The sequence below is a fragment of the Camarhynchus parvulus genome, chromosome 10, assembly GCF_901933205.1.
Source record: "Camarhynchus parvulus chromosome 10, STF_HiC, whole genome shotgun sequence".
Lineage (NCBI taxonomy): Eukaryota > Metazoa > Chordata > Aves > Passeriformes > Thraupidae > Camarhynchus > Camarhynchus parvulus.
Window position 1 is genome coordinate 3,192,186 of NC_044580.1, and position 69,643 is coordinate 3,261,828.

The following is a 69,643-nucleotide window of genomic DNA, read 5'->3' on the forward strand; positions in this document are numbered from 1 at the left end:
GCGGGGATGGGGACAGGAAAGAGGAGCGGCGGCGCTTCCTGGCGGCTCCGTCATGTGACGGCGCCGGAGCGGATCCGGTCCCAAAGCCCGGCCCGGTGAGCGCATCCCGTTCCGGGAACGCGGCGATTCGGGATCGGGCCACGCCAGCCATAAAAGGGGGTGGCGGAAGGGTTTTGTCCCCAAAATCCCCGCCCCGGCCTTTTGGCGGTGCCACCCCCTCCCTGTCGCGGGGTGGGAATGGGGCCGGGAATGGGGCGGGAATGGGGCCGGGAATGGGGCCGGGATTGTCCCTCCAGGACGCGCGGGGACAATGGGAACGAAGCGGCCCCGGCACGGCGCGGGCGGGGCTCGGACACCGGAACCGCCCCACGGTACCGGCAGCGCCTGCCCGGGGCCGGGATCATCCCTTTGCCGGTCCCTGAATCCCGGTCCCACATCCCCTTCCCGGTCCATGAATCCCTGTCCCACATCCCCATTCGCATCCCGATCCCAGAATCCCCATCCCGATCCCGGTCCCTGAATCCCGGTCCCACATCCACATCCCGGTCCCACATCCACATCCCCATCCCAGTACCTGAATCTCCATCCCGATCCCACATCCCTATCCCGGCCCCACATCCTGATCCCAGTCCCACCATCCCCATCCCAGTGCCGTATCCCCATCCCACATCCCCATCCCAATCCCACATCCCCATCCCGATCCCAAAATCCCCATCCCAGAATCCCAACCCCAATCCCGCACCCCCCCGCTCCCCGCGCTCCCGGATTCCACCGGCACCGCCCCACAGCTCCCGGTGTCCCCTCCCTCCGTCCCTCCCTCCCTCCGCCCCTCCGTCCGTCCGTCCCTCCCTCTCCCCGCCCTCTCCCCGCTCCTCCTCCCGCCGCTCCCGGCCCCGCCGCGACCCCGCAGGTACCGGGGGGGACACGGGGACAAACCGGAGCCCCCCGGGGGACACGGGGACAACCCGGAGGCACCGGCGGGCGGTTCGTGCCCGGGCAGAGGGGGCGGGTGCGTTTTTAGGGCGGGCTGGGAAGGGGGGTCCCGGCTTTTCGTGGCTCCCCCAAATATTTATTGGGGGGACGGGGGGGGGGGGTTTGTCCGCTCTGCCGAGCTGGGGGTGAGGAGTGGCGAGGGGGACAGGGCTGGGGACACCTCTGGGGACAGGGCTGGGGACACCTCTGGGCACATCTCTGGGGACAGGGCTGGGGACACCCCTGGGGAAACCTCTGGGGACAGGGCAGGTGCTGGGGACAGCGTTGCTGGGGTGTTTTGGGGTCACTGCCGAGGGGGTTTTGGGGTCACTGATAAGAGGGTTTTGGGGTCACTGCCGAGGGGGTTTTGGGGTCGCTGCCGGGGAGGTTTGGGATCGCTACCAAGAGGGTTTTGGGGTCGCTGCCAGGGAGGTTTGGGATCGTTGCCAGGGTGTTCCCGCTTTCCCCTCTGTCGGAGCAGGAAGGGGCGGTGGCCGCGGCGGCACCGAAACCGTTTTGCTTTCGTTTCCACCGGCGCTTGGGAAATCCCAAATTCCAGGAAGGCCGAGAGCTCGGGGAGGGTGGGGAGGAACCTGCGAGGGGCGGGACAGCAGAACCCCGGGCGGGATTGACGGGGCCGAGCCCCAACTTCCTCCATCCCACGGGAGAATCCCGCACCTCCGCAGATGGAGACGGAACCGGAGCCAGAAGCGGAACCGGAGCTTCACCCGGAGCCGGGCCCCGCCGCGTCGGCCTCCCCTCCGTGCCAGGCGGCGGAGGATGAGGATGAGGATGAGGACGAAGATTTCCAGTTCCTGCGGTGCGATGGCTGCGGGCAGGACTCGGCGCAGCCGCGGCTGCTGCGCTGCCTGCACACGCTGTGCCCGGGCTGTCTGAGCGACACCAAGCAGTGCCCGCGCTGCCAGGCGGCCACGGGCGCTCCGGCCGTGGACAACCTGCTCTTCTGCAACCTGCGGAGCCGCCTGCAGCTCTGGCGGCAGATCCGCAGCTCGGGCGGGCCCGGCTGCAGCCGCTGCCGCGCCGAGGCGGCGCTGGTGTGGTGCTCGGACTGCGAGGAGTTCTTCTGCGGGCGCTGCCTGGAGGAGCACCAGTGGTGGCACAAGAAGAAGGCGCACAGGGTGCGCAGGGTGGAGGAGCTGCGGGCGGGCTCGGCGCGGCAGTTCCTGGAGGACACGCGCGGCTCCTGCAGCCTCTTCTGCTCCAGCGCCAGCCACCCCGAGGAGAGCCGCGTGTGCAGGTGGGAGCGCCGCGCCCAGCCCCGGCCCGGCCCCGAGTGCGGGCATGGCACCAAATCGTGTCCCGGCCCCAAATCTTGTCCCGGCCCCAAATCTTGTCCTATCCCCAAATCCTGTCCTGGCCCCAAATCGTGTCCCAGCCCCAAATCGTGTCCTATCTCCAAATCGTGTCCCGGCCCCAAATCTTGTCCCGGCCCCAAATCTTGTCCCGGCCCCAAATCCTGTCCTGGCCCCAAATCGTGTCCCAGCCCCAAATCGTGTCCTATCTCCAAATCGTGTCCCGGCCCCAAATCCTGTCCTGGCCCCAAATCGTGTCCCGGCCCCAAATCTTGTCCTATCCCCAAATCGTGTGCTGGCCCCAGATCTTGTCTGGTCTCCAAATCTTGTCCTATCCCCAAATCTCCTGTCCTCAAACCTTATCCTCAAACCTCACGCTGTCCCCGCACCTCAGCCTGTCCCTGAACATTGCCGTGGCCCCAAATCTTGTCCTATCTCCAAATTGTGTCCTGGCCCCAAATCTTGTCCTGGCCCCAAACCTCGTCCCATCCCCAAATCTCATCCTGTCCCCAAATCTCACCGCACTCCCAAATGTCCCACATCCCCAAATCTCGTGCTGTCCCCAAACCTCGTCCCCTGCCCAAAGTGTTGTGCTTTTCCCAAAATTCATTCTGCCCCCCCAAATTCATTCTGGCCCCAAATCTCATCCTATCCCCAAATCTTGTCCTGTCCCCAAATCTCATCCCATCCCTGAATTTCACACTGTCCCCAAATCTCATCCTGTCCCCAAATCCTGCCCTGCTCCAGGAGGTTTGGGGCTGATGTTCCAGCCCGGAATAGGTTGGAGTGGGATGGGCCCAAATCTATCCTGCCCCAAAATCTCACGCTGCTCCCAAATCTCATCCTGTACCCAAACCTCATCCCGTCCCCAAATCCCCTCCTGTGCCCAAATCTCCTGTCCCCAAAGCTCTGCCATTGGGGACTGATGGCAGTGACCCCACAGAGACCCCGGGGAGCCAGGGGAGCTCCAACGGGGATTTGGGGAAAGGCTCCAGAGGGGGCTGGACATGGCCTGGGATGTCCTGGAATGGGCACTGACCGCTGACCATCACTGACCATCACTGACCATCGCTGACCATCACTGACCATCGCTGACCACTGTCCATCCCTGCCCTCTGACCGTCACTGACCATCACTGACCATCATTGACCACTGTCCATCACTGACCATCACTGAGCATCACTGACCATCACTGACCATCACTGACCATCACTGACCAGTGTCCATCCCTGACCAGTGTCCATCCCTGACTCCTGTTGCTCCATGACCGCTGACCATCACTGACCACAGACCATCACTGACCATCACTGACCACTGACCATCGCTGACTATCACTGACCATCACTGACCATCCCTGACCCCTGTCCATCCTGACCCCTGTCCATCACTGTCCATCACTGACCCCTGTCCATCCCTGACCCCTGTCCATCCCTGACCCCTGTCCATTGTGACCCCTGTCCATCACTGTCCATCCCTGACCCCTGTCCATCGCTGACCCCCATCCATCGCTGTCCATCGCTGCCCCGTGTCCGTCTCCCCATCCCGGGAGCCAATCCCGGTAGCTCTGGGCTGTACCCCCCCCGCGTGTCCCTGCTGCCACCGCTCCCTGACGCCACCCGTGTGTCCCCCCTCCAGCATCTACTGCCCTCGCTGCGAGCGGGCGCTGTGCTGTCCGTGCGCGCTGCTGGACACTCGCCACGCTCCCTTCCGCGACCTCCGCGCCGAGAGCCGCCGGCGCCAGGACGAGCAGCGCTCCCTGCGCCGGGACCTGCGGCGGCTCCGCCGCTCCTTCAGGCGGCGCTGGGGCGGCTGCGGGGCAGGCGGCGGCGGGCGGGAGCAGCGGAGCGGCTGGGAGCGCGTCGCGCCAGCGCCGAAGCGGCTGCAGGAGCTGGTGCGAACGAGGCCGAGGAGCTGCGGGCGCTGCTGGAGGCGCGCCGGAGCGCGGGCGGAGCGCGCTGGCGGACGAGCTGCTGCGGGGCCGGGGCACGCTGCTGCGGGAGGCGGCCGAGAGGCTGGTGGAGAGGCTGGGCGCTACGGCGGCAGCAGGAGCTGATGGACATGCAGCCCTTCGTCAAGGCGGCGCTGCTGGAGCTGCGGCGGCTGCGGCCACCGAGCCCCCGAGCTCCGCGAGCCGCCCGACTCGCCGAGTGCCGGGCGCGGCTGCGGGCGCTGGTGGAGCGCGTCACGGGCCGGCCAGGTGAGTGCTGGGCCGGGCCGGGCCGGACTTGGGAGGGAGCTCTGGGCTGGGCCGGCTGCAAAGCGCCTTCCGTGAGCAGGGACAGCGCTGGATTCTTCTTCTTCTTTTTTGTCTTCTTCTCCTCCTTCTCCCTCTTCTCCTTCTCCTCCTTCTCCCTCTTCTCCTCCTTCTCCTCCTTCTCCTCCTTCTCCTCCTCCTTCTCCTCCTCCTTCTCCTTCTCCTTCTCCTTCTCCTTCTCCTTCTCCTTCTCCTTCTCCTTCTCCTTCTCCTTCTCCTTCTCCTTCTCCTTCTCCTTCTCCTTCTCCTTCTCCTTCTCCTTCTCCTTCTCCTTCTCCTTCTCCTTCTCCTTCTCCTTCTCCTTCTCCTTCTCCTTCTCCTTCTCCTTCTCCTTCTCCTTCTCCTTCTCCTTCTCCTTCTCCTTCTCCTTCTTCTTTCTCCTTCTCCTTTTCTTCCTCCTCCTTCTTCCCCTTCTTCTCCTTGTTCTCCTTCCTTCTTCTCCTCCTCCTTCTTCTTTTTCTTCATGTTTTCTTTTTCTTCTCCTTCTTCCCCTTCTCCTCCTCCTCCTCTGCCCCATTTCCCTGCTCTGGCTCCTCACCCCCCAGAGCCGGGATCTGCTCTGTTGTTTTTGTGGAGCCCTTTGGGTGTCCCCCAATCCCGGTGGCTCTGGGCATGCTCATTCCCGGCTCCCCGGGGCCTCCCAAGCGCCCAGGGCCGCTCCAATCCGGAGGGAAGGGGTTTGGAGCTGCCAGGTGGGATTTTCCTGGCTCTGGAGGCCCCGGCTCAGGGTCTCATCCCGGTTTTCTCCGTCCCCAGATGTCCCCGAGGTCGAGGTGGCCCTGGAGAACAACCTGGTGAGACATCGGGGTGCTCCCGCCCCATCCCAAACCTGCTCCTCTCCTTTCCCTCCCCACCCCGCTATTCCAGGGTTTCCTCACCCACAAGTTCCCACATCCCACCGGGCACTGCTCCATCCCATGACCATGGCAGCGACCACGGGAGCAGCCCCCAGACCCATCCCAAACCCTCCGTGCCTCAGTTTCCCCATTCCCGAGGGTGGTCCCGCCCCTCCACTGGGACCCAGGTCCATCCTAACTCCCCGCTCTTCCCGCAGGAAGAGGATCCAACCCATCCCAAACCCCACAGCGCCTCCCCCAGCCTGGAGGAGATCCATGTGGAGGAGGTGCGGTCCCTCCATCCCATCCAGGTGAGATCCGCTGGGATCCCAATCCCACCCCAATCCCAACCCCAATCCCAATCCCAATCCCAACCCCAATCCCAACCCCAACCCCAATCCCAATCCCAATCCCAATCCAATCCCACCCCAATTCCACCCCAATCCCAACCCCAATTCCACCCCAATTCCACCCCAATCCCAACCCAACCCCACCCCAATCCCAACCCAACCCAACCCAACCTCACCGCAACCCCATTTCCAATCCCAACCCCACCCCCAATCCCACCCCAATCCCACCCCTGCTTTTCCAGCCTCTCCGGCTCCCCTGTTGGAAGAAGCGGCCGCTGCCCAGCACGGAGAGGGGCAGCCAGGTGTCTCCCAAGATCCTGAAGCTGGAATGCGACCACGAGCCGGGCCCCAGCCATGCCGAATCCCAGTGGGAATTCCAGACGGAGCCCGGCCCCTCCACGTCGCGGCACAACTGCGTCCGTGCCGGTGACACAGGTGGGCACCGGGAATGTCACCGTGCCTGGGATCCTGCTTTTCCTCATCCCATGGGATCATTCCCGGCCTTTCTGTGCCCCCATCCCATGGGAATCTTGGCCAAGGGGGGGGGAGGGTCCAGATCCCTAGGGTGAGGGATCCGTGGGATGGAGAATCTGTGTAATTCGGGATCCATGGGGTGAAGGATCCATGAGGTGAAGGATCCATGGGGTCAGGGATCTGTGGGATGAGGGATCCATGGGGTGAGGGATTCATGGGATGAAGAATCCATGGAATGAGGGATCCATGAGATGAAGGATCCATTGAATGAGGGATCCATGGAATGAGGGATCCATGGGATGAAGGATCCATGGGGTGAGGAAACATTGGGATGAGGAATCTGTGGAATTCAGGATCCATGGAGTGAAGGATCCATGAGGTGAAGGATCCATGTGGTCAGGGATCTGTGGGATGAGGGATCCATGGGGTGAGGGATCCATGGAATGAGGGATCCATGGAATGAAGAATCCATGGAATGAGGGATCCATGGGATGAAGGATCGATGTGGTGAGGGAACACTGGGATGAGGAATCCGTGGAATGATCAATGTGGTGAGGGAACACTGGGATGAGGAATCCATGGGGTGAAGGATCCAAGGGGTGAAGGATCCATGACGTGAAGGATCCACGTGGTCAGGGATCCATGGAATGAGGGATCCATGGGATAAAGGATCCATGGGGTGAGGGAACATTGGGATGAAGGATCCATGGGATGAGGGATCCATGGGATGGAGGGTCCGTGGGATGAGGGAACATTGGGATGAGGCATCTGTGGGATGAGGGAACCGTGGGATGAAGGATCCATGGAATTCAGTATCCATGGGATGAAGGATCCATGGGGTGAGGGATCCCTGGAATTCAGGATCCACGTAGTCACCACCATTCCAAGGGTTCCCCCCACGCTGAGGTTGGTTCCCGGTGCAAAGCTCGGGAACGTTGATCGTGTGGGATCCGGAATTTTGGGATTTCCCTCGCAGAGGGCGGCAGCATCATCATCTGCAGCTCGGACGACAGCGACGAGGACACCGTGGTGGTGACGGTGACACCGGAGCCGCCTCCGTGCTGACGTCCCATGGGATCCTCCAGCCTCATCCCGCAATTCCCGGCCTCCCATTCCCAGATTTCTGCTTGGGCTTTCCTCTTCTTGGCCAATCCCAAATGTATTCCTGGACTGAGCTCTGGTGTTCCAGAGTGGCCCCAAATCCCACCTGGATCTGCTGGGATCTCCCTTTTAATGCTTTGGGGTTTCCTGGGAATGTTGTTTTCCTCTTAAATCCTGTCTGGGTTGATCCCAAAATAAAATTTGGGATCAAGTTGGGATCTGTGCCGGCGGATCCCGTTCCTGAGCCCCCCAAAGGTGGGGAGATGATCCCAAGGGTGGGATCCCCTCTGGGATCCCCCATCAGCACTTGGAGCAGGGAATTCCTTGGGATTGGGATTGGGATTGGGATTGGGATTGGGATTGGGATTGGGATTGGGATTAGGATTGGGATTAGGATTGGGATTGGGATTAGGATTGGGATTGGGGTCGCTTTCCTGGTGTAATGAGGGCTTGAAATCCCAGTTTTTTTATGTCTCCCCTCAATAAAGCTGCTCTGGGATGAAGTTCCAGCTGCTTCCTCTTCTTCCCGCCCCAACCCATCCCGAGCAAAGGGAAAACCTGGGAATTCTGGGGTAAAACCTGTTCCTGGCATTTTCGGGACAGGAGAAATCCCCGAGGGCAAGGAGACACCCCGGGGATAAAATTCCCACATTCCATGAGTGGAGGAGCCCGTTCCAGCCACATTCCCACAAAAATCCAGGGAAAGAGGGAAATGGAATTTCCGTTTCCCAGGAAAACGGTGTGGGATTGTCCTGTGGGAAAACAGGGAATGGATTCAGGGCTCTGCTTTTATCCCAGGTCCTATTTTTTATTTGGGACACCCCAGCTCCAGGAATGTTTTCCGTGGATTAAATTCACAGGATTTGCACGTTCCTGCCTCAATCCTGGCTGGATTTGGGATTCCCAGATCCCATTTTTGGGGATCTCAAAATTCCTGGGATTTGAGTGTTCCTGCCTCAATCCCAGCTGGATTTTGGATTCCCAGATCCCATTTTTGGGAGTGCCAAAATTCCTGGGATTTGTGCATTCCTGCCTCAGTCCTGGCTGGGTTTGGGATTCCCAGATCCCGATTTTGGGGCTGCCCACTCCAGGAATGTTTTCCATGGATTACATTCCCGGGATTTGCCCATTCCTGCCTCAATCCCAGCTGGATTTGGGATTCCCAGATCCCATTTTTGGGGCTCACAAAATTCCCATGATTTGAGTGTTCCTGCCTCAATCCTGGCTGGATTTGGGATTCCCAGATCCCGATTTTGGGCTTCCCCACTCCAGGAATGTTTTCCATGGATTAAATTCACAGGATTTGCACGTTCCTGCCTCAATCCTGGCTGGGTTTGGGATTCCCAGATCCCGATTTTGGGGCTTCCCACCCCAGGAATGTTTTCCATGGATTAAATTCCCATTCCTTGCTCCCAGGGCTGTTCCCACCCAGCCCCAAGCCACCAGCCAGGACTGGGATCCCTTTTCCAGGATTTTGGGGACACGGGGACATTGGTCTGTGGGTGGAACTTGGTCCTGTCCCCATCCCGGCCTTTGGGATTCCCGGCTGGAGCCGAAAATTCCAGAATTCCTCGGCCTCAAGGGTGTCCCCAAAAGTGACGTTGTCCGGGGAATGTGGGGACACAGGGGGACCCCAAAATCCCCATCCCAAACCCTCTTCCCAGAATATCCTGGAGGTGCTGACACTGAGTGTCCCCATGGAGGTGGCACTGGGTGTCCCCATGGAGGTGGCACTGGGTGTCCCACGCAGGTGACACTGGGTGTCCCCATGGAGGTGACACTGGGTGTCCCCATGGAGGTGGCACTGGGTGTCCCATGCAGGTGGCACCGGGTGTCCCCATGGAGGTGGCACTGGGTGTCCCACGCAGGTGACACTGGGTGTCCCATGCAGGTGGCACTGAGTGTCCCATGCAGGTGGCACTGGGTGTCCCCATGGAGGTGGCACTGGGTGTCCCCATGGAGCTGGCACTGAGTGTCCCATGCAGGTGGCACTGGGTGTCCCCATGGAGGTGGCACTGGGTGTCCCATACAGGTGGCACTGGGTGTCCCATGCAGGTGGCACCGGGTGTCCCATGCGGGTGGCACTGGGTGGCGGTGTCGTGGCGCGGGCGGTGTCGCCGAGCGGGGCTGGCTGTGACAAGGCAGTGCCACCACCAGGTGTCCCCCTTGCACAGCGGCTCGCGGGCCGGCGCTGCTCTGGGGACAGCGACACGGGGACACCGACAGTGTGACACTGACACGTGTGACACTGGTGACACTGACCCTGTGGCACTGGCCTTGTGACACTCACGCATGGGACACTGGTGACACTGGAGACACTGGCACGTGTGACACTGAGCCTGTGACACTGACCCTGTGACATTGGTGACACTGAGACCGGGACACCAACACTGTGACACTGACACGGTGACCCTGTGACACTGACACAGTGACCTTGTGACACTGATCCTGCGACACTGGCGACACTGACACGGGGACACCAACACTGTGACACTGACACGGTGACCCTGTGACACTGATATGGTGGCCCTGTGACACTGATATGTGTGACACTGATATGTGTGACACTGACCCTGGTGACGCTGACCCTGTGACCCTGTGACCCTGTGACACTGACACGATGACCCCGAGGACACGGGCACGGTGTCACCGCCATTGTCACACGGCCATTGGTCACGTGCCCACCTGGACCCCCCCGCGTGTCCCCCCGGAAGTCCCTCGGTCACCCCCGGGTGGTGGCACTACCGGGACGGGGAGAGGGGACGGGAAAGAGGGAGCAGGATGGGAGGGGGAGTGATCCCAAAGGATCCAGGACGTTATTCCCAATCCCACAGCACCGATCCCAAAGGATCCAGGATGTTATTCCCAATCCCGCAGCAGCAATCCCAAATGATCCAGGATGCTATTCCCAATTCCACAGGAGCGATCCCTAAGGATCCAGGACATTATTCCCAATCCCACAGCAGCAATCCCAAAGGATCCAGGACGTTATTCCCAATCCCACAGCAGTGATCCCAAATGACCCAGCATGTTATTCCCAATCCCACAGCAGCGATCCCAAAGGATCCAGGATGCTATTCCCAATCCCACAGCAGCAATCCCAAAGGATCCAGGACATTATTCCCAATCCCACAGGAACAATCCCAAATGATCCAGGATGTTATTCCCAGTCCCGCAGCAGTGATCCCAAAGGATCCAGGACGTTATTCCCAATCCCGCAGCAGCAATCCCAAAGGATCCACGATGTTATTCCTGACCCAGCAGCAATCCTAAAGGACCAAGGACATTATTCCCAATCCAGCAGCGATCCCAAAGGATCTGGGATGTTATTCCCACACTCCCAGACTGTGGGATTGGCATGAGTTTTTCCCTGCCCCAAAGCTCATCCAGCCCAAAAAATGGGGCTGGCACTTCCAGGAGGGCAGAACAGCTCCCAAAACCCCCAAATCCTGGAAAAATATGTCTAAAAATTCCACAAAAATCCCACTGTCCCAAATTTCCTTTCCACACCAGGAAAATCCCATTTTCCATGTGTTTTTAGGGCTTGAATGGCTCTGCTGGAATGACATTGACAATCCAGATGGGATGTGATCAATAATTCCCAGCCCCAGCAATGAATTTCCAAATGAATACTGGGAAAAGGGAGTGAGGAGAGGGAGAGGGGGAAATGGGATGGGAAAATAATGGGATAAATCTGGTGTGGGGATGGGAATGGATCTGTGCCCTCTATGGATCCATCCACGCATCCATCCATTATCCATCCATCCATCCATCCATCCATCCATCCATGCATCCATCCATCCATCCATCCATCATCCACCCATCATCCATCCATCCATGATCCATCCATCCATCCATGGATCCATGGATCCATGGATCCATCCATCCATCCATCCATCCATCCATCCATCCATCCATCCATCCATCCATCCATCCACCCATCATCCATCCATCCATCCATCCATCCATCCATCCATCCATCCATCCATCCATCCATCCATCCATCCATCCACCCATCATCCATCCATCCATCATCCATCCATCATCCATCCATCCATCATCCATCCATCCATCCATGGATCCATGGATCCATCCACCCATCATCCATCCATCCATCATCCATCCATCATCCATCCATCCATCATCCATCCATCCATCCATGGATCCATGGATCCATCCATCCATCCATCCATCCATCCATCCATCCATCCATCCACCCATCATCCATCCATCCATCATCCATCCATCATCCATCCATCCATCATCCATCCATCCATCCATGGATCCATGGATCCATGGATCCATCCATCCATCCATCCATCCATCCATCCATCCATCCATCCATCCATCCATCCATCCATCCATCCATCCATCCATCCATCCATCATCCATCCATTCCTGGAATGGGGACTGCTGCCGGCAGGCACAGCTCGGGGCGGGGCCGCTCTCTGTCGCGACTCAGCCGTGTCGGCGACACCGGGAGGAGCCGCTCGCCGCCCCGGTCCCCGCCGCTCCCCCTGGCCCTGGCCTCTCGCCGCGGGGCGGGGACGGCGGGGCCGGGCTCGGGAGCGGGAGAGGCGGCGGGAGAGGCGGGATCGATCCCTGCCCGGTCGATGGTTCCCGCCCGGGGATCGGGGCGCCCCGCGCTCCCCGGGTCCCGCTTTTCCGCGGGGAGCACGCTCCGGGGGCGGGATGCAGGAGCAGCGTCCCCCCGGCTGCCGTCCCCGTCCTCCCTGCGGGCTCAAGGCGCGCTGAGCGCCCGCACGGGCCGCTGGAATTCCCGCGTGGATCGGGAATAGCGGCCCGGGAGGCTCCCACCTGCTTTTCCTCCATCCTCCGAGGGATGCGCGGGCGGGACGGGGGGGGAGCCGCGCCCCGACGGCATCGCCGCGGCTCCGGGGGAACCGCACAGCAGCGGCCGAGCGGCGGAGAACGCCCGCGGGCCGAGCAGCACCGGCACCCCCCCCCCCTCTTTTTTGGGGGGATAGTTCTGTATTTTCGGGGGTACCGGCGGTGCGGGAGCGGCCGCGGGCGGCGCCGGCCGGCCGGGTGGGTGGGTGGGTGGGTGGGTGGTGGGCTGGGAGAAGGAAGGGGGTGGCGGGCGGGCGGGCGGAGGGGGAGGCTGGCAGAAATGCAAATCGCTGCCTCTCGCTGCGCCTCGGCAGCCCAGAGCCCGCACGGCCCCGCCGCCGCTCGCAGCTCAGCCCCGGCAGGCGCGGGGGCAGCGGGCGGGGTCCCCCCGGTCCCCCCGGCCCTCGGCCGGCTGGCAGGAGGAGGATGAGGAGCGCCGGGAAGGGCTGAGGGTGGCGGAGAGGCACCTAGCAGAGGGTGAGTGGCGGGGGACAGGGGGACAGGAGAGGGGGAATAGGGTGGGGATGAAGTAGGGAGAGACGGGGGAGAGAGAGAGGGAGGGGAGAGGTGGAGGGAGGGGAGAGGTGGAGGGAAGGGAGAGGAGGGGGAAGCGAAAGAAATAATTGGGGAAGGAGAGATGAAAGCGGAGGATAAAGAAAATGGAGGTTAATTAGTTGGTTATTGCGGGGAGGGGGGAGTGGGGGAGGAAAAACCTGATAGAGCCGGGAAAAAGAAAGTGAGAAGGGTGGGAAGAGACGGCTGGTAAAGGGAGAAGGAAAAACCTGATCGAGCCGGGAAATAGAGAGTGAGAAGGGTGGGAAGAACCGGCCAGGGGAGAGAGAAGGGAAACCTGATTGAGACGGGAAATAGAGAGTGAGAAGGGTGGGAAGAGCTGGACAGGGAAGGGGAGAAGGAAAAACCTTCCAGCCGGGGAATAGAGAGCGAGAAGGGTGGGAAGAGCCGGGCAGGGAAGGGGAGAAGGAAAAACCTGACTGAGCCGAGAAAAAGAGAGCGAGAAGGGTGGGAAGAGCCGACGGCAAGGGGAGGAAAGCGGGGGCGAGGGCGAGGAGGGGATGCGCGGGAGGCAGCGGGCGGCAGCCGGGGGGAGCCGGGCACAGACAATGGGGCACGGCCCCGCCGCCTCCACCTCCCGCCGCCGGGCGGGGCCGGGGCGCGCTGGCGCTGAGCCCCGCGCTGTCCCCTGCCAGGGGGACATGGCCCCGCTGCTGGCGCTGCTGCTGGCGGCCCTGCTGGGCTCGGGCCGGGCGTGCCCGGAGCCCTGCGCTTGCGTGGACAAGTACGCGCACCAGTTCGCCGACTGCGCCTACAAGGAGCTGCAGGCCGTGCCCGCGGGGCTGCCCTCCAACGTGACCACCCTGAGCCTGTCGGCCAACAAGATCAGCTCGCTGCCCCGCGGCGCCTTCGCCGAGGTGACCCAGGTGAGCTCGCTGTGGCTGGCGCACAACGAGATCGCCACCATCGAGCCCGGCGCGCTGGCCGTGCTGGCGCAGCTCAAGAACCTGGACATCAGCCACAACCAGATCGTGGAGTTCCCCTGGCGGGACCTGCGCAACCTGAGCGCGCTGCAGCTGCTCAAGATGAACAACAACCGCATGGCGCTGGTGCCGCCCGACGCCTTCCGCACGCTCAAGGACCTGCGCTCGCTGCGCATCAACAACAACCGCTTCGCCACGCTGGCCGAGGGCATCTTCGACTCGCTGAGCTCGCTGTCGCACCTGCAGATCTACAACAACCCCTTCGAGTGCTCCTGCTCGCTGCAGTGGCTGAAGCGCTGGATGGAGAGCACGCTCATCTCCATCCCCGAGAAGGACTCCATCGCCTGCGCGCTGCCCGAGCGCCTGCGCGGCGTGCCGCTGGCCAAGCTGCCCGAGCTGCGCTGCGCCGCGCCCGCCGTCAGCATCACCCACTCGCCCGAGCTGGACGCGGCCGGGCTGCCCGACGGGCTCACGCTGAGCCTGCACTGCGCCGCCAGCGGCTCGCCGCCGCCCGAGCTGCGCTGGAAGATCCGCACGGCCGGCCAGAGCCTGGAGCTGGGCGGGAGCGGCCCGGAGAGCGCGGCCAAGGAGGAGCCGCGGCCCGAGCCCGAGCGCTTCGTGGCGTTCAAGAACGGCACCTTGGTGATCCCGCAGCTGAGCAAGCGCGAGGAGGGCACCTACACCTGCGTGGCCACCAACGAGGTGGGCAGCAACCACTCCTCGGTCAGCGTGGCGGTGGCGGGCCCGCAGAAATACCCGCCGGTGCCCGGTGGGGACCCGCTGGGCGGAAAGGGGCAGGCGGGCGACAAGAAACCCGGCACCGAGGCGGCCAAGAACAGCGTGCTGACCCCGGAGGAGAGGGGCAAAGCGCTGGGCCCCACCCGGCAGAGCCGGCCCGGCTCGGCGGCGGCGCCGGAGCCTGAGGGCCGGGGCCGGGTCCCCTTGGAGCCGCCGGGGCTGGAGAAGAAGTGCGGGGCCTCGGCGGGGGGCTCCAAGTACATCTCCAACCACGCCTTCAACCAGAGCGGCGACTTCAAGCGGCACAGCTTCGAGCTGGGCGTCATCGCCCTGGACGTGGCCGAGCGCGACGCCCGCGTGCAGCTGACGCCCACCCAGCCCGGCGGGGGCCACCTGGGCGTGCTCTACCTGTGCCAGCAGGGCCGCCAGGGCCACGCCCTGCTGCAGTGGTCGCAGATCGAGGCCGGCGTGAACTCCTACTGGTTCCAGGGCCTGAGCCCCGGCACCAACTACTCGGTGTGCCTGAGCTCGCCGGGCGAGGAGTGCCGCGTGCAGGTGGTGTTCACCACCAAGAAGGAGATCCCGTCGCTCATCATCATCGTGGTGGTCAGCATCTTCCTGCTGCTGCTGGCCACGCTGCCGCTGCTGGGCGCCACGTGGTGCCACCTGCTCGCCAAGCTGCAGGCCAAGCCCTACAAGCTGATCATGAAGGCGCAGAACCCCGACCAGATGGAGAAGCGCATGGCCGCCGACTTCGACCCCCGCGCCTCCTACCTGGAGTCCGAGAAGAACTTCGGTCCCGGCGAGGCTGAGGCCGAGGAGGAGGAGGAAGAGGAGGAGGAGGAGGCCGGGGATGAAGAAGGAGCGCGGTGGCGGCGCGGGAGGGAGGAGGAAGGCGCGGCGGAGCTGGAGCGGGAGGAGAGCGTGGCCGCCAGCTCCATGGCGGAGTCGCAGTCCAAGGGCGGCGCCGAGGAGTTCGAGGTGCGCTCCGAGTACAGCGACAAGCTGCCGCTGGGCGCCGAGGCCGTCACCATCTCTCCGGAGATCAACGGCAACTACCGGCAGCGGCCCCGCTGAGCCCCCCGAACCCCCTGCCCCCGCTCCCACACCCCGCTCCGCCCGGGGAAAAACCTCCGGGGACGAGCGGAGCCATCCCCGCCTCTCCTTCCCCTCCTCCTCCTCCTCCCCCCCTTCTCCTTCTCGCCCGGTGCCCCCGGGATGAGCCTCCCACGATTTCGTTTCCATTTCGGGCACCGGCGGTGCTCGCTGCCGCCTCGGCGGCAACAACGATTCCCTCTCCCCCGCCTCCCTCCGCGGCCCGCCAGCCCCGGGTTCGCTTTCCCTTCCGAGGAAAAAAACGAAAAAAACCCCGAGAAAACGGCTAAAAACAAAAAGCCCGATTGCCCCAAATTCTCTTTGCTGGAATCGGTTCAGTCCCCGCCGCTCCTCGGTGCCCGGTGAGTCCCCTCTGCTCCCCGGTTCTCTCCTGCCGAGCCCGGAGCTGTCCCCGCCGCTCCCCGGTGTGTCCCCGCCGCTCCCCGGTGTGTCCCCGCGGGTCCCCACCGCGCTCCGGCGCATCCCGATTTCCCCCGGCGGGTGCCGACATTCCCGGTCCCCGCCGCTCCCGGGCGGTTTTCCCGCTTCCTGACGGATCCCGGGGCTCCTCGGTCCCCGGCAGTGCCGGGCGCTGCTCCCCGCGCCCCGCTGGGTGCCGACATTCCCGGTCCCCGCCGCTCCCGGGCGGTTCTCTCCAGCCTCCGATGGATATTGGTGCTCCCCGGTCCCACCACTCCCGTTCCCGGTGGGTCCTGGTTCTCCCCGGTCCCCGCCCTCCCGTTCCCGGTGGGTCGCGGTTCTTCCCTGTCCCTGCCACTCCCGGGTGCTGATCCCCGGTCCCACCACTCCCGTTCCCGGTGGGTCCCGGTTCTCCCTGGTCCTCGCCGCTCTCATTCCCGGTGGGTCCCTCTTCTCTCCGGTCCTCGCCACTCCCGTTCCCGGTGGGTCCCGGTTCTCCCCGGTCCCGCCGCTCTCATTCCCGGTGGGTCCCGCTCACCCCGTTCAGCACCGGGCTCACGGGGACAGCTCCGCACCCCGAGAGGCCGGGAGCTCCCCGATCCCCATCCCCGATCCCCGGTGCCCAATTCCCGGTTCCCGGTCCCGTCCCCTCCCCTCGGTGTGTTTTGGGTAGAGTAGCCTTGTAGCCAAGTGTGTGAGCCGCAGACGCGCCCGGAGCCCGCGGCCGAGCTCGCCGCGGTGGCCACGGCGGCCGCCAGCCCCGCCGGCCGCTGGGCCCGGGGCCGCGGAGAGCCGCGGGCGCTCCCTCTGCGCGCTCCTGTCCGTGCCGAGTCAATAAAAGAGATTGAAAGTGGAGCCGCCTCCGTGCTTGGGGGAGAAAAACCGGGGTTTTGTCCCCAGGGCGGGGAGGGGACAGCCAGGAGGTGGCACCGCCACGGCCGCCTCCTTTGATGTGTTTTACACATTTTTTTTTTTTAATATCGTAAAAACATCAATTCATTTTTTCCGGCCATAAAGCAGGCGCGGAAATCGCGTTTGCGTGCGAAGGGAATCGCCCAAGTCCATTAAATCTTCCCTATAAATTCACCCCGGAGAGGAAAAAAAAAGGAATTCCATTTTCCCCCGGTGAGCATCGGAATCCGCTGGAGCAAGGAAACATCCCACGGATGTGTGTTTTCCATCGTTTTATGGATCATTCTCTGTCGTTTTCCAGATCATTCTCTATCATTTTTATTATAATTTCTATCTTTGTTATATCGTTTTAGATATGCTTTTATCATTTTAGATATGATTTCTGTCATTTTAGACATCTTTTATTTATCATTTTATCTGTAGTGTATTTAATTCTTGATGGAATTTCTACAATCCCTACCTCTCTTTTTTTTGTATAAAAACACCCCAAACCTCACCTTTTTTTTTTTTGCCTTTTTTTTCTCCCCAAACTCCTCTCCCTGATGATGTCACCTTGATCCCTAAGGGATCCCCGCACTCATCCCAAAATTCCCACAGGATTTCTGCTCCCAATCCCATCCCACCGATGAAATCCCCCCCTGGCAATCCAACATACCTTTCTCGAGGGCAAAAATTCCCCAAATCCCTCTCGAATCCCCCCAAAATTCTCCCAAAATCCCCCAAATCCCAGGAGTCCGAGGCTGCTCCAGGTGTTCAGATCTGCCTGGCAGAGCCTGGATATTCCCATCATTGTTGACGTTCCCATAATTGTTGCTATTCCCATAATGATTTGTGGATATTCCCACAATTGTCGCCATTCCCATAATTAATTACGGATATTTCCATAATTGTGGATATTTCCATAATTGTGAATATTTCCATAATTGTGAATATTTCCATGATTGCGGATATTCCCATAATTGTTGATATTCCCCATAATTGAGTGTCGTGCTCTGGAGTCACGGCGGGAATGGAAAAGAACAATCATTCCAGCTGCCTTTAATTAGGGAACTGTGGATTCCCGGGAATCCGGGATGAGGCCGGGATTTGCTGCTCTCCAGGAGGCCACGAATAAATGGGGGGTGGGGATTTGCATTTTTCCTGGAAAAAATTCCTGCTGGGAATGGTTAAAGCATCCACGGAGTGCTCAGAATTCCCAAAAATCCTCTGGTTTTATCCCCACGGCTGGAATGAGCAGAGAATTCCAGCCCTGCAGCGGGAATGTCCCAGTTTGACCAGTTTGGAATGTCCCAGTTTGACCAGTTGGGAAAATGTCCCAGTTTGACCAGTTTGGAATGTCCCAGTTTGAGCAGTTGGGAAAATGTCCCAGTTTGACCAGTTGGGAAAATGTCCCAGTTTGACCAGTTAGGAATTCCCAGTTTGAGCTGTTGGGAATGTGTCAGTTTGACCAGTCAGGAATTCCCAGTTTGAGCAGTTGGGAATGTCCCACTTTGACCAGTTGGGAAAATGTCCCAGTTTGAGCAGTCGGGAATTCCCAGTTTGACCAGTCGGGAATTCCCAGTTTGACCAGTCAGGAATTCCCAGTTTGAGCAGTTGGGAAAATGTCCCAGTTTAACCAGTTTGGAATGTCCCAGTTTGACCAGTCAGGAATGTCCCAGTTTGAGCAGTCGGGAATGTCCCAGTTTGACCAGTTTGGAATGTCCCAGTTTAACCAGTTTGGAATGTCCCAGTTTGACCAGTTGGGAATTCCCAGTTTGAGCAGTTGGGAAAATGTCCCAGTTTGACTAGTCAGGAATGTCCCAGTTTGACCAGTCAGGAATGTCCCAGTTTGACCAGTTGGGAATTCCCAGTTTGACCAGTTTGGGGTGGACAGGGACCGTTCCCATTCCCTTGTGGGATCTGGGGGATGAAATCCCCACAATCCCAATTTTCCGAGCTTTTCTTGGGAATTCTCCACAGGGACACGAGGAGGTGGCACTGGTGTCATCCCTGGTGCCATCCCCTGGTGACATCCCCGGTGCCATCCCTTTGGAGAATTTGGGGATTTTCTCCTCCCTCTTGACCCAGCCCTGGCCCCACAACCCCTCTGTGGGGTCACCCTGCCACCCTGTGTCCCCAAACCCTGTCTGCAAGCCTTGTCCCCAAAGCCAGTCCCCACTCCCTGTTCCCAAACCCTCTTCTCACCTCCTGTCCCCAAACCCTGACCCCAAAACCTATCCCCAACCCTGTCCCCAAACCCTGACCCCAAACCCTGTCCCCAAACACTGACCCCAAACCTTGACCCCAAACCCTGTCCCCAAACACTGACCCCAAACCCTGCCCAAAAACCCTGTTCCCAAAGACTAAACCCAACCCTGACCCCAAAACCTATCCCCACCCCTATCCCCAACCCCTGTCCCCAAACCCTGTCTCCAAAGCATGACCCCAAATCCTGTCCCCAAACCCTGTCCCCAAACCTTGACCCCACTGTCCCCAATCCCTGTCCCCAAACACTGACCCCAAACCTTGACCCCAAACCCTGTCCCCAAACCCTGACCCCAAACCCTGTCCCCAAATGGGGTTTTGGGGGATTTTGGGGGTCAAGGGTTTGGAGTGGATGAGATTTTGGGAGATTTGGGGGCGCAGAGGTGTGGGGTGATGGGGTTTTGGGGGATTTTGGGGGACAGGGAATTGGGGCATTGGGTTTTGTGGGGTTTTAGGGGCAGGGATTTGGGGTCATGAGGTTTTAGGGGCTCTTGGGGGACAGGGATTTGGGGTGATGGGGTTTTAGGAGATTTTAGGGGCAGGGAATTGGGGTGACAGGTTATTTTGGGGCACAGGGAATTGGGGTAATGGGTTTTTAGAGGATTTGGGGGAGCAGGGAATTGCGGTGACGGGATTCAGGAGATTTAGTGGGACAAGAAATAGGGCTGAGGGAGTTTTAGGGGATTTTGGGGGCGGAGGTGTGGGAGGACGGGGTTTGGAGAGATTTTGGGGTATAGGAAATTGGGGTAATGGGTTTTAGGTGATTTTGGGGTACAAGGAATGGGGTAATGGGTTTTTAGGGGATTTTGGGGGGCAGGGGTGTGGGGTGACAGGGTTTTAGAGGATTTTGGGGGACAGGGATTTGGGATAATGGTTTTTTAGAGGATTTGGGGGCTCGCGGGTGTGGGGTAATGGGCTTTAGGGGATTTTGGGGTCCGGGGTGTGGGTTGATGGGGTTTTAGGGGATTTTGGGGGGCAGGGAATTGGGGTGATGGTTTTTTAGGGGATTTTGGGCTCAGGGGTGTGTGCTAACAGGTTTTAGGGTACTTTTGGGGTCCGGGGTGTGGGTTGATGAGGTTTGGCAGGATTTTGGGGGGCAGGGAATTGGGGTCACTGTTTTTTAAGGGATTTTGGGCTCGGGGGTGTGTGCTAACGGGTTTTAGGGGATTTTGGGGGGCAGGGGCTTGGGGTCACTGTTTTTTAAGGGATTTTGGGCTCAGGGCTGTGTTCTAACGGGTTTTAGGGGATTTTGGAGGAGCCGAGGCCCCGCGGGCGGGCGCGGGTCGGTGCCATGGAAAACAATCCGGGCCCGGGGGACGGGGAGGGGACGGGCCGGGAGGAGCAGCAGCGGCAGGAGGAGGAGGAGGAGAAGCCGAGGAGGGCCCGGGAGCGGCGGGACCGAGCCCAGCGGAGCGGGGACCCCGGGGCTCCACCGGCGGTGACGGGGCGGGGGCGCGGGCCCGGGGAGCGGGGCTGGAGCGGGGGAAAACCGGGGGAAAAATCGGGAACAAACTGCGGGGAAGGAGGGAAGGGAAGGAGGCAGGGCGGTTATTCACGGCTCTGGAATGCGCCGGGAAGGGGTGGGGGGAGCCCCGGGGGGCTCGGGAAAAGGGGTGGGATGCCACCCGCAGCTCCAGGAGGGACAAAATCCCGGGATTGCCCTCCCCAGGTCGCGGGAGATGGGGTCTGTCCCTCCCTGGGCACCCCGAAATGCCACCTGGAGCTCCCCCAGAGCCAGCGGGGCGCCTTTGGCACCCCTCGGATCCCGACGGGGTTTATTCCCGAGAAATTCCCGCCGGGAATGGCAGGGCTGGGAATGGAGGGCAGGGGAGCTGGCCTGCGAGGCTCAGACAAAGGGGTCTGGCTGCCAGCTGCTGGGAATTCCGAGCGGGAACGAACCTCTGGAGCGCCCTGGAGAAGTCACCCAGAGGAGAATGAGGAGTTAAGTCGGGAAAAATTCCCTTCCCAAGGATTCCAGCGGCCGCGGGGACCCCACAGTCCCTGGCTGAGAGAAGGCGCCGGGTTTTTTCCATGACACGGCCTGCGAGCCCGCTGGAAATCCCGAAAATTCCGTGATTTATGGCAAGGCTGGTTGGGAAAGAGCTGCGGCGGCTCTGTTCCTCCTCAGCTCAGCGGGAGGAACCCGGAACCCCCCGGCTCCCGCTCCTCATCCCAAACAGCGTTTCATCCCAAACCCGGAAAAGGTTTTCCAGAGAGGGAAGGACGGGCTCGAGGGGGAGAGGGGCCGGGATTGAGGGGATCTCCCAAACTGCTGGAATTGTTTCCCATCCCGGCTGTTTGGCAGGGCTCATTCCCATCTCTGTCCCCGGCAGGACGCGAGGATGAGGCCGCTGCTGGGCGTCCTGGCGCTGGCGACGCTCCTGTCGCCAGGCCTGGCCTGTCCCACGCCGTGCTCCTGCTCCACCAAGAAGAACGGGCGACTGCTGGCCGAGTGCGCCTACCGCGAGCTGCGGGACGTGCCACGGGGCCTGTCCCCCAATGTCACCATCCTCACGCTCTCCGCCAACCGCCTGGGCCGCCTGGGCCGCGCCTCGCTGGCCGAGGTGCCCGAGCTGCAGTCGCTGTGGCTGGGCTACAACCACATCTCCTCGGTGGAGCCCGGCGCCTTCGCCGCGCTGCCGCACCTCAAGAACCTGGACCTGAGCCACAACCGGCTGGCGGATTTCCCCTGGCAGGACCTGCGCAACCTCAGCTCGCTGCAGATCCTCAAGCTCAGCAACAACCGCCTGGCCGCCGTGCCCCGCGGGGCGCTGGCTGGCCTGCGGGAGCTGCGCTCGCTCTGGCTCAACGACAACGAGCTGGCCACGCTGGCCAGCGGCACCTTCGAGGGGCTGCCGGCGCTGGCGCAGCTGCAGCTCTTCCACAACCCCTTCAACTGCTCCTGCAAGCTTTTCTGGCTCAAGGAGTGGGCGCACGACACCTCGGTGGTGCTCTCCAGGGCCGGCTCCACGCTGTGCGCCGCGCCGGCGCGGCTGCGGGGCCGGCCGGTCACCGACATCCCCAGCGCGCTCTGCGTGCCGCCTTCGGCCCAGCTCACCTACCTGTCGGGCCCGGGGGACGGGCTGACGCTGAGCCTGCACTGCAGCGTGGCCGGCAGCCCCCCGCCGGAGATCCGCTGGCAGATCCGCACGGCCAAGCGCCGCGTGGACATCCACGGGCCCACGGTGGCGCGGGACGGCGGCGCCAAGGTGGGCCGGCAGCGCTTCCTGGCCTTCAAGAATGGCACCATGGCCATCCCCGACTTCGGCAAGGAGGATGAGGGCACCTACACCTGCGTGGCGGTCAACGACGTGGGCACGAGGGACGTGTCCGTCAACGTGGCGCTGGCCGGCTCGGCCAACCCGGCCGAGGAGCTGCCCCGCGATGACCCGCAGGCCGGGCACCCCGGCGGGCACAGCTGCGCCAAGGGCGACGAGCTGGACCCGACCGGCATGGGCGAGAAGTTGGTCATCGTCTACCGCGTGGCCGGCCAGGCCCGGAGCGGCGCGGGAGCCCAGGAATTCCGCCTGGGAATTCTGCTGCTGGCTCTGGGGCTGCTGCTCTGGTGAAGGGCGGGCGGGCGGTGCCTCAGGATTCCCGTTTTTTCCATAGTTTTCCCTCTCGTAGTGCCTTTGCTGAGCTTCTGGCATCCGGGAGCGCTCCGGAGCCCGACGGGGCCACCGCAGGGGTGGTGATGCAGCCCTTGCCGTTCCCGTTCCTGGAGGAACTCAGGGAACGTGGGGTGGATCCAGCCCGGATCCAGCCAGGATCTGCCACCAATTCCCGGCTTTTGTCCCTGCCCAGATCTGAGGCAGCCGCAGGAGGTGACAGTGGTGACAATCCTGCCCCAGAGCCACCCACGGCTGCTGCCGGGGAGGGATCCAAGGATAAAATCCCTGGACGTGGGGTCTTGGGGGACACGGATGGGACAGAGGATTGGGTTGGACCCACAGCCTTGGATTGGGAAGAAATTCACCGGTTTTATCCCTGTAGGAGCATTCCGAGCACCTCCAAGGCCTTGGAATGCTGCAGGAATCCCAAAAACCCCCTGACCTCCATCCCAAAAACCCGTCTGGACTGGACCCACCAGGCTTGAGCCAAAGATTCCCAAAGTGTTCCCGGCGGGAATGGGGGAAAGATTGGGAACAGCAGAGAAGCTGAGCTGCCTTGAAGCCATAAATATTCCCCAAGTGCTCCAGAATTCCCGGCGGGACAAATATTCCTTCTCCGGGTGTCCCGGGAAACCCTCGGGGGATTTTGGGAATGTCCATGGCCCCCGGACTGGGAAACAGCACCGGAATTCCCAGTGGGATCTGGGCACACCCTGCAGCCCCCTGGCCTTGTAACGCCCTGTAGGGACAGCAATAAATGCCTCTAATTAATGCCTTTAATTAATGCCTTTAATTAAGAAATACCCATCATAAACACCTGTAATAAAAAAACAATTCTAATAAATACCGTGAATTAATAATTACTTTTTTTATAAACACCTTGAATAAACTCCTTTTTTTTTATCTAAACCAGCTGGGCTTCGCTTGGTCTGTGCATCCCAAAATTCCCTGAGACGGCCACTCCTGGGCTCCCCCCGATTGTCCCCAACCCTCCTGGATCAGGGGACACTTCTGTCGTTCCCAGCTATCCCAAATCCTCCCCAGTGCTGGAGAACCCCCAAAACCTTCCCAATTCTGGAGCATCCCAAGATCCCCCAAATTTCCCTGTTCCCCCCCACCCCAAACCCCCAAAATCCTGGGATATCCCAAAATCCCTCCCTGCAGCAGCTTGGGAATGGAATCGACCCCAAAATCAGAGCCTGGATCTCTCCAGCACCAAAATTCCTTATCCAGAGGGATTTTAGGGAAAGGGCAGCCGAGGTCTCTGTGGGAAGCTCTGGGATTCCCACAAACTTTTCCCACTGTGGGATAAAAACCGCGGCCCCAGTGGAAGTTTTGGGTTCATTTCACAGGATCCGACTTCTAAACTCCATTTTATCCCTGGGAATAGCGAGATCCAGGATTATTCCTGAAATTCCAGCTGGGATGGATGGGGTGAGGATGTGGATTTGGGGTTTCCAGACGAGCCGGGAATCAACAGGAAGGGGAAGAAATTCCCGAATCCCGCCCAGGGCGCTGCTGCTATCCTGAAAACCGCACAAATTCCGTGGATCTCCAGGGAGCCTTGGGTGGGGCTGTGGAAACTGATCCCAAAATTCAGCCCCGCCCGTAGCACGGAGCTGCCACAGATTTTAGGGATTTTAAAATGGATTTTAGAGATTTTTTGGGATTTTTTTAAAAAAGATATTTTGGATATACCTGGGATTTTTAAAGGGATTTTTAAAGGGTTTTTTAAAGGGGTTTTAGGGTCTCTTTGGAGCTGCAGGGGTTGGGATGGTCTGGGAAGGAATCCTGGGAAAAGGGAGGAAACCCCAAAGCATGGGAATCACCCCCAGTGCCCCCGAACCATCCTGAGGGTGCTGGGAACATTCCAGAGGGAGGGAATGGCATCCCTGGGATCCTGCAGAGAGCAGCTCTGGCCACTTCCAAGGAAATCCCAGCATGATCCGGCATCTCCATGCAGGGCGGGCTGAGAATTCCCAAGGGAATCTTGGAGTGTTTGGGATCCACCAGGAGCCTGCTCATTCCAGCTCAAAAAGTCAGGAATTCCGGGATTTAAGAGCAGGAAGAGGTGATCCAGCACCACCTCATTCCCATCCCAATGGTGTTTTATCCCCAAAATTCCCCGCTCCCATTCCTGCCCTTCCCAAAGCTTTGGGAACGTGAAGGGAGCGGTTTTCCTGTAAAACTTCCCTAAAGTGGGATCACGGATCAGATCCCTGAAATCTCTGCTGGGTGAGGCCATCCCAACCATTCCCTGGATTCGGGGCTGGGGTGGTCCCAAATCCTGTTGGAAGGGGGAATATCCAAGGAAAACTGCACATCCCAGGAGTAGGAACGAGGTATCCATTTATTCTCCTTCCCCTGCGCTTCCCAGCGAGGTTTTCCATGGATCCCAGCCCTGGAAAACCTTGGGATCACCACAAAACTGGGATTGGAAGAGGATGGGGAGGAGGGTGGGATTTGATCCTTCAAAAATCAGGGGAAAAAAATGTCCTGGGAGTGGATGTGGAGCCCAAATGGAGCCAGGATTAGGAAGGGAGAAGCCGGGAATGGGAATTTTCTCCCACATGGAGTTCCCGGGGTAATTCCTGGTGGTTGAGAATTCCTTTGACCGACTGGGGATCCCTCCGAGCTCCTCTTCCAGTTCTCTGGGAATTGTCTTGTGCTGGAAAAGTGGCTGAGAACCCGGCTGGCTGCAGGAGTGAATCCCAAAATATTTCAGGGATGCTGGTAGCGTTTTCCTTGGCTCGGCTCCATCCAGGCTGGGCTCAGAGATGTCACCTCTGGACCTCGGGAGTGGCGTGGCGCAGATTTTAGGGATAAACCCTCGGAGAGAGTCCGCAGGCTGGGAAAGGGCGCGTGGGAAGCACCCGAAATTCAGGGATGGGAGATGGAAGATGGGATGGGATTCCCGGGAATTCAGGGCCTGGGAACGCCGAGCTGGGCGCCGTTGGCCGCGGGATCGGCCAGCGCGGTTTTTCGGGAAGCGGTCAGCGACGGGTTGTGCAGGAGCGTGTAGGCCACCCACCAGCGTGCCCGGATCCGCCGGCTCCGCGCTCTGCCCGGAGCCGGGGGCTTTGGATGCATCAGCTGGAGGCCTGGAAGGAGACGGGAGCAGCAGGGAGAGGATTCAGGGCCTGGAAAAGCACCAGGAGAGCGGGAGAGGGGTTGGGATGAGGTGCAGGGGGATGGATTCCTGCTGGGAAAGGGGAGCTTGGGGTGGAATTCCTGGCTGGGATGGAATTCCCAGAGGAGCTGTGGTCACCCCAGGATGCCCAAAGAAAAGTTGGATGGGGTTTGGAGCAGCCTGGGATAGTGGGAGGTGTCCCTGGATGGGCTTTAAGGGCCCTTCCAACACAAAGGGTTCCAAGATTCCCAGATGCCAGCCCCAGCCCCATTTTCCTGGAGCCACCAAGATCCCACCACATCCCAAAGAGGCCCATCCGTACCCTGGAATGGGATCAACCCTTGGATGGATGGATGGATGGATGGATGGATGGATGGATCCGTGGATGGGGGAATGGATGGATGGATGATGGATGGATGGATGGATGGATGGATGGATGGATGGATGGATGGATGGATGATGGATGGATGGATGGATGGATGGATGATGGATGGAGGTGTCCCCACACCAACCACAGGTGCCATCCACAGGTCACCACCATGTCCCTTCCCCGCGGTGTCCCCTGGTCCCACCTTCCTCCAGCTGGGTGTCGCAGGGCGGTGCGGGTGGCTCGGGCCGGCCGGGCTGGAGCAGCAGGAAGCAGAAGGCCTTCAGCAGCGGGTGGCACTGGCTGACCTCCACCCTCAGGTAGTGGCAGTAGGTGCGGTACCCTGCGGGGACACCACGCCCTCACTGGGGACAGCATTCCCCATTCCCACTCCGGATCCCAGGCACGGATCCAGCTCTGGTCTCCACACTCCACAAAAAGCAGGGGCCAGCCTGAGCTCCCCTGAGCTCCCCTGAGCTCCCCTGAGGTCCCCTGAGGTCTCCTCTCCCTAATCCCAGGAGATGAGGTGAAACCCCACAGCTCATCCCATGTTTTGGGGGATAAATAGCAGGACCCAGCTGGCACCACCTGCTCCAGGTGCTCCATTCCCAGCGCTCTGAAGCCACCCTCAATCCCAGCAGGAAAAACAGAGGAAGGCCCAAGGTCCCCTGAGGTCCCCCCTCCTTTATCCCGAGACATGAGGGATGGATGGATGGATGGATGGATGGATGGATGGATGGATGGATGGATGGATGGATGGATGGATGATGGATGGAGGGATGGATGGATGGATGGATGGATGTCCAAAGGTGGGACTCCAAAGGTCATCCCCGATTTTTTGGGATCAAAGAGCAGGACCAAGCAGGAATCAGGAGGAGCCACCTGCTGCCATCATCCCATCTCCAAGCCACCCTCAATCCCACAGGAAAAGTGTGGAGGTCCCTCCTTCTTTATCCCAGGACACGAGGTGACCATTGGTGAAGCTCCAAGGTCACCACTCATTTTTTTGGGATAAAAAGCAGGAATCAGGAGAAGCCATCTGCTCCAGGTGTCCCACTCCCAACATATGGGGCCACCCTCAATCCCAGCAGCTCCGGGCCCCCATCCCAACCCCCTGCGGTGGGACAAGGACCCCGCTGGTGGCACGGTGACCTCTCGCTGTCCCACCTGGGTCAAAGGTCTCCACGCCACGGTGCAGCAGGCTGATGTCCAGCCGGCAGAGGTGGACAGCGTTGTAGAGGCCGGAGATGACCACGCGCCACACCGCGGCCATGGCGCCCACCAGGACATTGGTGGGGAAGAGCAGGAAGGTGACGATGTACAGCGCGCGCCTGTGGGACACACAGATCCCCGGGATGGCCCTTCCCGGGGGAAACTCCGGCCACCCCAAACCTCCCGGCCCTGTCTGCGTCCGGCCCAGGTGGCTCCATCCCGCTGGGAGAAGCCAACGCCCCCCCAGGCTCCCGGAGAACCATCAGGAGCTCCTCGTCTCCTTGGAGAGCGAGGAACTGGCCACAATGAGGGGATGGGATTTTGGGATGGAGGCCACCAGCTCTGGGAGAGCCTCGCTGACCTGCCGGGAGGACACCTGGGTCCCTCTGCCACCCCGGTCTCGGGTGGTGGCACCATCCCCAAGTGAGGAACAGCTGCCAGGGGTTTGGGATGGACACCGGCCCCAGGAGAGCCTCTGCGCCCTGCCAGGGGGTGGCACAGGAGATTGGGTCCCTCTGTCACCCTGGTATCGGGTGGTGTCACCACCTGAGAGTGAGGGATATCTGCTGGTGGCCCAGGATGGAAACCAGCTCCAGGAGAGCCTCGCTGCCACACCAGGAGGATACTCAGGTCCCTCTGTCACCCCAATTTCTCGTGGTGACACCACATGGGAGTGAGGGACATCTGCTGGTGGCCTGGGATGGACTCCAGGAGAGCCTCGCTGACCTGCCAGGAGGACACCTGGGTCCCTGTGCCACCCCTTGTGTCTCTGGTGGTGGCACCACGTGGGAGTGAGGGACGGCACCTGCCAGTTTGGGGTGGACACCAGGAGGACATTGCTGCCCTGTCAGGGGGTGGCACAGGACACTTGTGTCCCTCTGTCCCCTTGGTCACGGGTGGCGACCCCATCCCTGAGTGTCACACACTGCCAGTGGTGACCGACCCCACCCGGCCAATCCTGAGGGATCTGGGCTTGGAAACCGGGCCAGCGGAGCAGGGCCACCCTCGCTGGGGTCACCCCACCAAAATCCAGGCCAGAGCATCTGGGAAAACCTCAGCGGGAGCCTGGAATTCCTGCCAACCCCCCTGGGGACAACCAGGGACAGCTGGGGACAATGGAGGACGATGACGGTGTCCCTGTACCTGTTGGTGATCTCCTTCTGCAGGGAATGCTGCTCCAGGAACTGGGAATGGGCCAGGAGATGCTGCAGGAGCACGGCCACCACCAGGGTCAGCCAGAAGGGCCTGGAAGGGCGGGATGGACACTGGGAATGTCCCAGAACACTGGGAATGCCTCAAAACATGGGGAATGTCCCAAAAGTGTCCCAAAAACACAACCCCAGGCAGGAACCTCCAGTGGTGCTGGAAAAACCCCACATGGAGCATCCCAAACCTATCCAGGACAATTCCTTGGGGTTTCCAGCCCTTTCTGAGGGCTCACCACATGGTCTGGATGATTCTGAAGAGCAGGATGGACACTGGGAATGTCCCAAATCAACAGGAATGTCCCAAAATATCGGGAATGTCCCAAAACAGTGCCACGGGCAGAAGCTTCCAGTGGTGTTGGGAAAACCCCAAATGGAGCATCCCAAACCCATCCTGGACCATTCCTCAGGGTTCCCAGCCCTTCCTGAGGGTTCACCACATGTTCTGGATGATCCCGAAGAGCAGGATGGACACTGGGAATGTCCCAAAACATCGGGAATGGCCCAAATCAACAGGAATGTCCCAAAATACTAGGAGTGTCCCAAAACACTGGGAATGTCCCAAAACACTGCTACGGGCAGAAGCTTCCAGTGGTGTTGGGAAAACCCCACATGGAGCATCCCAAACCCATCCAGGACCATTCTTTGGGGTTCCAAGCCCTTCCCAGCTCATCACATGTTCCAGATCATCCCGAAGAGCAGGATGGACACTAGGAGTGTCCCAAAACACTGGAAATGTCCCAAAACACCAGGAATGTCCCAAGGCACCACCCCAGGCAGCAGAAACCGCCAGCAGTGTTGGAAAAACCCCACATGGAGCATCCCAAACCCATTCAGGGCCATTCCTTGGGGTTCCCAGCCCTTCCTGAGGCTCACCACATGTTCTGGATCATCCTGAAGAGCAGGATGGACACTGGGAATGTCCCAAAACACAGGAAATGTCCCAAAATATCGGGAATGTCCCAAAACACTGCCACGGGCAGAAGCTTCCAGTGGTGTTGGGAGAACCCCAAATGGAGCATCCCAAACCCATCCTGGACCATTCCTCAGGGTTCCCAGCCCTTCCCAGCTCACCACATGTTCCGGATGATCCCGAAGAGCGGGGAGCTGGTGCCGAGCTGGAGCGGGATCACCACCAGGAAGGTGAAGGCCACGAAGCAGAGGAAGAAAATCACCTGCTGGATCAGGAGACCTGGAATGGGAACACGGAGCGGGAATCCAGGATGGAAAAACGGCTCTCATTCTCCAAATCCCTGCACTGGGCTTCGAGGACAATCCCATAAAAAACCTGCCAGTCCCCAAAACCAGGTCTGCATTCCCAAGGGGTTGTCCCCACAATTCCTGGCAGTGGAGTGAAGATTTTCCCCCTTTTTGGGGTCCCCCTCCCCGTTCCCAGGATGATCCAGGCTGGGATGGGGGCGAGGAGCCCCTGGAATGCGCGGAGGACCAGAGGCTTCCACAGCTTTTCCCACCCAAATATTTGGGATCAAACCAAGCCCAGACATCATCCCACCCCTTCCTCCTCTTTGAATCCCCAACACAATTTTTGCCATTTTTCTTATTTTTCCAGTTTTTCCCAATTCCCAACCATCCAATGTTCCCAAAGCTCGCCAGAGCCCATTTGAGGAAAAGGGGATTAAAACCCTTCTAGAAATGGGGTGAAAACAGGGAATTGCTGCTTAATCCTTAAGAAAATTGGGATCCCCACCCTGTAATCCCAAAATTCCATTACCCAGGCATCATTCCACCCCTTCTTCTTCTTTGAATTTCCAAGTTAATTTTTCCAATTATTTTTTCCAGTTTTTCCCGATTCCCAACCACCTGGTGTTCCCAAAACCCGCCAGATTCCATTTGAGGAAAGGGGACTAAAAACCCTCTTGGAAAAGGGGCAAAAATAGGGAATTGTCACTTTATCCTAAAGAAAATTGGGATCCCCCATCCCATGATCCCGAAATTCCACTACCCAGGCATCATCCCACCCCTTCTTCCTCTTTGAATTCACAGCCTAATTATTCCAATTATTTTCTTCAGTTTTTCCCAATTCCCAACCATCGGTGATCCTGAAATTCCATTACCCAGGCTTCATAACACCCCTTCATCCTCTTTGAAATCCCAACCCAATTTTTCCCATTATTCCCATTTTTCCAATTTTTCCAGTTTTCCCCAATTCCCAACCATGTGATGCTCCCAAAACCCACCAGATTCAGTTTAAGGAAAGGGGGAGTAAAATCCTCCTGGAAAAGCGGTGAAAACAGGGAATTGCTGCTTAATCCTTAAGAAAATTGGGATCTCCATGCCGTGATCCCAAAATTCCGTTACCCAGACATCATTTCACTCCTTCTTCCTCTTTGAATTCCCAACCCAATTATTCCCATTATTTTTCCAGTTTTTCCTGATTCCCAACCATCCGGTGTTCCCAAAAGCCGCCAGATTCCATTCAAGGAAAGGGGGTTAAAAACCCTCTTGAAATTGGGGCAAAAATGGGGAATTGCTGCATAATCCTTGGGAAAATCAGGATCTCCGCGCCGCAATCCCAAACTCCCGTTACCCAGGCAGGCAAAGGCTGCCTGGAAGCTGGAGAAGGCCATCCAGCAGACGAGGGATTCCCGGGAAGGCCTCAGGATGTGGGCCTTGGAAAACACGTCCAGCACGGCGCCCTGGTACAGCGCCCGCAGGTTGGACCTGGAGGGAAAACGGTCCCGATGGATCCCGGCCCGGGAATGGGGACAGGGACACTGGGAATGGGGGCGGGGACATCGGGAATGGGGGCGGGGACACTGGGAATGGGGCTGGGAATATTGGGAATGGGGTTGGGGACTCTAGGAATGGGAACATCGGGAATGGGGGCAGGGACATTGGGAATGGGGCTGGAAACATGGGGAATGATGATGGGGACATCGGGAATGGGGACATCAGGAATGGGGGCAGGGACATCGGGAATGGGGGCAGGGACATTGGGGATAGGGGCGGGGACATTGGGAATGGGGGTGGGGACATCAGGAATGGGGTTGGGGACACTGGGAATGGGGACAGGGACATCGTGAATGGGAACATTGGGAAAGGGGACAGGGACATCGGGAATGGGCCTGGGAACATTGGGAGTGATGATGGGGACATTGGGAATGGGAACATTGGGAATGGGGGCAGGGACATCGGCAATGGGGGCGGGGACATCGGGAATGGGGGCGGGGACGTTGGGAATGGGGCTGGGAATATTGGGAATGGGAATATCAGGAATGGAGATGGAAACATTGGGAACGCAGCCAGGATCATTGGGAATGGGGATATTGGGAATGGGGATGGGAATATTGGGAATGGGGCCAGGGACATTGGGAATGGGGCCACGGACATCAGGAATGGGGCTGGGAATATTGGGAATGGGAACACCAGGAATGGGGATGGAGACATCGGGAGTGGGAACATTGGGAAAGGGGACAGGGACATCGGGAATGGGCCTGGGAACATCGGGAATGGGGATGGGAATATCGGGAATGGGGATGGGGGTATCAGGAATGGGACTGGGGATACCGGGAATAGAAATACTGGGAATGGGAATATCAGGAATGGGGATATTGGGAATGGGAATATTGGGAGCGGGAATCCTGGGAGCGGGAATGCCGGGAGTGGGGCCGGCCCCACCTGTGCATGGCCAGGCTCCTGAGCAGCATGGCGCAGGTGAGCAGGCAGCACAGCACCAGCGAGCAGATGTAGCACACTGAGGGAAAAACGGGAAAAAAATCCTGGATTTGGGGCTGGGAATAATGCCGGGAGCAGATTTTTGCCAGGAATTGCAGAAACATTGGGATTCGCACTATGCCTCAGTTTCCCCTTTTGTCACTCCCACCTTCAGCTCCCATGGGGGGATGGACAGGACAGAGCGAGGGAAAAGGGGAAGGGAAATCCAGGAAAATCCCTGGAGCGAGCTGGGATGGGGGTCTTGGGAAAGAGGATCTGCGGGAAAGAGAGAGGAGGGAAAAAATGGGATGAGAGAGGTTTGGGGATCCAGGAAAAGACCTAAAAATCCTCCCTGGAGTTGGTGGGATCCCAAGGAAGGAGCGGGGTATCCCTGCTCTTTCTTTATCCCTGGAATTCCCTGATCCCTGAAATTCCTTTATCCTGGGAATTCTCTCATCCCTGAAATTCCCTGATCCCTGGAATTCCCCGATCCCTTTTCTTCCTCCTTCCCTGCTCTTCCCTCATCCCCCATCCAGGGATTTCCACTCTCCAGGGATCCAGGCCCATCTGTTCGCTCCCAGCACATTTCCAAGCCTGCAGCATCTGCCAGCTCTTCCCTCCGGCTCTTCCCTCCGGCTCTTCCCAACAGCTTTTCCCGGAGTCCCTTCCCGCCTTGGCACGCGCCAGCCTGGCACAGCCCCATCCCTGCCAGCTGCTCCCGAAATCCCGCTGGAATCTGCCCAATCCCCGCCGTCCACTCCCAAAATCCCCCTGGATTCGGCCCCATCCCATCCCCTGGGCCAGGAATCTTCCCCACATCCCCCTGGAATCCCCCACATCCCATCCTCGCAAAATCCTTCTGGAATCCTCCCAGTCCCAGCCTCTGGGTGGGGAATCCTCCCGAAATCCCCCTGGAATCCACCCAATCCCGTCCTCTGGCTGGGGAATGTTCTGGAAATCCCCCTGGAATCCACTTCATCCCATCCTACAGGTGAGGAATCCTCCCAGAATCCCCTGGGATTTGCCCCATCCCATCCTCCAGGCGGGGAATCTCCCGCAATCCCTCTGGAATCCTCCCCTGTCCTATCCTCTGGGCAGGGAATCTTCTGGAAACCCTTCTGGAATCTGCCCCATCCTGCTCTCTGGGCCAGAAATCCTCTGGAAATGCCCCTGGAATCCTCCCAGTCCCATCCTCTAGGGAAGGAATCTTCTGGAAATCCCTCTGGAATCCACCCAATCTCATCCTCCAGGTGAGGAATCCTCCCAAAATCCCCCTGGAATTCACCCCCTGGAATCCACCCCATCCCATCCTCCAAGCGGGGAATCCTCAGGAAATCCCTCTGGAATCCCCTCTGGAGCATTGATCCGGCTGAGATCGGGATCGGGATTGGGATTGGAATCGGGATCGGGATTGGAATCGGGATCGGGATTGGGACCGGGATTGGGATTTGGATTGGGATCGGGATCCGGATTGGGATCTGGGCTGGGACTGGGATCGAGATCAGGATCTGGATTGGGACTGAGATCAGGATTGGGATTGGGATTGGGATTGGGATTGGGATTGTGATCTGGATTGGGACTGGGATCGTGATCATGATCATGATCAAGATTGGATCAGGAGCTGGACTGAGATCGGGATTGGGATTGGGATCCAGATTGGGATCTGGATTGGGATTGGAATTTGGATTGGGATTGGGATTGGGACTGGGATCGGGATCTGGATTGGGACTGAGATCAGGATTGGGATTGGGATCCGGATTGGGATTGGGATCTGGATTGGGACTGAGATCAGGATTGGGATCGGGATCCGGATCAGGATCTGGATCGGGACTGGGATCAGGGTTGGGATCTGGATTGGGACTGGGACCGTGATCGGGGTTGGGATTAGGATCGGGGTCGGGATTAGGATCGGGATGTCGCTGCACCTTCCAGCGCCCACAGGAAGTGCTGGGCCGTGCGCAGCTCCTGCTCCAGGTCCCCGGGCGCGGCCGCGCCCCGCGAGGGCACCAGCCCGAACTGCACCAGCAGCACCACCACGTCCTTGCTCATCCCCGCCCGCATGATGCGCAGCGGGGGCACCACGGCCACCAGCAGCAGCACGGCCACCTGCGGGACACGGGGACACCTCAGCTCCGGATCGGGTTGCGCGGGATTCCGGGATTTATGGCTGGGATCCCATGAGATTTTGGGATTTATGGCTCCGATCCCGAGGGATTTCAGGATTTATGGCTCTGATCCTGCGGGATCTAAGGCTCAGAACCCATGAGATTTTGGGATTTAAGGCTCAGATCCTGAGGGATTTATGGCTCAAATCCCATGGGATTTCGTGATTTATGGTTGGACCCTGCAGGATTTCAGGCCCTATGGCTTGGATCCCATGGGATTTATGTCTCAGATCCCACAGTATTTAGGGATTTATGGCATGGATCCCGTGGGATTTCAGAATTTACAGCTCGGATCCCACAGGATTTAGGAATTTACAGCTCAGATCTTGTGGGATTTTGGGATCTATGGCTCGGATCCTGTGGGATTTTGGGATTTATGGCTCGGATCCCACAGGATTTGTGGCTCACATCCCGCGGGATTTCTGGATTCACAGCTCAGATCACGTGGGATTTTGGGATTTATGGTCAGGCCCCACAGGATTTCAGCATTTACAGCTCAGATCCCACGGGATTTAGGGATTTACAGCTCAAATCCTGTGGGATTTAATGCTTGGATCTCACAGGATTTCGGGATTTAAGGCTCAGACCCTGCAGGATTTTGGGATTTACGGCTTGGATCTTGTGGCATTACGGCTCAAATCCTGTGGGATTTTCGGATTTACTGCTCAGACCCCATAGGATTTCAGGATTTACAGCTGGGATCCCATGGGATTTACAGCCCAAATCACATGGGATTTTGGGATTTACAGCTGGGATCTCGCAGGATTTAGGGCTCAAATCCCATGGGATTTTGGCATTTATTTTGGTATTTTGGGATTTTGGTATTTATGGCTCGGATCCCACAGAATTTAGGAATTTACCGTCCAGATCCTGCAGGATTTATGGCATGGATCCCTCAGGATTTTGAGATGTATGGCTGGGATCCTGCGGGATTTAGGGATTTACGGCTGGGATCCCACAGAATTCTGGGATTTAGGGCATGGATCCCACAAGATTTCGGGATTTACAGCTGGGATCCCACAGGACTTTGGGATTTACGTGAGTGTGGAATTCCGGTAGGAATTTTAATGCCATTCCCGGGTGACCCCCAGGATCCTTCGGGAATGTCACCTGGTAGACGGCGACGACGGCCACAGTGACAGACGCCACCAGCTTCAGCGGGATCCGGAACCCTGGAGGGAAAATTGGGGACTTGGGGTGGCGGAACAGGACCAGGGTGCATCCGGCAAAGGGAATGCCCTTTGGAACGGGATTTCTGCAGGGAATTCCCGCTGGGACGGAGAGTCGGGAATGGACGGATGGGTCCATCCTGCTTTTCCATGGAAACTTGGGATATTCCCTGCCCCTTTCATGGATGGGAATGGCTCTGCATTCCCAGGATTTCACCCACTCCGTGCAGGACAATTCCCTCCCGTGGATTTATGGGGCTTCCATGAGGATTCCATCATTCCCAGGACTCCGTTTCCATGGAGATGGGGCCTCCATGGGGTTCCCATCATTCCCAGGTCTTTTTTCCATGGATTTTTGGGGCCTCCATGGGGTTCCCATCATTCCCAGGTCTCTTTTCCATGGATCTATGGGGCCTCCATGGGTTTCCCATAACTCCATGGATTTATGGGGCCTCCTTGGGATTCCCATCACTCCCAGGACCCCTTTTCCATGGATTTATGGGTTCTCCATGAGAATCCCATCACTACCATGGATTTATGGGGCCTCCATGGGGTTCCCATCACTCCCAGGACCCCTTTCCCACGGATTTGTGGATCCCTGCCCCAAGCACGGCTGGATTTGGGCTCCAAGCCAGGCCAGGGTGGACAGGCCTTGGAGCACCCCAGGATTTTGGGGATGGCCTGGCTTATCCATAAATCCCAACCCCCAACCGTTCCCAGGTTCCATGGAATTTTCCAGGTGCTCGCCTTCCTCGGGAATGTAGATGTAGGACAGCAGGTAGGAGCGGATCCGGGAGCTGAGGCTCTCATCCATCTTGAGGGAGCTGTGGGAGGTGGGACAGGGTGACATTCCCCACCGTGGGGAATGGGATTTGTCGGGAATGGGATTTGCTGGGAACGGGAATTTCTATTCTTACCTCCCTTTCCGGTCCCGCTTGGACAGCAGGGCCTTGAGGTACTTCCTGTAATAGCTTTTCCCAGAAATCTGGGGATAACGGATGGATTTGGGGTGGCAGAACCGCCCTGGCCACCCCCTCATCCCAGGCGTATCCCAACAGGAATTCCCGAGCCCAGGCCAACATATGGAATGTTGGTACGGAAATGTGGGAATAAAGTGGGATTTTGTTCCCAAACCCCTGTGGGATCCCTGGTTCCCCCGTGAGGGGTCACGTCAGGCCTTCCCCGCTTTTCCCTCCTCTCTTCCCAACACAGCTCCGAGCTCTGGGGATTATCCGGGAAACTGAGGAGAGCCCGGAGCTGGCCTGAACGGAGCCATTGACGGCGGGAGCCTCTTGTGTAAGGGATTTATCCCAGAGGAATTTCCCGATCCCGCTGCCGGTGCAGGGACAGCAACGGAGAGCCCCCAGCAGGGGGAGGGGAACATGTGGAGATCCCGATCCCAATCCCGATCCCAAACCCAGCCCCAGGATAGCAACGGAGAAACCCAGCGGCAGGGCCAGGATGGGAATGCGTGGAGATACCGACCCCAATTCCAATCCCAAAACAGATCCCAGGAGAGCAACGGAGAATCCCCAGCAGCAGAGCTGGGAGGGCAATACATGGAGATCCCGGTCCTGATCCCAATCCCGATCCCGACCCCAATCCCAATCAGGCTCTCAATCCTGATCCTGATCCCAATTGCGATCCTGATCCTGGTCCCAGTTCTGGTCCTGATCCCAATCCCGATCCCAATCCCAATCCCGATCCTGATCCCGATCCCAAACCTGATCCCGATCCCGATCCCGATCCCAATCAGATTCAACACCAATCGTGATCCTGATCCTGACCCCAATCCCAATCAGGCTCTCAATCCCGATCCTGATCCTGATCCTGGTCCCAGTTTTGGTACTGATCCCAATTGTGATCCCGATCCCGACCCCAATCCCAATCAGGCTCTCAGTCCTGATCCTGACCCTGATCCTGATCCCAATCGTGATCCTGATCCTGGTCCCAGTTCTGGTCCTGATCCCAATCCCGATCCCAGTCCCGATCCCAATCCCAATCCCAATCCCAATCCCAATCCCAATCCCGATCCTGATCCTGATCCCAATCCCGATCCCAATCCCGATCCCGATCCCGATCCCGATCCCAATCCCGATCCCGATCCCGTGTTCCCGTGTCCGTACCCGCGGCTCGGGGCTGTCCCCGCTGAGGAGGCTGCGCAGGAGCTGCACCGGGTACCAGAGGCTGAGCAGGGACAGGGACAGCAGCGCGGGGACGTGGGACAGCAGCGAGTACAGCCGGTGCATCTGCGCCCCAGGGGACACGGGGTCACTGCCACCGCCTGGGGGTCACTGCCACCATCTGGGGTCACTGCCACCACCCCAGGGGACACTGCCACCGCCCTGGGGGCATGGGGACACTGCCACCGCCCCAGGGGACACTGCCACCACCCTGGGGTCACTACTACCACCCCTGGGGACACGGGGTCACTGCCACCGCCCAGGGGTCACTGCCACCGCCCTGGGGACACTGCCACCACCCCCAGGGACACCACACCACTGCCACCACCCTGGGGGCATGGACACGGGGTCACTGCCACCAGCCCAGCCAGGGGACACTGCAGGGACACACTGGGAGCTGGCCAGGGAGCCGCAGCACCTCAGGGCCACCCCAGGGAGCCACCTTGGGCCACCTCGCTGTCCCTTTCCCGGCCTTGGGGCCACTCAAGGGGGTGACAAGGGCGCCACAACTCCTCGGGCCACCCCAGGAGGTGACAAGGGAGCCATGGCACTTCAGGGCCACCCCAGGTGGTGACAGGGGAGCCATGGCACTTCAGGGCCACCCCAGCAAGCTGTGCCACCTGAGGATCACCCCAGGAGGTGAGAAGGGAGCTGAGACCCCCCAGAGCCACCCCAGGAGGTGACAAGGGAGCCGAGACCCCTCGGGGCCACCCCAGGAGGCCGCACCCCCTCAGTGCCGCCGCAGCGGGCTGTGCCACCCCGGTGCCACCCACCTTGGGCGCCAGGGGACACTGCGCGCGGTGCCAGGCCTGCGCCGCGCAGTGTCCCCAGGCCAGCAGTGTCCCCGCGGCGTAGCCCAGGCGGTGCCGGGGGCCGGCGCAGGCCAGCAGGGGCGAGTACAGCGCCGGGAAATAGAGCAGGGCCAGAACCTTCCAGAACTCTGCCACAGCCACACCACGGTGTCACCGATGGCACCGGGGGGTGACACACTGCCCTGCGACAATGCCACCGCCCTGGGGACACTGCCACCACCCCAGACATTGCGAGTCACTGCCACCATCCTGGGGACACTGCCACTGCCCTGGGACACTGAAAGCACCCCATGGACACTGCCACCACCCCGGCGTCACTGCCACTACCCTGGGGTAAATGCCACCACGCAGGGGACACTGCCACCCCTCCAGGGATACTGCATCACTGCCACCACCCAGGGGTCACTGCCACTGCTCTGGGGACACTGCCACCACCCCATGGACACTGCCACCACCCTGGGACACTGCCACCACCCTGGGGTCAATGCCACCAGCCCAGGGACAGGGAGACACTGCCACCAGCCCAGGGACACAGGATCACTGCCACCACCCTGGGGACAGGGGGTCACTGCCACCAGCCCAGCCAGCTCTTCCCAGGGATGGGGATTTGGGAACTCCGAGTCCTTTTCATGGAGGGATTTGGGGATTCTGAGCCCTTCCCATGGGTGGGATTTTGGGTGTTCCAAGCCCTTCCCATGGATGGGATTTGGGAATTCTGAGCCCTTCCCAGAGTGGGGATTTTGGGCATTCCAAGCCCTACCCAGGGATGGGATTTGGGTGTTCCAAGCCCCTTCCCAGGAGTGCCATTTGGGAATTCCGAGCCCTTCCCAGGTGGGGATTTGGGAATTTAGAGCCCTTTCCCAGAGTGAGGATTTTGGGCATTCCGAGTCCTATCCAGGGGACAGGATTTGGAAATTCCGAGCCCTTCCCAGAGTGGGGCATTTGGGAACTCCGAGCCCTGCCCAGGATGGGATTTGGGGAATTCTGAGCCCTCCCCAGGATGGGATTTGGAAATTCCGAGCCCTGCCCAGGATGGGATTTGGGGAATTCTGAGCCCTTTCCAGAGATGGGATTGGGCATTCCAAACCCTTTCCAGGATGGGATTTGGGAACTCTGAGCCCTGCCCAGGGTGGGATTTGGGAACTCTGAGCCCTCCCCAGGATGGGATTTGGGATCTCTGAGCCCTGCCCAGGGCGGGATTTGGGATCTCCGAGCCCTGCCCAGGACGGGCCGTGGGCGCTCCATGTCTCACCACGGGCGGCGGGTGACGCCGTCGTTGTCCCCGTGGGCGGCAGCAGCGGCAGCGGGTGTGGGTCCAGCAGCAGCCGGCAGAGCTCGGAGCAGAGCAGCGCCAGCACCGCTGCGGCCACGGCGCGGTGCCCGTCCTGCTCCAGCAGGTTCCCGGGGCTGCAACCAACGGGAATGCCCATGGAGGGGCTTGGGAATTCTGAGCCCTTCCCAGGGAGGGATTTTGGGAATTCCGAGCCCTTCCCAGGAACAGGATTTTGGGAATTCCGGGTTCTCTCCAAGGATGGGATTTTCAGATTTCTGAGGTCTTTCCAGGGTAGGGATTTGGGAATTCTGAGCACTTTCCAGGGTGGGGATTTTTTGACTTCTGAGTTCTTTCCAGGGAAGGACTTTGGGAATTCCTGCTCCTTCCCAGGGAGTTCCTGCTCCTTCCTGGGAGGGACTTTGGGAATTCTGCTCCTTTCCAGGGAGGGATTTTGGGAATTCTGAGCCCTTTGCAGGAACAGGATTTTGGGAATTCTGCTCCTTTCCATGGAGGGAATTTTAGGAATTCTGAGCCCTTCCCAGGGAGGGTATTTTGGGAATTACAAGTCCTTTGCATGGAGGGCATTTTGGGAATTCTGAGCCCTTCGCAGGAACGGGATTTTGGGAATTCCTGCTCCTTCCCAGAGAGGGATTTTGGGAATTTTGAGCCCTTTGCAGGAATGGGATTTTGGGAATTCCCGCTCCTTCCCAGGGAGGGATTTTGGGAATTCTGAGCCCTTCCCAGGGAGGGGATTTGTGAATTCCGAGCCCTTCCCAGGGAGGGATCAGCGGGATTTTGGGAATTCCGTACCTGAGCAATCCCGGGACGCCGTTCCAGCAGCTCAGGTGGAGCCGGCGGCGCTTGACCAGGAACGACAAGGCCAGGATCAGGGCCAGCTGGAACGGGATGGAAATCCATGGAAAAGGGTCCTGGAGTGCTGGGAACCCCATGGAGGCCCCATAAATCCATGGAAAAGGGTCCTGGGAATGATGGGAACCCCATGGAGGCCCCATAAATCCATGGGAAAGAGGCCTGGAAATGATGGGAATGATGGGATCCTCATGGAGAGCCCATAAATCCATGGAAAAGGGTTCTGGGAATGATGGGAATCCCATGGAGGCCCCATATATCCATGGGAAAGGGGTCCTGAGAATGATGGGAGTGATGGGATCCCCATGGAAACCCCATAAATCCATGGAAAAGATACCTGGGAATGATGGGAATCCCATGGAGACCCCATAAATCCATGGGAAAGTGTCCTGGGAATGATGGGAACCCCATAGAAACCCCATAAATCCATGGAAAAGAGGTCCTGGGGATGATAGGATCCTCATGGAAGCTCCATAAATCCATGGAAAGGCTTCTGGGAATCATGGAAATTATGGGAACCCCATAGAGACCCCATAAATCCATGGGAAAGGGTCCTGGGGATGGTGGGAATGAATGGAACCCCATGGAAACCCCATAAATCCACGGGAAAGTGTTCTGGGAATAACGAGAACCCCACTGAGGTCCCATAAATCCATGGGAAAAGGGTTCTGGGAATGATTTGGGAGGAATTTTGGAGTTCCTGTCCCACAGGGAAGCGAAATCCCACAAATCCGGGAATTCTGGGATGGTTTGGGCAGGAAAATCCATCCGAGATGAATGGGAACGGAACATGGGGATGTGGGATTGGGGTTTTTCTGGGAATTTTGGGGCGGATACTCACAGAAATGGGAGCCATGACGGTGTGGTACATCTGCGGAGAGATTGTGGGGTGGCATTCCATGACGGCGTCAGGAAAAAGGCTGGGAAAATGGAAAAATCCCAGATTTGGGCGGGTTTGACCCTAAAAAGGCTGGGAAAATGGGAAAAATCCCAGATTTGGGTGGGTTTGACCCTAAAGGGCCGGAGAAATGATGGAAAAATGGGAGAAATCCTGGATTTTATTGGGTTTAACCCTATAAAGGGTGGGAAAAAATTATGGGAAATGGGAAACTCCCAGATTTGGGTGGGATTAACCCTAAAAGGGCTGGGAGACCTGGGAAAGACAATGGGAAAATAGGAAAAATCCCATATTTGGGTTTAACCCTAAAAGGGCCAAGAAAATGATGGAAAATGGGAAAAATTCCAGATTTTGATGGGAATAAATCTGGGAATGACAGGGCTGGCCCCAAAAATTCCAGGGGTAAAAATCCAGGAATAAATCTGGGAATGACCAAAAATTCCAGGATTTTTAGAGGGTCCAAAACTCTGGGATTTGCTCTGCGGGAAGGGGACACTTGGGGACACTTTTGGGGATATTTTGGGAATATTCTGGGGGTGTTTTGGGGACATTTTTGGGGACATTTTGGAGACATTTTGGGGACATTTTGGGAACATTCTGGGGACATTTTTGGGGACAATTTTGGGGACATTTTTGGGGATATTTTGGAGACATTTTGGGGACATTTTGGGGCCAATTTTGGAGGCCTTTTGGGGTCCTTTTGGGGCCAATTTTGGGGATGTTTTGGGGTCACATTTAGGGGCATTTTTGGGGACATTTGTGGGCCATTTTGGGGACCTTTTGAGGACATTCTGGGGACATTTTGGGGACATTTTGGGGGAAATTTTTGGGATATTTTGGGGGTCATTTTAGGGATATACTGTGGACATTTTGGGGCCACTTTTGGGGACATTTTGGGGCCAATTTTAGGGACTTTTGGGGCCATTTGGGGCACATTTTTGGGGCCAATTTTGGGGATGTTTTGGGGACTTTTGGGGGGACAATTTAGGGACAGTTTTCAGGACATTTTGGGGAATATTTTGGGGCCATTTTGGGGCCATTTTGGGGAATTATTTGGGATATTTTGGGGCCACTTTTAGGGAAATATTTGGGACATTTTAGGGACATTTTTGGGACACTGGGCACATTTTGGGGATATTCTTGGGACACTTTGGGGACATTTTGGGGACATTATTGGGGGCACTTTTGGGGACACTTTTGGGGACATTTTAGGGCCACTCACTCATCGTGGGGCGCAGACTCTGTGGATTCGTAGATGTACCAGTCGGATCCTAAATCCTCATCCAGGAAAATTCCCGGCTCCACGGGTGAATCCCGAAATCCCACAGAGCCATTGGGGGCCATGGCTGGAAAGCAGGAAAAAAACACAGGAAAGTGGGGAAAAAACCTGGGAAAGTGGGAAAAACAGCTGAGAAAAAGCCCAGGAAAGTGGGAACGACGCTGGGAAAATTGGGGAAAATGCCAGAAAAAGCACCAGTAAAACAGGGAGAAATGTGGGGAAAAGTGGGGAAAATGCCAGGAAAAGAGGGATGAGGGCTGGAAAAGTGGGATGGGAGCTGGAAAAATGGGAAAGGGCTGGAAAAAATGGGAAAGAAGCTGTGAAATTGGGAAAAAAATCCCGGAAAACAGGGGGAAATGCTGGGAAAAGAGGGGGCTGGAAAAGTGGGAAAGAAGCTGCAAAAAAGGAGGGAAAAAGCTGGGGAAAAGAGGGAAAAACTCCAGGAAAATTATGAGAAAAGTGGAAAAAATGGGGAAAAGTGGGATAGGGACTGGAGAGGTGGGGAAAACGCCGGGAAAAGGGGGAAAAGTGCTGCAGAAAGTGGGAAAAACGCCGGGAAAAGCAGGATGAGGGCTGGAAAAGTGGGAAAGAGATGGGGAAAATTCCAGGAAAAGTGGGAAAACCCCCGGGAAAAGCGGCTCTGGTCCCAACTCCCGGCTGATCCCCGCTGTTCCCGCAGCCGGGGCGGGGCCGATCCCGAGGCTCTGGAGCCGATCCCGCCTTTGTTTGGGTTTTCCTGGGAATTCTCGGAGCTGGAAAAGCCGCGCGAAGGTCGCGGGGGCAGGGGGGTGGTGGGGGGAGGGGCAGCGGCGCTGTCCCCAAAGTGCCACCAGCGGCGACATCGCCAGCCCAGGAGCTGCCCCCAGCGCCAGGCCGGGGATTCCGGATCGGTTTGGTGCCGGGACAACCCCCAAAAATGTCCCCAAATGTCACCTGAGGGCTTGGGGACATCACGGGGCTTGGGGACAGCCCGGGAGCAGCTCCGGGATGGCCCCGATGTCCCCAAGGGACAGCCCTGGGGACAGTGGGGACATTCCAGAACTTGTGGACATCCCGGGAGCACCTCGGGCATGTCCCTCCCCAGTGTCCCCAAGGGACAGCAGGAGCAGCCCCGGGGACATTCCGGGATTTGGGGACACGGCTCGGGAACGTTTCCATTGTCCCCAAGGGACAGCCCTGGGGACACCCCGAGACACCCACGGAGAGGTCAGGGGTGTCCCCAGTGTCCCCAAGGGAGAGTGGCAGCAGCTCCAGGATGTCCCCAGTGTCCCCAGGGCCGTGAGGGGACAGCTGGGGCTGGCTCTGCTCCAGCACTGCAATTCCCTCAGGATCGGGATTGGGATCGGGATTGGGACAGATCCAAGAGATCCCCGCAGCTGCCACCCAGCAGTGGCACTGTCACCGACTGTCACCCCCTGGCACCGCTGGCACGGCAGCTTTTCCTGGGATTTCCCCCATGCCAGGATGGAAAATTTGGGATTTGTGCCTCCCTTCCCAAAAGTCCACCGGGAATCAGAGCCCGCTTTCTCCATGGTCCTTGTCAGGGTGATCCCAAATCCCAAACCCCAAATCTCATCCCAAAGCCCAAAGCCTACCCCAAATGACAGTTTGGGATCCCAGCAATCACAAACCCCATCCTGAACTCCATTCCCCAAATCCCAAACTCCATTCCCAAATCCCATATCCCATCCCAAACCCCAAACCCCATCCCAAGGCCCGTCCTCAAACCCATCCTAAATCCCAATTTGGGATCCCACAAACCCTGAATCGCAGCTGGGGATTGCAGCAATCCCAGATCCCATCCCAAATCCCATCCTGGGTTTGGGAATTGGGAACGGGGTTTGGGAATGGAGTGTGGGATTTGGGAATGGAGTATGGGATTTGGGAATGGCATTTGGGATTTGGGAATGGCATTTGGGACTTTGGGAGTGGGGTTTGGGTTTGAGATTTGGGATTTGGGAATGGGGTTTGAGATTTTGGGAATGGGCTCTGGGATTTGGGATTTGGGAGTTCCCGATATTTTCAGCCTCCCAGGAGATAGGGAACAGCTCGTTCCTGATTTTCCCACACAGGGAAAGGCTCATTCCCGATTTTCCAGGCAGGCTCATTCCTGATTTTTAGGGAAGGACTCATTCCAAAATTTCCCTGATTTTCCGCCTTTGGAGCGCCCCGGGAATTGTCCCCTCCATGGAATTGGATCCCTCAGCTCCTTCCTGACTCCTGAAATCCCAAAAAAAAAGGTAGGCGGGAACGCCAAGATCCCAGCGGGATCCGCATTCTCGGCCGGGCCCTTCCCAGCTCCCGCGTTTTCCTTGGAATCCGATCCCGCCGCTCCTCCCGCGACCTTGGAGCGCTCCATGGAACTCCCGCCCATCCCCCAGCCCCTGCTCCCGGGAACTTCGGGATCCGGGAGAAAACCGGGAATGGGATCCGGGAGGGAATTCCCATAATAAAAATGGGAATGGAAAATGGATCCAGGAGGGAACTCACAGATCCTGGAAAAAAACTGGGAAGGAAAAAGGGATCCAGGAGGGAATGCCCAGGTTCTGGAATAAAACCGGGGATGGGATCTGGGAAGGAATTCCCAGGATAAAACTGGGAAGGGGAAAGGGATCCAGGACGGAATTCCCAGATCCCAAAATAAAACTGGGAATGGGATCCGTGAGAGAATTCCCAGATCCCAAAATAAAACCAGGAATGGGATCCAGGAGGGAATTCCCATAATAAAAGTGGGAAGGGGAAAAGGATCCAGGAGGGAATTCCCAGATTCTGGAATAAAACCAGGAATGGGATCCAGGAGGGAATTCCCATAATAAAAGTGGGAAGGGGAAAAGGACCCAGGAGGGAATTCCCAATTCCTGGAATTAAACCAGGAATGGGAAAAAGGGGATCCAGAATAAAACTGGGAAGGGAAAGGGCATGTGGAGGGAATTCCCAGATCCCAAAATAAAACCAGGAATGGGATCCAGGAGGGAATTCCCAGAATAAAAGTGGGAATGGAAAATGGATCCTGGAGGGAATTCCTGGATTCCTGGAATAAAACTGGGAATGGGAAAAGAGGATCCAGGAGGAAATTCCCAACTCCTGGAATAAAACTGGGAAGAGGAGAAGGATTCAGGAGGGAATTCCCAGAATAAAACCAGGAATGGAAAAGGATCCGTGAGGGAATTCCCTGATCCCAATCCAGTTTTCAATCAAAACGATCCAAATTTCATTCCAGGGTTTTCCAGGGAATTCTTGGGCTGGGGGGGCAGTTGGGATCATCAGGATTGCCCTTAATTCCGATTCCCAATCCCTGCAAATCCCAAAAGTGGATTTAGGATCAGATCCCACCCCAGCACCCCCCAGGAGACCCCAAACTCGGCGATCCGGCCCCAAAACAATCCCAAAAATGCTGTGGGAACAAAGGGAAGGAGCTCCTGAACCCCTAAAGCCTTTCCCAGGTTGGTTTTTTTTTTTGGGAAAAGCCTCTGGAAAAGCATCTCCAGAGCTCTCCAAACCCCACAAACATCCCAGAGACTCCTGAGAGATTCCGGGACCATCCCTAGGGATTGAGGAGCTTTTTCCCAACTCCATTCCCGAGCCCACCCCAAAATCCCCACGGTTCCCCCATTCCCAAAATCCCAGGAGAACTGGGAGCTGCTCCAGCTCTTCCCAACCCCATTCCCAGTTCTCCCCCAATCCCATGCCAAAATTCCCCCAAAATCCCCACAGTTCCCCCATTCCCAAAATTCTGGGAGCTGCCCCAGCTCCTCCCAGTCCCATTCCCAACCCCATTCCTGGTTCTCCTTGATCCCATCCCAAAATTTCCCCCAAATCCCTGCAGTTCCCCCATTCCCAGAGCCACGGGAGCTGCTCCAATTTTTCCCAACCCCATTCCCAGCCCCATTCTCAATCCTATTCCCAACCCCATTCCCAACCTCATTCCAAATCCCACCCCAAAATCCCCACAGTTCCCCCATTCCCAAAATCCTGGGAGCTGCTCCAGGTCTTCCCAGTCCCATTCCCAACCCCATTCCTGGTTCTCCCCTGATCCCACCCCAAAATTCCCCCAAAATTCCTCCAGTTCCCCCATTCCCAAAATCCTGGGAGCTGCCCCAGGTCTTCCCAACCCCATTCCCAATCCTATTCCCAACCCTATTCCTGAGCCCATTTCCAACCCCATTCCCAATCCCAGCCCCATTCCCAGCCCCGTTCCCAATCCCATTCCCAAACCCATTCGCAATCCCATTCCCAACATAATTCCAAATCCCACCCCAGAATCCCCACAGTTCCCCCATTCCCAAAATCCTGGGAGCTGCTCCAAGTCTTCCCAACCCCATTCCCAACCCTATTCCTGACCGCGTTCCCAGTCCCATCCTCCCATTTTCCCCTGATCCCATCCCAAAATTCCCCCAAAAATTCCTCCAGTTCCCCCATTCCCAGAATCGCAGGAGCTGCTCCAGCTTTTCCCAACCCCATTCCTGGTTCTCCTTGATCCCACCCCAAAATTCCCCCCAAATCCCCGCAGTTCCCCCATTCCCAGAATCCCGAATCCTGATCCTGGGATTCTGCAGCCCCCGGGGAAAGGGGAAACCTTGGGTTAAACCCCTGCAGGGGGGGGCAGAATTTGGGATTTTTGGGAATTCCCGCACCCCCAGGGTGGGATTTGGGTCCGCTGGTGGTGAAATCCCTGCGGAGGGGGCAGAATTTGGAATTTTTGGGATTTTTCCTGATCCTGGGACTCTGCAGCCCCCGGGAAAAGGGAACCCGTGGGTTAAACCCCTGCGGAGGGGGCAGAATTTGGGATTTTTGGGATTTTCCTGATCCTGGGACTCAGCCCCAAGGGAAGAGAAAACCGGGATGAAAGCACTGCTGGGATTTTCCTGATCCTGGGACGCAGCCCCAAGGGAAGAGAAAACCGGGATGAAAGCGCTGCTGGGGGGGCAGAATTTGGGAATTTTTTTTGGGTGGGGGGATCTTTGGCAATTCCCGCACCTCCCGGGCAGGATTTGATCCCAAAATTCCCAGCCAGGAATTCTCAGCCGAGGCGGGAGACGAAACAACCCCGAGAGCACAAAAAAGGGGAGGGGAAAAGAGGGGGGAAAGACCCCCCAAATCCGGGTTTACCTTTTCCTTCTTTCCTTCTCGCCCTCCTTCCGGCCTCTCCCGCGCCGAGCCGGGCTTTGCTAAGCTCGGTCTAAAGGCCGGCCCGGCCCGGCCATGCAGCTCGGGCCGCTGCGGAGGCTCCGGGAACCGCGGGAACTTTGGGATTTTGGGAAAACTTTGGGATCTTTATCCCCTCCATGGAGCCTTGGCCGGGGGCCAGGCGCGGGGCTTTAGGGGATTTAAACCCGGCCCAGGGGCCCCCGAGGGGGTTTCAGGGGATTTAAACCCGGCCCAGCGGGGTTTGGGGCGGAGGAGGCGGCTCCGAGCTTTTTCCCGGGATTTGGGAGTTGCTGGGATGGACGGGGAATGTCGGGAATGGGATGGGAGCTTTGGGATGAGGAGCGGCGGGAGCGGAGCGCGATCCTTTCCCCAAAATCCCACGGATTTCTTGGGGTTTTTTTTCGGGGATTTGGGGCTTAAACCCCCCCTGGGATGGAGCGGGGAGCGCAGGGGCTGGGATGATCCCGCAGGGAGTGGGATGGGAACATCCCTTGTTCCTACCGGGATCAAATCCAGGGGAAGCCGATCCACATCCTTTCCCCTAAATCCCAAGTTTTTTTGGGGTTTCTTGGGAATTTGGGGCCAAACCCCCCTGGGATGGAGCGGGGAGCACAGGGATTGGGATCGGGATCAGGATGATCCCACAGGGATTGGGGTGGACGAAACTGAGCCTGATTCTTTCCCCAGATCCTGAGGTTTTATTGGGATTTGTTGGGAATTTTGGGGAAAACCTCCTTGGGATGGAGAGGGAAGGGCAGGGGGAGTGGATCCCGATCCTTTCCCCAAAATCCCACAAATTTATTGGGGTTTTTTGGGAATTTGGGGCCAAACCCCTCTGGGAAGGCAGGGGAAGCCCTTCCATGGGATGGAGGGATTGGGATGATCCCATAGGGATTGGGATGGGCAAAGCTGAGCCAAATCCTTTCCCCTAAATCCCACAAATTTATTGGGGTTTTCTGGGAATTTGGGAACAAACACCCCTGGGATGGAGGGCGAGCACAGGGATTGGGATGATCCCACAGGGATTGGGATGGGAATATCCCCCATTCTTGGTGGGATGAAATCCAGGGATATCTGAGCCCGATCCTTTCCCCTAAATCCCCAAATCCCACGGTTTTCTTAGGATTTCTTGGGAATTCAGGGATCCTTTCCCAAAATTCCCCAAACCCTACAGGTTTTTTTTTGGATTTTGCCTCTCCTGGTGCATCTGGGAAGGGAATTTGGGGAAAAACATCCCTTGGATGGAGGGAGGAATGCAGGGATCGGGATGATCCCATAGGGATTGGGAGGATCCCACAAGGATTGGGATGAGCCCACAAAGATCGGGATGATCCTACAAGGATTGGATGAGCCCACAGGGTTTGGGATGATCCCACATGGATCGGGATGATCCTACAAGGATTGGGATGATGCCCCACAGATTGGGATGATCCCACATGGATCGGGATGATCCCCCACAGATCGGGATGGTCCCACAAGGATTGGGGTGATCCCACAAGGATTGGATGATCCCACAAGGATTGGGATGATCCCACAAGGATCGGGATGATCCTACAAGGATCGGGATGATCCCACAAGGATCGGGATGATCCCACGAGGATCAGGATGCACAAAGCCAAGCCCGATCCTTTCCCCAAACCCCAAATCCCGCCATTTTCTCAGGATTTCTCTTGGGATTTTGGGAACACCAAACCCCAGGCTCATCCCCAGGGATCCCACAGAGAACGTGGGAAAGGGACAGAAAATATTTCGGGACGCCAGGAGGGCGGGAGCAGCCCCAAGCCCATCCTCCATCCCACGAATCCCGGAGCTCGGGGAAAAACCTCGGGAATGCGGACAAATCCCCACGTGACCCCAAATCCCGGCAAAATTCATCCGGGCGGAAAATCCCGTTGAATTTTTAGCCCGAGCCTCATGACCCTGAGGGATCTTTGGGATTTGTTTTGCTTTTCCCAATTTTCCCAGGGCTGTTTTTAAAGGGAAAACACCGCTGGAGGATCCCGGAGGAGATTCCTGGGAAATGCGTGGAATTCCGAGTCCTCAAGGGTTTTCCTTTATCCTGAATAAAAAATATTCCTGGGGAAATCCATCCCAATTCCTGCTGGGATCACCAAACCCCTCCAGATATCCTGGAAAAGTTGGAATTCCAGGAATTCCAGGAGTTTGGGGTTTTTTCCTGGGAAAGGGCCATGGATTTGGGGCTGCCAGGATGTTGAGGGTGGGCCCAGAAAAGCAGGGGTGGGAATTCCAGGGAATTCCCTCGGGAGCTTCCAGCAATGAGGAATTCCCATTTTTCCAGTTTTATCCCAGAGCACCGGACAAGGATCCAGGGAATTCCAGCATCATCCACCTCACCCTCATCCCAATTCCATGGGATCCTCATCCTGAATTCCATGGAATCCTCATCCTGATTTCCATGGAATCTTCATCCCAATTCCCACTCCATCCTCATCCCAATATCCAAGGAATCATCATCTCAAATTCCATGGAATCCTCATCCCAATTTCCATGGAGCACTCATCCCGATTTCTGTGGGATCCTCATCCCAAATTCCACCTCATCCCATTTCCCTCCTGATTCCAAATTCCACGGAATCCTCATCCCGATTTCCAACTCATCCCAATTTCTGTGGAATCCTCATCCCAATTTTTGCGTCATCCTCATCCCAGTTCCTTTCTCATCCTAATTTCCATGGAATCCTCATCCCCATCCCCATTTCCATGGGATCCTCATCCCAAATTCTGCCTTATCCCGATTCCCATCTCATCCTGATTTCTGTGTCATTCCAATTTCCATGGAGTACTCATCCCGATTTCTGTGGGATCCTCATCCCAAATTCCACCTCATCCCAAATTCTGTTTTATCCCAATTTCCAACTCATCCCAATTCTCTCCTCACCCCAAATTCCATGGAATCCTCACCCTGATTCCCACCCCGTCCCAATTTCTGTGGCATTTTCATCCTAAATTCTGCCTTGTCCCAATTTCCATGGAATCCTCATCCCAATTTTTGCCTCATCCTCATCCCAATTCCATGGAATCCTCATCCAATTTCCATGGGATCCTCATCCCAAATTCCACCTCATCCTTATCCCAATTTCCATGGGATCCTCATCCCAAATTCTGCTTTATCCCAGTTCCCACCTCATCCTCATCCTGAAGGACCAGGACATCCCAAAAGGCTTCCAGGGAGGTGTGGGATTTATTTGGGAATTCCAACCCAGGGATTTTGGGGTCAGGAATATTGGGGCTGGAATTCTGGCTCCTTGCAGGTGCCTGGGAATCCCCCCAAAAAATCCCAGAACTTCCCCTCCCCGGGGCCTCCGGCGCCATTTGATCCCAACCCTTTTCCCCCGGGATAATCCTGTTGTTTCAGGCCTGGAATGCGGGATTTTCATGGAATGTGGAGCTGTCTGGGACAGGAGCCACCTGCGGGCCCGGCTCGTCTTTCATCCCGAAAAATGTGGGAACTTCATGCCCCAAAAAATATGGGAATGGGCCCTGGAGGAGGCTCCAGCATTCCTGAGAAACTCCGGAATTCCCAGGAATGGGATGGATCAGGGATGGATCCTGAATCCAGATGTGGCTGATCCAGAATTTGGGAATCTCTCCATAAATTCCCAGGATTTGGAGGATCCAGGATCTGGGAATCTCTCCATAAATTCCCGGGATCTGGTTGATCCAGAATTTGGGAATCTCTCCCCAAATCCAGGCAGGGCTTGGGGGGGATCCAGAATTTGGGACTCTTTCCCTGAATTCCCAGGATTTGGAGGATCCAGAATTTGGGAATCTCTCCATAAATTCCTGGGATCTGGCTGATCCAGAATTTGGGAATCTCTCCCCAGATTCCCAGGATTTGGAGGATCCAGAATTTGGGAATCTCTCCCCAAATTCCCAGGATCTGGCTGATACGGAATTCGGGAATCTCTCCCCAAATCCAGGCAGGGCTTGGGGGGGGTCCAGAATTTGGGAATTCTCATTTGCAGCCTCAGGAATTCTGCTGGCTCCGAGGTCCTGGAGCCTCAAAAATCCCAGGAATTCTGAATTCCGGCGCCGCATCCATCAGTTCTGCGCTCCCGGTGGGAATTCCACTCTGGCTGATGGATGGGAAAGGCCTCGGCATTGGGATAATGATTTCCCCTCATTTCTCCAGAGCCTTTGGATGATGAATTCCCAGGAATTGGAGCCTTTGGATAACAAATTCCCAGGCACGGAGCAGCTGCTGCCACAGATCCGGGATTATCCCATGGATCATTCCCGGTGGCAGGGAGGAAGAAAAGGGAGGGAAAAAAAGAGGCAAAAAAAGAAGGAAAATGGAAGGGGAAGGGGAGGAGGAAAAGTGGGGAAAAGAAGGGAAAAGGAGGGGGGAAAAGAGGGAAAAAGGCAGGAAGGAAGTGGGAAAAAGGAGGGGAGAAGAGGGAAAATGGAGCTGAAAATACTGGGAAAAAGGAAGAGAAGAGGAGGGGAAAAAAAGACGGAAAAAGAGGGAAACAGGAGGGGAAAAGAAGGGAAAAGGAGGGGAAAAGTAAGGGGAAAAGAGGGAAAAATAAGTTGGGGAAAAAACTTGCAAAAAATTAGGAAAAAGGAAAGGAAGAGGAGAGGAAAAAGAGAGGAAAATAGTGGGGGAAAAAAGGGAGAAAGATGGAAAAAAAGAGGGGAAAAAAGAGGGGGAAAGGAAGGAAAAATGAGGGGGGGAAGGAAGGAGAAAAGGTGGGGAAAGGGAGGAAAAAAGATGGAAAATAGAGGAAAATGGCAGGAAAAAAAAGTGGGGGAAACTGGGAAAAATAAGGGAAAAAAGAAGGGGAAAAGAGGAGGAAAATTTGTGGATTTGGGATTTGTGGAGCTTCCGGGGGTAGGGAAATGGGATCAAAGCCGCTCCCAGTTCTGTTCATGTCAGGGTTTGCCCCTCTGGATTTTCCATGGAAAAAATCTGACTCCTGGAGATTCCAGGGGTTTGGAAAATGGGACCTTCCTGGGAGAAAATATCCCAGGGAAAAAGAGGGAAAAAATTCCCCGGGAGCAGGATGGGAATAGGATGGCACAAAGCAGGAATCCACATTTTTTCCCCTAAAAACAAGGGGGGAAAACATCCTTGGATGAAAAATCTGGAAAATCTCCAGGTTTTCCATTGGCTTGCCTGGAAAAGCTCAAATTCCTGGATTTAATTCCCACATTTTTTCCGGCATCACAGCCCTGGAAGTGTCACAGGAGCAAAGGAAAAGTGGGACAGGAGGGGGAGGGAATGGGAGAATTCTGGGAAGAGAATTCCAGGTGGGAATGGTGGCAAATTCCATTACAGAACAGGTGGATTGGGAATAGGGCCTGGAATTGGGAAGGAAAATGAATTTGGAGGTTTGGAATCCTGAGGCCATTCCTGATGGGTCTCCAGGGAAATTCTGGGAGTTGGGATGGGATAGAAGGAGGAGGGAACTGCTGGAAAAAATGCTGGAATTGTTAACGAGCTCTGCTCCGGGGGGAAATTCCCTAAAAATCATAAGGATGAGGAAAATAAACGGAATTTATCCAGCTCAGCCTGGATCCAAGGAAAAATCCTGGCTGGATCCAAGTGAAAATCTTGGCTGGATCCAAAGAAAAATCCTGGCTGGATCCAGTGAAAAATCCAGCCTGGATCCCAGGAAAACTCAGCCTGGATGCAAGGGAAAATCTGAGGGAAAATCCCAGCTGGATCCAAGTGATAATCCTGGCTGGATCCAAGGAAAAATCCAGCCTAGATCCAAGGAAAAATCCAGCCTGGATCAAAGAGAAAAATCCAGCTGGATCCAAGGAAAAATCCATCCTGGATCCAAGAAAAAATCCAGCCTGGATCCATGGGAAAATCCAGCCTGGATCCCAGGAAAAATCCAGAATTTCCATCCTTGGATGTTTGTGTTGTTTGGGCCAGTCCTGGCTGTGCTGAGGGCCTTTTCCAAGGATTTTTGGGATTTTCCAACAGATCCAGAACATTCCAGTGTCTTCCTTCCATCCCACCGCCAGCAGCTCTCAGGAATCTTTTCTGAGATGGGAAACCTCGGAGACGATGGGAAAAACATCCATGGAAAAGGGATGGATCCAGTTGGATTTTCCCTTTTCCCAGCATCCCGCCAGATCCAGGAGAGGCATTTTTCCCATCCGGAGGCTGTTCCCGGTTTTCCGCCCCTGGAGCCAGGCCAGGATCTGTTCCCGGAATTAACGGGCGCAAGAATGAGAATTCCAGGATCTGATCCAATTAATGGAAATGGGGAATGGAGATGGGATCGGGAATGGGGCAGATCCATAGGGATGGGATGGGACAGATCCATAGGGATGGGGAAGATCCATAGGGATGGGATAGACCAGATCCATAGGGATGGGATGGGACAGATCCATAGGGATGGGGCAGATCCATAGGGATGGGATGGGACAGATCCATAGGGATGGGGGCAGATCCGTAGGGATGGGATAGACCAGATCCATAGGGATGGGATGGGAGCAGATCCAAAGGGATGGAGCAGATCCATAGGGATGGGATGGGGGCAGATCCATAGGGATGCGATGGGAGCAGATCCATAGGGATGGGGCAGATCCATAGGGATGCGATGGGAGCAGATCCATAGGGATGGGGCAGATCCGTAGGGACGGGACGGGGCAGATCCATAGGTATGGTGTGGGGCAGATCCGTAGGGATTGGGCTGTCACAGGATTTGCTGGGATGTTCCAAGGATCCATTGGAATTCAGCATCCCAGGCTCTGGGATATCCCGACAATTCTTTGGGATGCCCTGGCCATATTCCAGGATATCCCAGCCCAACCCTGGGATGCTCCAGCCCTTCCCCCTCCCATCCGTGTCCGATGCCGCCTGTTTAAATCCCGTTATTCCCGTTATTCCGCCCTGGGCGTTTAGCGCCGTGAACGGAGCCTGGGGAGCCATCAGGCAGGAAAAGCTTTCCCAGCCTCTCCATCTTCCCCCGGAATTTATGGAGTCTCGGGAGTGGGATAAAGCTGCCACGTTCCCAACAGCCGCTCGTAAATCACCGGCAGCAGGGAGGGCGCGGAGCGGCGGCTGCTCCTGGATTGCTCCTGGATTTATCCCAGATCGCTCCTGGATTTATCCCAAATCGCTCCTGAATTTATCCAGGATTGCTCCTGGATTTATCCCAAATCGCTCCTGAATTTATCCCAAATTGCTCCTGAATTTATCCAGGATTGCTCCTGAATTTATCCCAGATTGCTCCTGGATTTATCCCAAATCACTCCAGGGTTTATCCCAGACTGCTGCAGGATTTATCCCAAATCACTCCTGAATTTATCCCAGATTGCTCCTGGATTTATCTGGAATCTCTCCCAGATTTATCCTGGATTGTTCCTGGATTTATTCTGGATCACTTCTGGATTTATCCCAAATCATTCCTGGATTTATCCTGGATCGCTCCTGGCTTTATCCCAAATTGCTCCTGGATTTAACCTGGATCATTCCCAGATTTATCCAGAATCACTCCTGGATTTATCCTGGATCGCTTTTGGATTTATCCCAGATCGCTCCGAGGTTTATCCCGGATCACTCCCAGGTTTATCCGGGTCTGGGGTCCCCTCCAAAGGGTCCTGGGGTGGTTCAGGGACCGGCAGCTCCTCCTGGAGCATCCCAGCTGGAATTGGAGCCGTGGGGGGAGCGCTGATCTCAAAAATTTCAGGAAAACCCAAAAAGCAGTGGGGAAAACACAGCCAGGAGTGGGCAGGGAGCCATTCCCAGATATCCCAGAGCCATTCCCGGATATCCCAGGGCTATTCCCCTATATCCCAGGGATGTGGAGCTTCCATTCCTGGATATCCAAAGAATTTTGGGCTGCCATTCCCAGATATCCCAAGAATTCCAGGCTGCCATTCCCAGATATCCCAGCAATTCCGGGATGCCATTCACAGATATCCCAGCAATTCCAAGCTGCCATTCCCGGATATCCCAGCAATTCCTGGCTGCCATTCCCAGATATCCCAGCAATTCCAGACTGCCATTCCCAGATATCCTAGAGCCATTCCTGGATATCTCAGGGATATGGGGCTGCCATTCCTGGGTATCCCAAGAATTTCAGGCTGCCATTCCCAGATAATCCAGCAATTCTGGGTTGCCATTCCCAAATATCTCAGAGCCATTCCCGGATATCCCACCAATTCCAAGCTGCCATTCCTGGATATCCCAGGAACTTCAGGATGCCATTCCTGGATATCCCAGCAATTCCAGGCTGCCATTCCCGGATATCCCAGCAATTCTGGGATGCCATTCCTGAATATCCCAGCAATTCCAAGCTGCCATTCCCAGATATCCCAGGAATTTCAGGCTGCCATTCCTGGATATTCCAGAGCCATTCCCGGATATCCCAGCAATTCCATGTTGCCATTCCTGGATATCCCAAGAATTCCGGGATGCCATTCCCAGATATCCCAGAGCCATTCCCGATATCCCAGCAATTCCGGGCTGCCATTCCCGGATATCCCAGCAATTCCGGGCTGCCATTCCCGATCCAGCCGCGGCCGCTCCCAGCCGGCAGCGATTCCTTCCCGCAGCTCCGCTGGGCCCTGGGAAGTGTTGATGGAAAAACAAATTATTCCGGCTGCAGGCGCCGCTAATCAACGTGCGCCGTGAATAATTAATGACCCTCGCTAATGAGGTGCTCGGGGCGGCCGGGAATGGAGGCTCCGGGAATGCTCGGCGGGATCCAGGGATGCTCCACACGTCCCGGATTTTGGAGCCGCCGCCTCGGGGACACCGGGAATGTCTTTTCCCTCCACCCCCGCCAGGAACGAGCTGCGCGTTCCTGGTTTGGGAGGAGTTTTCCTCCCTGGGAAACAAAGCAGGGGAAAAAATTCCAGGAGGGAATTCTGGGGGTCCTGTTGGATTTGGGTTTTTTTTAGGGGTGGAGGTTTTTGGGGTGCTTTGTTTTCCCAATGAGAGCAGCTGCCGGGAAGAACGGCTCAGTTTTTTTGGGAAATGGGAACAACCACGGCAGGGGTGAGGGTGAGAGCTGGAAAACCAGGAATGTGAGAGAAAATCAGGGGAAAAATCCACAACCAAATGTCCCAACGTTGAGTCTGGAGCCGGGAATGTTCCAAGGTGTTGGAACAATGAGAGCGGGGCTGGAATTCCCAGCTGGAATTCATAGGGAGAGTTTGGCTAAGCTTGGTTCAGCCAAGCTGAGCTTGTCTGGGGCCCAGAGCAGTCTGGGATATTTGGGAAGTGCCCATGGATATTGGATCGGAACAGTCTGGGATATTTGGGAAGTGCCCATGGAATGGGATTGGAACAGTCTGGGATATTTGGGAAGTGCCCATGGATATGGGATTGGAGCAGTTTGGGATATTTGGGAAGTGCCCATGAATATGGAATCTGAGCAGTCTGGGACATTTGGGAAGTGTCCATGGAATGGGATCAGAGCCATCTGGGATATTTGGGAAGTGCCCATGGATATTGGATTGGAACAGTTTGGGATATTTGGGAAGTGCCCATAGAATGGGATTGGAACAGTCTGGGATATCTGGGAGGTGCCCATGGATATGGGATCAGCTCTGGATTCCCTTCCCACCGAAATCCTTCGAGGAATTTCGGGATCGGAGTACGCACAGACAGGGAGGATCCAAGCAGAGCAGCCCTGGTCTGATTCCTGTCCGGAATTCCGGCTCCCTGTGCCCAGAATCCCTCGGGACGGATTGGGATCATTTTGGCTCCCTCGGTGTCACCTTCTGTCACAGCGCCTGTCCCCAGCGAGGAAAATCCCGGGCAAGATTCCCAGGAAAAGCGCTGATTCCCGCCTTTCTCCGGCTGTCTGTCGCTGGGCAGATTCCCAGATTTCCATGCCCGGGGGCTCCGGAGCTTTGCGCTCGTGATTCCGAAGGCTGGCAGGTCACTGAAGGGAACGGCCACCCCTGCGTGCCGGGGGACACGGAGGGGACACGGGAGGGACACAAGAGGGACACGGGAGGGACATGGGAGGGACACAGATCTGGTGCTCAGGACAAAGCCACCTCTGGGAGTGACACAGAAGGGACAAGGGAGTGACACGGGAGGAACACGGGAGGGACATGAGGCAGGTTCAGGACAAAGCCATCCCTGTAGTTCAAGGGGGACATGGAAGGGACATGAGAGGGACACAGGAGTGACACGGGAGGGGGGGTAGGACAGAGCCATCCCTGGAATGCTGGGAGGACACGGGAGGGACATGGGAGTGACACGGGAGGGACACGGGAATGACATGAAAGGGACATGAGAGTGACATGGGAGTGACACAGATCTGGGGTTCAGGACAGAGCCGCCCCTGGGAGTGACATGGAGTGACACCGGAGCGACATGAGAGGGACGTGGGAATGATATGGAAGGGACATGAGAATGACATGGGAGGGACATGGGAGTGACACAGACCTGGGGTTCAGGACAAAGACACCTCTGGGTGTGACACCAAAGTGGCATGGAAGGGACACGGGAGGGACATGGGAGTGACACAAGAGGGACATGGGAATGGCATGGGAGGGACATGGGAGTGACACGGGAGGGACATGGGAGTGACACAAGAGGGACATGGGAATGGCATGGGAGGGACATGGGAGTGACACGGGAGGGACATGGGAGTGACACAAGAGGGACATGGGAATGGCATGAGAGGGACATGGGAGTGACACGGGAGGGACATGGGAATGGCATGGGAGGGATGTGGACCCGGGGTTCAGGACAAAGCCACCCCTGGGAGGGACACTAAAGTGACATGGAAGGGACACAGGAAGGACACGAGAGCGACACGGGAGGGACATGGGAATGACACGGGAGTGACACAGACCTGGGGTTCAGGACAAAGCCACCCCTGGGAGGGACACCAAAGTGACACGGAAGGGGCGCAGGAGGGACACGGGAGCGACACGGGAGGGACACGGGGCCGTGTTCAGGACAAAGCCGCCCCTGCGGCGCCGGGGGTGGCCCCGAGTGGCCCCGAGTGACCCCGAGTGACACCGAGTGACACCGAGTGACACGGAGTGACAGCGATTTGCGGGCGCGGCTCTGAGGAGCCCGCGGGGCTGCGGCGGGGCTGGGGCCGCACGCACAGAGCGGCCATCCCGGCCTTGTCCACGAATCCCAGCTATTCATCCCTGAATCCCAGATATTTATCCCTGGATCCCAGCTGTTTATTCCCGAATTCCAGCTTTTTATCCGGGAATTCCAGTTTTTTATCCCCCAGTTCCAGATTACACCCCCGAATTTCAGCTTTTTAAACCCCCAATTCCAGCTTTTCATACCCAAATTCCAGCTTTTTATCCACGAATCCCAATTTTTTATGCCTGAATTCCAGTTTTGAATCCCCCATCCCACCTTTTTATCTGAGAATTCCAGCTTTTTATCCCCCCAAATTCCAGCTTTTGATCCAGGAATTCCGGCTTTTTAATCCTGAATTCCAGCTTTTCAAACCCCCCAGTCCCAGTTTTTTATCCCCCAATCCCTTCATTTTATCCCTGAATCCCAGATTTTTATCCCCCAATTCCAGCTTTTTGTACCCAAATTCCAGCTCTTTATCCTCAAATTCCAACCTTTTATCTGGGAATTCCAGGGTTATATCCCCAAATTCCAATTTTTTATCCCTCAATCCCAGTTTTGTATCCAGGAATTCCAGCTTTTTATCCCTGAATCCCAGTTTTTTATCCCTCAATCCCGGTTTTTCATCCTCGAATTCAAGCTTTTCAAGGCCCCAGTCCTGGTTTTTCATGCCTGAATTCCAGATTTTTATCCGTGAATTCCAGCTTTTATCCCTAGATTCCAACTTTCTATCCCCCCAAATTCCAGCTTTTTAATCCTGAATTCCAGCTTTTCAACCCCCCAGTCCCTACTTTTTATCCCTGAATCCCAGGTTTTTATACCCCAAATTCCAGCTTGTTATCCTCAAATTCCAACCTTTTATCTGGGAATTCCAGGGTTATATCCCCAAATTCCAGCTTTTCATCCCCGAATCCCAGTTTTTTTATCCCCCAATCCCGTTTTTTTTAATCCTTGAATTCCAGTTTTTTATCCCCCCCCAATTCCAGCTTTTCATCCCTGAATTTCAGCTTTTCATCCAGGAATTCCAGCTTTTCATCCCCGAATCCCAGTTTTTTATCCCCAATCCCGGTTTTTATCCCCGAATCCCAGCTTTTCAAGCCCCCTAATCCCGGTTTTTCCATGCCGAATTCCCGTGTTTAACCCGTGCCGTGCCGTGCCGTGCTGCCGTGCCAGACGCGCTGTCTCGCACCCGCCGGGCCGCGAGCGGAGCGGGGAGGGGGCGGCAGCTGCCGGCAATTAACGAGTTCATTAATTAATGCCGGTGGCTCCGCTCCCAGTCCCTGTCCCCGAGGGTGGCAGGGAGGGGACAGGAGGTGGCCCAGGGGATGGTGGCAGTGGCCAAGATCCCCCTGAAGGGCTCTGATCTCAATCCCTGTCCCCATGGATGGCAGGGAGGGGACAGGAGGTGGCCCAGGGGATGGTGGCAGCTCCGAGGTGGCCCAGGGGATGGTGGCAGTGGCCAGATCCCCCTGAAGGGCTCTAATCCCAATCCCTGTCCCCAAGGGTGGCAGGGAGGGGACAGGAGGTGGCCCAGGGGTGGTGGCAGCTCCGAGGGACACTGGGTGGCATGCTGGGCTGGGGATGCTGTTGTGTCCTCGCAGGGAGGGTGGCACCGCGGTGACATTGTCACATCCATTGGGGTCACAGCGCTCAGGGGAGAGGTCACGGTGACCGGGACACGTTGGGGACACTGTCCCTGGCCCGGTCCCCAAGTCACGCTCTTGGGGGCCATGGAGGGGTCCCTGGGACACTGTCCCCACTCTGTCCCCTCCCCGTAGGCTGTCACCATCAAACGGGACAAATCTGGGACAAGGGGAATGTTGGGGACACCGTTCCTGCTCTGTCCCCTCCCTCCAGGCTGTCACCGGTAACCAGGGCACAAATCTGGGATGTGACAATCTGTGGAGGACATTGTCCCCAGTTTGTCCCCTCCCTTCTGGCTGTCACCACCAACCAGGGGACAAATCTGGGACAAGGGGATGTGTTGGGGACACCATTCTTGTTCTGTCCCCTCTCTCCAGGCCCTCACCGTTAACCAGGGGACAAACTTGGGATGTGACAATCTGTTGGGGACACCGTTCCTGAACTGTCCCTTCCCTCCAGGCCCCCACCATCAAACAGGGGACAAGTTTGGGACATGGGGACATGCTGGGGACACTTTGTCTGGCTTGGTCACGCTCTTGGGGACACTCCTGGGGACACTTTTGGGGACCTCTTGGAGGCCACACAGGTGTCCCTGAGACATTGTCCCCAATTTGTCCCCTCCCTGTAGGTTGTCGCCACCAACCAGGGGACAAATTTGGGATGTGCCAATCTGTTGAGGACATTGTCCCCAATTTGTGCCCTCCCTGCCAGCTGTCACCACTAACCAGGGGACACGAGGGACAGGGAGGAATTCCGGAATTCCCAATGTTGGAAATGCAAAACGGAGCCCGAGGATCCACGGGGCTGAGAGACGAAAGGGGTTGGAAATAAAAATAAAATAAAATAAAATAAAAATAAAAATAAAATAAAATAAAATAAAATAAAATAAAATAAAATAAAATAAAATAAAATAAAATAAAATAAAATAAAATAAAATAAAATAAAATAAAATAAAATGGGCTTGATAAATAAAAAGGTCTTGATAAATAAAAGGGGGTGGATAAATAAGATAAAAAAGGGTTGATAAATAAAAGAGGGATTGATAAATGGGAGGGGATTTGATAAATAAAATAAAAGAGGGGCTGATAAATAAAAGGAGTTGATGAATTCAATAAAAGGGGTTGATAAATTAAAGAAAAGTGGAGTTGATAAATCAATAAAAGGGCTTGATAAATTAAATAAAAGGAGCTGATAAATTAAATAAAAAGGGTGGATAAATTAAATAAAAGGAGTTGATAAATTAAATAAAAGGGGCTGATAAATTAAATAAAAGGAGTTGATAAATTAAATAAAAGGGGAGTTGATAAATTCAGTAAAAGGGGATGGTAAATTAAATAGAATGGCCAATAAATAAAATAAAATAAAATAAAATAAGATAAAACAAGATAAAATAAAATAAAATAAAAATAAAATAAGCTTGATAAATAAAAAAGGGCTTGATAAATAAAAGGGAGTTGATAGATAAGATAAAAAAGGGTTGATAAAAAAGGGGTTGATAAACAAAAAAGGGCTTGATAGATAGAAGGGGATTTGATAAATAAAATAAAAGGGGTGCTGATAAATTAAATAAAAGATGGGCTGATAAATTCGATAAGAGGGAAGTTGATACATTAAATAAAAGGGGCAAAAAATAAATAAAATTTAAAAAAAAAAATAAAATAAAATAAAATAAAATAAAATAAAATAAAATAAAATAAAATAAAATAAAATATAAAAAAAAAAATAAAATAAAATAAAACCCACGAAGGGGGCTGCAGAGCGAGGCGGGGTGCAGCGGGAGCAGCTCGTGCATTATGCAGGAGCCGGGGGAGGCAATTAACGGGGAGCGCTTCGATCTCCGCTCCCAGCACCGGCCTGGGGCTGCTTTCCATGGAAAAGTGGGAAAAGCCGCTCCTTTTCCATGGAAAAGCGAGGTCAGGGCCTTCCTTTCCGTGGAAAAAATGGGAAAGCGGCTCCTTTTCCATAGAAAAGTGGAAAATCCAGGTGCTTTTCCATGGAAAATGGGAAAGCAGCTCCTGTTCCATGGAAAAATGTGGAAAGAAGCTTCTTTTCCATGGAAAAACAAGAAAAGCAGCTCAATTTCCATGGAGAAGCAGGAAATCCAGCTCCTTTTCAGTGGAAAATGGGAAAGCAGCTCCTTTTCCTTTGAAAATGGGAAAGCAGCTCCTGTTCCATGGAAAAATGGGGAAAGAAGTTTCTTTCCATGGAAAAATGGAGAAAGCAGCTCCTTCTCCATGCAAAAGCGAGGTCAGGGCCTTCTTTTCCATGGAAAAACAGGAAAAGCAGCTCCATTTCCATGGAAAAGTGGGAAAAGCAGCTCCTTTTCCATGCAAAAATGAGAAGAGATGCTCCCTTTCCATGGAAAACCAGGGCAAAACAGCTCCTTTTCCATTGGAAAATGGGGAAAGCAACTCCTTTTCCATGGAAAAGCAAGAAAAGCAGGAAAAGCAGGAAAAGCAGCACGTTTTCCATGGAAAAATGGGGAAAGTAGTTCCCTTTCCATAGAAAGAGGAAAACAGCTCCTATTCCACGGAAAAATGGGAAAAGCAGTTCCTTTTCCGTGGAGAAATGAGGTCAGGATCTTCTTTTCCATAGAAAAGTTGGGAAAGCAGCTCCAGGGTCAACAGCTGCCCTCAGGATTGCGTTTTCCAGGACATCTCCCGAGCCAGGATTTTCCTTTTCCAAGAGACACGGGGTCGGGAAAAGGTGGGAATGTCATGGATGGATGATGGATGGATGGATGGATGGATGGATGGATTATAGATGGATGGATGGATGGATGGATGGATGGATGGATGGATGGATGGATGGATGGAGGGAGGGATATGGATGGATGGATGGATGGATGGATGGATGGATGGATGGATGGATGGATGGATGGATGGATGGATGGATGGATGATGGATGGATGGATGGATGGATGGATGGATGGATGGATGGATGGATGATGGATTGATGGATGGATGGATGGATGGATGGATGGATGGATGGATGGATGGATGGATGGATGGATGGATAGATGGATCCATGGATCCATGGATGGATGGATGATGGATGATGGATCCGTGGATGGGTGTGGGATACCCGGAGCAGTTCCAGCTGCTGGATTTTGGCCGCACTCCATGCCCACAGTGTCCCTCATGCCCAGGCCGTGCTCCAGCTCTGGCACCATTCCTGTGCCCTGCCCCGACCCTGCCGGGTCTCTCCGGCCATTCCAGGGTCGATATCCCAAGCCATGGGATTGTTGCCACTCCATCACCACGTTGCCATGGCAACTGAGTGTTTTTTCGGGTTGAGGACAGGAGAGGGGCCTGTCCATCACCATAGCAAGGGAGTCAGGAGCTCTGGGAGCGCGCTTCGGGGAAAAAACAGGATTTTCTGGAAGTGGCAGCCGCAGATCCCCCCAAAACGTTCCCATCCCAAAAGGATGTGATCCCAGCCTCCCAGGGAATTCCAGGGATTCAGGGAGGGAAAGGGAGCCTGGAAAAGCAGCGGGAGATCCCTGAGAGTTTGGGACATGGATTGGGATCTTTGTTTTGGGATGTTCCAGGGTCCTGGAAGTGCCTCAGCCGCGCTCCTCACCCTGGATATCCCAAACATCCCCCATTCCTGCCCCCAGGTGTTCCTGGCCATTCCCAAATCCCTCATCCCTGCTTCCAGGGGCACCTGTGTCCCACAGGTCCCCCATTCCCACCTTCCAGGGGGTTTCTGGATATTCCCAAATCCCCCATTCCCAAACCCCCCATTCCCGTTTCCAGGGGTTTCAGGACATTCCCAAATCCCCCATTCCCAATCCCCCATTCCCATTTCCATGTGTTCCTGGACTCTCCCAAATTCCCCATTCCCAAATCCCCCATTCCCGTTTCCAGGGGGTTTGGAGCCCCTCCCTCCCCCTCTGCCAAGGACTCAGGGATGACCTTGGAGCGGGACCGAGGCCCCAATTAAGGTAATTAGCGCAATTAGAGGCTCGGGGCCCTCCCCGCGCTCCTTTCAGCGCCCACAAAGCTCCTCAAGGCCGCGGCACCGCGCAGCTGCTCCGGGGGCGGGGCTGCCCTGTCCCTGTCCCCATGGCTGCCGTGTCCCCTGTCCCCAACTGCCCTGTCCCTGTCCCTGTCCCCATGGCTGCCGTGTCCTCCCATGGCTGCCGTGTCCCCTGTCCCCAGCTGCCCTGTCCCCATGGCTGCTGTGTCCCCCTGTCACCATGGCTGCTGTGTCCCCCCATGGCTGCCCTGTCCCCTGTCACCATGGCTGCCCTGTCTCTTATCCCCAGCTGTGGTGTCCCCTGTCCCCACCTGCCATGTCCCCTGTCCTGCCATGGCTCTTTTGTCCCCTTGTTCTCATCTGCAGTGTCCCCCCATGGCTGCCCTGTCCCCTGTCCCCATGGCTGCCATGTCCCCTTGTCCCCGAGCCGCACGGGAATAGAATAGAATAAAATACGGAATATAAACTAGAAAACAGAAAACATAATAGACTAAAGTAAAATATAAAATATAAAACATTAAAAATCAAGTAAAAATAAAAGAAAGTAAAATGTAAAATGTAAAATATGAAATATAAAATATAAAATATAAAATATAAAATATAAAATATAAAATATAAAATATAAAATATAAAATGTAAAATGTAAAATGTAAAATGTAAAATGTAAAATGTAAAATGTAAAATGTAAAATGTAAAATACAATAGAATCCAACAAAATGAAATGAAATTAAAGGAAAATTAAAATAAAATAAAATATAAAATAAAACACAACTCATTGCTCCCCAATGCCTCCCAAGCTGTGCCCCCTCCTCAGCCTCCCGCTGGGATGAGGATGGAGCAGTGCAGGGCTGGAATATCGGGAGCGCTGGGAAAAGTGGGATAAGGGCCCAGGAAATGGATCTGCCTGCAGGGATAATAGATCAGGATGGGATAAACCCTTATCTTTTATCTCTTATCAGCCCTTATCAGGCCTTATCACGTTTTATAATCCCTTACCATCAGCTATCATCTCTTATAATCCCTTATCACCCCTTATCAACCCTTATCATCCTTTATCACCACTTATCACCCCTTATCATTACTTATCTTCCCTTATCATGCCTTATAACTTCTTATCATTTCTTATCATCCCTTAGCATCCCTTATCACCCATTATAAAATCTTACCATCCCTATTAATGCCTTATCATTCCTTATCACCCCTTTTTGTCCCTTATCGTTCCTTATCATTCCTTATCATCCCGTAATGATAATGATGGAGAATCCATCCTGGAACATCAATGGAATGGGATGGAGAATCCATCCTGGAACATCCCATCAGAATGGGATGGAGAATCCATCGTGGAACATCCCCCATGGGAATGGGATGGAGAATCCATCCTGGAACATCCCCATGGGAATGGGATGGAGAATCCATCCTGGAACATTAATGGAATGGGATGGAGAATCCATCCTGGAACATCCCCATGGGAATGGGATGGAGAATCCATCCCACAGAATCCCAGGGAAAAAACTCAGAATCTTCCCATTCCTCAGATCATAAATCCAGAGCATCTCCATTCCTTGGACACTAAACCAGAGCATTCCCTTTTCTTGGATCCAAATCCAGAGGTTTCCCATTCCATGAACCCTAAATCCACAATGTTAACATTCTGTGGATCCTAAATCCTAAGAGTTCCCATTCCGCAGACCCTAAATCCAGAACATTCATTGAACCTAAATCCAGAGTGTTCCTATTCCTTGGATCCAAAATCCAGAGATTCCTTGCAGCCTAAATCCAGAACATACATTGACCCTAAATCCAGAGCGTTCCCATTCCTTGTACCCTAAATGCAGAGTTTCCTTGTACCCTATATCCAGAGCGTTCATATTCCTTGTACCCTAAATCCAGAGATTCCTTGTATCCTATATCCAGAGCGTTCCCATTCCTTGGAGCCTAAATCCAGAGCATTCCCATTCCTTGGAGCCTAAATCCAGAGCGTTCCCATTCCTTGGAGCCTAAATCCTGAGAATTCCCAGTCCTCGGACCCTAAATCCAGAACATTCCTTGTACCCTAAATCCAGAGCATTCCCATTCCTTGGACCCTAAATCCAGAGATTCCTTGACCCCAAATCCAGCGCGTTCCCATTCCAGGCCTGTGTCCCCATGGATGTCCCCACCCTATTGGTGACAGGACTTGGGGCACCCCCAGCGGTTTTGGGGTTCCCAGGACGACCCCAAGCAGACAACAGAGACCCCGAAACATCCCACCGGCCCCATTAATCTGTGGGGGAGCCATTTAATGAACCGAGCTAATTAACGAGGGATTAATTGATCCAGGTGGCCAGGACAGCGCAGATAAAGGGTCCCCAAACACCCCATAATTAATGAGCCCCAAACTCCCCATAATTAATTAATGAGCCCCAAGCACCCCATAATTAACCCTGCCCATCCTAATGAGGCCCTCGTTAACATTCCAAGCCCTGGGCCTTTCCCTGTCCCCTCATCAATTCCGGGCTAATTAACCCCCAGAGCCTGGAACGGGATTTGGGATCAAGGAGATTGAAAATCTGGGAACAAATCCTGATTCCCCTGCAGCAGGGGCCGCCCCATTCCCAAAAGTGCACCGTGAAATCCCTGCTTTGACCCCAAAGAAAAACCCTGGAAGGGCCGGGGAGGAGCTGGGGGGGTTTGGGATTTGGGCTTTGGGGTTTGGAGTTTGGGATCTGAGATTTGGGGTTTGGGATCTGGGGTTTAGAGTTTTGTGTTTGGAGTTTTGTGTTTGGAGTTTTGTGTTTGGGGTTTGGGATTTGGAATTTGGGATTTTGTGCTTGGGATTTGGGGTTTGGGATTTTGTGTTTGGGATTTGGAGTTTGGGATTTCGTGTTTGAGGTTTGGGATTTTGTGTTTGGGATTTGGGGCAGGTGGGGACAGGAATGGCCAGGATTGGGATGTGGGATTCCTGGCCATCCCTGGCACCTCGTTCAGGGAATAAACTGGAATTTTGGGGGTTTTTCCCTTCCTGGGGATGTTATTCCTGGCGATTATTTGGGACTTTGCAGTCCCCAGGAAGAGGGGACCAGGAGAGACGATGATCCCACAACAACCCACAGCAATCCCCCAAAAAACCCCACAGCCACATCCTGCCGCTTTTCCTGGAACTGGGACAAACCCCGCGGAATTAGGGCCGGGATTTGGTTACAAAAGCGGCTCCTTACAAAACAAACCCATCCCTGATCCCCGATCCCTGATCCCAACAAAAACGAGGCCATTTGGGGCGTTTTGACCCACGGGGGCTCCAGCTGCTCCCAGATGTTCCCCCCAGGTGCAAAACCCCATTCCCGCCCTCCCCATCCCATAAACCCCGCCGGGACCCCGCAGGACCCCAAGACAAATCCTTTTCCCTGCTAAAAGGGGAATTTCCATATTTCCCCATCCACGGGGCGCTCCCCGGAGCCCCGCTCGCTCCCGGCTTGGCCCGGCCTGGCCAGGCAGGAGTTAAGCCGCGCCTAGCTAGTCTGGGGGAAGGGAAGGCCGAGCGCAGCATAAAGAGAGGGCGGTTTTCCCTCCCGTCAGCTCTTTAGGGTTTTTTTTTTGTCCCCGTTTCCATGAAAAGCTCCCACTCCCGCCTGTCACATCAATCGCGGCCCCGCGCTAATTGCAGGGGGGTGGCGATGTCACCGCGCCGGGGGACACGCGCCACAGCCGGGGCGGGCGCGGAGCAGCGGGAAGCAATGGGAGTTTGAATGGGAATTTTGGGGGGTTTGGCCTTCCCTGGGGGTGTCCGGGATGCGATGGGATGGAGCGGTGGGGATAAACGGGAATTTAAACGGGAATTTTGGGGTTTTCCCTTCCCTGGGGATAACTGGGATGTGCTGGCCATGGGTTTTGCTTGAGGGATAAAACAGGAATTTTTGGGGTTTTCCCATCCTGGGGGTGTCCGGGATGTGCTGGGATGGAGCACTGGGCATAAACGGGAATTTAAACGGGAATTTTGGGGTTCTCCTTTCCTGGGATGTGCTGGCTGTGGGTCCTTGGGATGTGCAGGGGTTTTGTCCCAGTTTGGGGCTGGGGAGGGGAAGGAGCTGCCAGAATTGGATCCAGCCCCCATTCCCTGCCCTAAATCCTGAATCCATCCCCCATGCCCTGCCCTAAATCCATCCCCATTCCCTGTGCCAGTCCCAGATCCATCCCCGATTCCCTGCCTAAATCCCAAATCCATCCCCATTCCATGCCCCAAATCCATCCCCCCTTCCTTGCCCCAAATCCTGAATCCATCCCCATTCCTTGCCCCAAATCCCAAATCCATCCTCCATGCCCTTCCCCAAATCCTGAATCCATCCCCTATTCCCTGCCCCTTCACAATTCTACTCTCTGCCCCAAATCCCAGATCCATCCCTCATTCCCTGTCACACCCCAATCTTCTCCTGGCCCCAAATCCCGGATCCATCCCCCATTCCCTGCCCCAAATCCTGGATCCATCCCCCATTCCCTGCCCCAAATCCCAAATGCATCTTCCATTCCCTGCCCCAAATCCCTGATCAATAAGCCATTCCCTGCCCCAAATCCCTGATCCATCCCCCATTCCCTGCCCCAAATCCCAAATCCATCCCCATTCCCTGCCCAAATTCTGAATCCATCCCCCATTCCCTGCCCCAAATTCTGAATCCATCCCCATTCCCTGCCCCAAATCCTGGCTCCATCCCCCATTCCATGCCCCAAATCCATCCCCCATTCCCTGCCCCAGTCCCAGATCCATCCCCGATTCCCTGCCCAAATCCCAAATCCATCCCCCATTCCCTGCCCCAAATCCTGGCTCCATCCCCCATTCCCTAAATCCTGAATCCATCCCCCCTTTCATGCCCCAAATCCTGGCTCCATCCCCCATTCCCTGCCCCGAATCCCAAATCCATCCCCTATTCCCTGTCCCTTCACAATTCTAT

The 69,643-nt window shown here is 56.1% G+C and overlaps 4 protein-coding genes across 6 annotated transcripts; 3 read left to right on the forward strand and 1 right to left on the reverse strand.

The window, feature by feature from the left end:
- Nucleotides 1–889: 889 nt before the first annotated feature.
- PML (promyelocytic leukemia) lies at nt 890–7,612 on the forward strand. The gene is given in 10 exon segments (XM_030955442.1): nt 890–1,009; nt 1,659–2,230; nt 3,921–4,180; nt 4,183–4,218; nt 4,221–4,323; nt 4,325–4,482; nt 5,296–5,333; nt 5,594–5,686; nt 5,968–6,160; nt 7,176–7,612. Coding segments are annotated over 9 exon segments (1,542 nt in total). The 5' UTR covers nt 890–1,009; the 3' UTR covers nt 7,265–7,612.
- Nucleotides 7,613–12,480: 4,868 nt separating this feature from the next.
- ISLR2 (immunoglobulin superfamily containing leucine rich repeat 2) lies at nt 12,481–16,657 on the forward strand. The gene is made up of 2 exons (XM_030955591.1): nt 12,481–12,628; nt 13,360–16,657. The coding sequence occupies exon 2, from the start codon at nt 13,366–13,368 to the stop codon at nt 15,460–15,462; it is 2,097 nt and encodes a 698-aa protein (XP_030811451.1). The 5' UTR covers nt 12,481–12,628; nt 13,360–13,365; the 3' UTR covers nt 15,463–16,657.
- A 3,730-nt stretch (nt 16,658–20,387) lies between these two features.
- Nucleotides 20,388–23,557, forward strand: LOC115907650 (immunoglobulin superfamily containing leucine-rich repeat protein-like). 2 transcript variants are annotated; one of them, XM_030955649.1, is made up of 2 exons: nt 20,388–20,494; nt 21,390–23,557. In XM_030955649.1, exon 2 carries the CDS (start codon nt 21,399–21,401, stop codon nt 22,623–22,625), a length of 1,227 nt encoding a protein of 408 aa, XP_030811509.1. In that variant the 5' UTR covers nt 20,388–20,494; nt 21,390–21,398; the 3' UTR covers nt 22,626–23,557. The 2 variants fall into 2 exon arrangements, with proteins under 2 accessions (XP_030811509.1, XP_030811510.1); XM_030955650.1 differs by lacking the exon at nt 20,388–20,494 and adding an exon at nt 20,658–20,997.
- Nucleotides 23,558–24,991: 1,434 nt separating this feature from the next.
- On the reverse strand, nt 24,992–48,318 carry STRA6 (stimulated by retinoic acid 6). Of its 2 annotated transcripts, none has more exons than XM_030955225.1 (18): nt 48,015–48,318; nt 42,849–42,972; nt 41,570–41,648; nt 40,669–40,754; nt 39,838–39,992; nt 38,547–38,713; nt 37,717–37,839; nt 36,508–36,575; nt 36,338–36,414; nt 35,532–35,593; nt 34,182–34,362; nt 32,221–32,296; nt 31,130–31,263; nt 29,656–29,773; nt 28,520–28,621; nt 27,332–27,495; nt 26,370–26,507; nt 24,992–25,768 (listed from the first exon to the last, which is right to left on the reverse strand). In XM_030955225.1, exons 2-18 carry the CDS (start codon nt 42,968–42,970, stop codon nt 25,590–25,592), a joined length of 2,031 nt encoding a protein of 676 aa, XP_030811085.1. In that variant the 5' UTR covers nt 42,971–42,972; nt 48,015–48,318; the 3' UTR covers nt 24,992–25,589. The 2 variants fall into 2 exon arrangements, with proteins under 2 accessions (XP_030811085.1, XP_030811084.1); XM_030955224.1 differs by having other exon boundaries at nt 24,992–25,807.
- Nucleotides 48,319–69,643: the final 21,325 nt, after the last annotated feature.

Excerpts from the sequence above, each read along its gene's own strand:
- ISLR2 (XM_030955591.1), top strand. The coding sequence starts at position 13,366 with ATGGCCCCGCTGCTGGCGCTGCTGCTGGCGGCCCTGCTGGGCTCGGGC.
- LOC115907650 (XM_030955649.1), top strand. The coding sequence starts at position 21,399 with ATGAGGCCGCTGCTGGGCGTCCTGGCGCTGGCGACGCTCCTGTCGCCA.
- STRA6 (XM_030955224.1), bottom strand. The coding sequence starts at position 42,970 with ATGGCCCCCAATGGCTCTGTGGGATTTCGGGATTCACCCGTGGAGCCG. Across the intron at positions 40,755-41,569 it reads CCGTCATGGCTCCCATTTCT|CTGGCCCTGATCCTGGCCTT; the intron begins GTGAGTATCCGC and ends ATCCCGTTCCAG. Across the intron at positions 35,594-36,337 it reads CATCTACATTCCCGAGGAAG|GGTTCCGGATCCCGCTGAAG; the intron begins GCGAGCACCTGG and ends TTTTCCCTCCAG.